This window comes from Eucalyptus grandis, chromosome 6, assembly GCF_016545825.1.
Source record: "Eucalyptus grandis isolate ANBG69807.140 chromosome 6, ASM1654582v1, whole genome shotgun sequence".
Taxonomy (NCBI): Eukaryota; Viridiplantae; Streptophyta; class Magnoliopsida; order Myrtales; family Myrtaceae; genus Eucalyptus; species Eucalyptus grandis.
The window spans coordinates 27,841,185-27,913,273 of NC_052617.1; the positions used below are offsets into that span (position 1 = coordinate 27,841,185).

Consider the following 72,089-nt stretch of genomic DNA (forward strand, 5'->3'; position numbering starts at 1 on the left):
CTCAGGCGTCCTAGGCAACACGCAACCTAGGCAAGGGCTGCCTAGGGTGGGGAGACCTCAACGATGTTCGCCTAGGTCACGTGACCCTTATCGAGGGTCGCCTGAGCTCAGGCAACCTCTGGCAACCATAGCCTTCACTGGATTGATGAAGGGTTTGGTCTTTTTCTTTTTTTTCCAATGAAGCGTTTAATTTTTTTTTTTTTAATTATATATTTGATTTTTTTAATTTTAAACAAATAAAAATTAAAAAACTAATATTAATGACCAAATGACTTACCAAATGTGTTTTCTACCAAACGACATTTCTCTCAAAGTTGTTTTTTAAAGCGTAATTTACCAAACGGCATTTACATTTACCCAAAGGCCATTGGTTAAATTACTTTGCATTTGTCCAATGGGTTTTTAAAAGCTAAACCAAACATATCCTATATCATCTAGTACCTAAGATTACTTAAATTTTATTGAATAAGTAAAATCATGTAGTGAATTATGTTTAACTTTTATCGAGTAAGCGAGACATGTTTGTAGAGAGAGGCCATAAGACAATATAAGTAACAGATGACTCCGTGAAAAGAAAAGAAAAAGAAACAGAGGACTCATGTTAACCGGTATGTTAAATATTGAGATACTTGATTGAATAAAAAGAAAGTTTTATTTTTCTCGATTGTAAAATTGATGGAAGTTCATGTTAGCGTGACGTGACGTGAGTTTTCCGGGGAGAAGAAATGAGAAATGTCTTCTTGAAAAGGACGTACCCTTGGAGGCCCAGGCCCAGTCCAGTCTTCTCCGGTCTTTATTGCAGTTGTGTTCAGACACCGCCTCACCACAGCGGAAGGAAAATAAGGAGACCAAGTGAATAAGAGAGAGAGAGAGAGAGAGAGAGGATGGAGGAAGACGAGGGAAGCAGCAAGGTGGAGACGGCGAAGGCGGAGAGATCGGTGTGGCTGATGAAGTGTCCGGTGGTGGTGGCGAAGTCGTGGCAAGCTCACCCTCCCTCAGACCCCAATCCCCTCGCCAAGGTCGTCCTCTCTCTCGATCCTCTTCTACCCCCTGACAATCCTTCTTCCCTCCAGGTACTCTCTCTCTCTCTATAAATACATATATGTTTTTCGCTTCGATTCGCGCTTTTTCGCTTGTCTTCCTAGTCGGTTGGACTTAATCAAGTCTGGGCTCACGCTACAGGGTAAGTTCGATTATGATCTCCTCTGTAGATTCTAGCGTTTGAAGTGGCGCCGGGGATACGAATTGCGAACTTGTTCTGATTTTGAGCAGTAGGGAGTTCATGATTTGGAGAGTGGCCCGGTACTATAGGCTCAGATGTTAATTAAGTGCGGTTGAAAAAGGCCAGTTGATCTGCGGAATTAGGGCACGAGTGGATGTGCACTTGTGATTTCGCGATGTGGTGTCCTGTTCGTCCTTGCTTATCCAAACCACGACAGACGGCATTGGGACAGGGCCGGTTGTATGTGAATAATTGTTTGATTTCGCACAATTCCTTTTGTTCTGAGATGCCTTTCTGTTTGGCGACCATCATGAGAGAGCGCACTTGCTTGTAGCTGAAGACGTAGCTGCATCGGTTCTACTTAGTGTAGCTTTTGTGCATATGCCATCTGCTGCTGACGTCTCGTTGCTCTGCATTTCTGATGTTATCTTTGTGTATTGTGAATCAGTTCACTATGGAGATGGCAAGCACTGAGCCGGGGAATATTCCAAAAAGTTATTCTTTGAATATGTCTAAAGATATTGTCCCAATGTCTGTGTTCTCAGAATCAGGTCATGGTGAGCACCATGAATCTCACTGTCATTTACCATGTGCTTAGTTGTATGTTTTTGTATAAATAACACATGCCAAGCTTTTCATCTTGTTGTTTCATGTGCCTCGTGTTTGCTTACATATTATAATGGCTAATTGCCCTTGCACTTGATGTTGGGATATTGGAATTTGAATTTTTGTTGATTAGAGTCGCTGCAAATTTAACAAGAATGGTTTAACTGAGTATCTGATATCTATCATCACTGAATGGCTATCATGTTACTGTTATATATAGTGGGAGTTCTTCTAGGTACTTGTAAGAGGGGAGAAAGATTGATGTACTGGCTCAGTGCTGATCTATTAGGCCGCCATCCTATTAAGTAGGGGTGATCAATTCCCGGTCTAGTCCGATCCCACCTAGGAACTGGAAACCGGACTAGGAGGACCGGTTCCTCATTTCGAGAACTGGGAACTGAGCTGGACTGGTCTGGTCCCCGAGCAGTGGAATGGAACTGGTGGATTCACTTATCATGGCCGAAAGTTTTAAATTAATTGAATTGCCAATCCCTATTGCAATCAAAATTGGGATTTCATCCAAGATTTGCAATGAAGACTGAGAGATGATGGGGCCTTGATTGTAGGAGCACCTTGAACAAGGGAGGAGGACATTTGGTGGATTCTTTTCCATAAATGACTGACTCACAAATTTAAAGACAGTGCAAGTAAGCGAGGGAAGTAAAATTGGTGAATCCTTGCAGGAAAAGAAAGAAAGTATAATAAATGAAGAAGCAAGAGACAAAAGGAGCAACTTGGATGAATCCATGCAGCTATATCAAAGAAACAAAGATTTGCTTCATCATCTAGAAGAAGTGAGGTGTGAGAGGAGATTAGGTTTAGGTTTAAATTTTATTTCTTTAAGAAATAAAAATAATTAAAAATAAATTAAATTGGTCTCATTCCTACCCTGGAACCAGACTGAAAATCACCGGTTCCATAAATGGAATCTGGAAGTGGATTGGCACCCCCTTAGAACAGCCCAAAACTGGTCAGTTCAATCCGGTTCGGGGGGGTTCTATATGCTCAACCCTACCCTTAAGTACCCTAAGTTGTTGGGTTGCATGCAACAACATATCTAAGTGGCTACTCAAAGTATGATTCCAAACTTGTAGCATTTTCTCTTGCTAGTAATTAAAGCTCTGAAGTAAGCTGATTCAATCCATGTCCGTCTTGTTATAAGTTTGGCTTTGGAGATGATTTTCTTCGCTCTTTCTGAGCTGTACGCTTTGAATTAGCATGTTTAACTCAGTTATCACTTTGAAGTGGTGACTGTGTATGCTCATGAACATACTATTCTCTTATCACACAACTTAGATTATGAATCTTCGCCCAACTTCTTTCAATTAAAGATGCGGAAGTGTAAAAATCTAGATTTAGCACATGTCGTCAGCAGCAAAGTTTTTGACTTCTGCATACAGTTATGAGGTGGCGGTAATCCGTAGGTTGAGGACATGCCTAAAGAATGTGCAATTTATCACAAGGTTTGTATGACTTTATGTGCTTGCTCAGGAAATTACTATCACATTTTGGCATTGTAAGTTGCTCTGTTCTGTGCAGTGGGCAGTGTTGCAAACCGATTAAGTTTGTTGATGATCTTGATGCACTTAAGAGTATAATCTGCTCTAGAGCTTTCAAAGACTGCACTTTTTTAAATGATTAAGCCATTAAAAGTTTGGCTTCTTCTGAAGATCTTGAATGCATATTGTAGGCAAGGTTGCAGTGGAAGGGAAAGTGGAGCATAAATTTGACATGAAACCAAATAGTGATAGCATTGAGGAGTATGGAAAATTATGCCGTGAAAGGACAAATAAGTCGATGATAAGAAATCGGCAAATACAGGTAGAATTTGCCTGTAATTAGTTATTTCAGTGCATTTGCTATTATATTTGGTTGTTATGGAAGTCTCTATGCTTCAATCACTCTGATTTTTTGTGTAGGTGATTAACAATGATCGCGGAGCGCACATGAGGCCTTTGCCTGGTATCATAGGGTTGGTCTCGTCTGCATCCAAGGTATTCAAGTTCCTGCTATTGTTTTAGTTGCTGTCTTCATCCGACTGAATTAAAAATATGAAGATATGGATGTGCTCGTGTAGAAAGACCTTGTAGCGTTATGGTGAATAAATGAGCAATGTTCTGTATCCTAATGCGTAATTTTGGTGGTCCTGATACAAATGCTCAACTTTTTGGATTATCAACTAGGATAAGAAGAAAACGCAACCAGTGAAGCAGTCAGACATGAAAAGAACCCGAAGAGATAGAGGAGAGTTGGAGGATATTATGTTCAAGCTGTTTGAAAGGCAACCCAATTGGGCACTAAAGCAACTTGTGCAGGAGACTGATCAACCTGCGGTATGCTCATTTTTTTCTGATATTGTTTTACAATATCATTACCTGCATGCAGACAAAGTAAAACAATGATTCAGTAATCTTATCTTCTGGGCAAAGTAAAACAATGGATCAATTATCTTATGTTGCGGACAAAGTTAGATAATGATTTAGTTATCTTATGTCGTTATTTAGTTATCATATGTGGTTATCATTTTAAATGGACTTCTATTTTGGTGAAATGTCTTTTCCCTTGTATTACTTGTATTGATGCGAGTCATGGTCTTGTTTAGCTGGGCAGAATGCGTGACGGTCTCCATTTTGTGTTTTCTCCTGTTTTATTGCAGCAATTCCTGAAAGAGATACTAAATGAGCTTTGTGTCTACAACAAAAGGGGAGCAAACCAGGGTACATACGAGCTTAAGCCAGAATATAAGAAATCTGTTGAAGATACAGGCGCCGAATAAGCCATTCAATCTTCTTGTACAATCGCCTGGGGGAGAGTAAAAATACATGAGGTGATTTCAAGAGGATGGGTGCTATCAAGAGTAAAGTGCCATTGAGCATATTCAAGCATGTGTATTATGGCACCCTTTTTCTTTACCTGACTTCATTTCAGATACACAACCAAGACAGCCATCAGAGGCATGTAAAGATGCTTTTGTAAACCCAGCATTACTGAGATACCGGGTCATGCATTTTTCAGGTGGCCTTGTTGTGAACGTAGCGTTAAGAGCAATGTGAGTTTGGTAGGTTTAAAATGTACTCCAGAAAAGGATACACATATGAGTAGGTGTGGACGAAGCATGGGCACTACATTTATTGTCACTCTCTTGGGATTACTAAGATTTTGACAATTCTAACGTGAATTAACATGTTAATGTGGCAAACTAGAAGTTAACATGACATGAATTTGATGTACATGAGTTATGTAGCATAGTCAATGAAATATAGCGACCTTCAATAACACAACTTGACAAGAAGATTATGATATGTGAACAAGAATTGACAACAATTACAGCTTTTTGTCTGGCTGAGTATTAGTTTGTTGTAAGTTGTGGTTCTGTAGTTGCGCCGCGTCAGGATTGTGCTATGAAGTACCAATACTTGTATGTACCTCCAAGCTGGATAAGTTAGAATTCTAAAAACTGCTAGCCGCTGGCCCGCTGCATTTGCCTTTGCGGTATTTGCCACAGCATGGTAGTTGTGGAGTTTACAGAACAACTTATGCAAAATGTTATATGCCTTTTCATTCTTGTACTAGTTACGGGAAATCTATACCAACTAAAAACTTTAAGGCACTGAGTATTCATTTCTCAAAATCTTGTACTGCTTCGTTTCTCTTATGGAACATATTCTGCTCCTCTACTATCCTTTGGTATATGTACAAGGATGATGCTGACCACTGGATGAATGTTTACTCCAAAATGGAATATGAGATTATAAATACCTACTTTCTTTGCATGTCATAGTTGATTTTTGACATTCTTATCGTATTAATTGAGTTGTAAGCCTTTTTCAAATTTTGAAATAGATCATTTTTAATAATTTTTAATTTTTATGAAATTTTTTATTTTTTCTTTTTTCTTTCTTTGTTCTGTTTCCTACTCTGGCCAGTGAGGTCATTGCCCGACTTCTGCTAGCCACGTGAGGGCGTCAAGGCCCTCACTTGGATTTGGGTGGGGGGGGCCAATGCCTCCCTTGCGACAAGTTGAGGGCACAGAGGCCCAACCTGTGGCACCCTTGCCTAGACTAGGTGCATGTGGCTAGAAAAGGTCAGTTGACAACCTCATAAGCTGGAGTGGGGAAAAAAACAAAGAAAAGAAAAGAAAGAAAAAAGAAATAATAAATAAATAAATAAATTTCAGTTGACAAACTCATAAGCTGGAGTGGGGAAAAAAAAAAAGAAAAGAAAAGAAAGGAAAAAGAAATAATAAATAAATAAAAATTTTCAAATTTTCCAAAAAATTTAAATTTTAAAAAATTGTCCACATCGGCGATTTCTGGTCACTCAATTGAAGGTTTGAGATTTATATATATATTGCATCAATCATACTATATTACTGTTCTTAATTCTCATTATTAGATTTTTGCCTTGTCTTTTTACAAAACATATGAGTCAAAAATTTACATCTAAAACTAAATCATTCTCATTCTAACCTCTCATTCCCTTTCCCACGTGGGAAAGATGACCATTGGGGTTGCCCTAGTGATTAATTTGTATAATTGAAATATTTAGATTCTATTGATAAACGTGTAATAAATTTAGAACTTTTCGGATATATTTTTTTTCTTTTTTTAATTTGAGCTATTGATGCTGAACCCGATATCCCACACGTCAATTACAAGCACGAGATTCTCTCTTGCACTTCTTCCCACGTCATTTTTCTTGGCCTCCAAGTAAAATGAGTATCGATATCCAGATGGAGGATAAATGCTACGTACGTCCTTGTTAGGTCGACAATCAAAATCATCTTGGAGGCGATTACATTACATGCCTCGTTGATTGGATCTCTGAACTTGTGCAATGTGAAAAAGTAAAACTGGAGACATGAAAGGCCTGATTGAACTTGTCGTGAGTCACGCGGATCGAGGATGTTGAAGGTGATCGATCAGGAATCTTGTTTGTGATTTTGAGAAGACTTTTGCTTCAAGATTCCAATGCCATGTCTTGCGGGAGAGAAAAGGAAGGCTAGTAGGATCCAACTGAAGTCCACTCACCAACTTGGTTCTCAACATATTACAAGGACGTAGGGGTGACCCTATATTTAAGGGGCCCTTCCTTCCCCCTGGAGCATAGACCAAAGGAATAATCGTATTGGAGGTCTCAAAATCATGGAGTATGCGTCGGGAGTATGGGTTGTTTAGTGGTGGCAAAAGGATGGATGAAGTTCAGATTGGGTTTGACATAAGGCAAGCTACTTTTACTTGTTTAATTCAATTAGACCAATTTTTTTGTATTGACCAACTTAAATCTCACTGGGCAATACCCATGACACACATTATCTTGTTTTGACTTCTTCTTTTTTTATTTTGATTAAGTATGGTTTTGATCCTCTAAATTGTATTGCTTATACGAATTGATTCTCTAAGCTTACTTTTGTACAATTCAGTCGTTTATGTCTTTAGCTTTGTTTAATCAAGTTTTTCAGTTATTTGCCTTGACTAACACTATAGCTCAGCTAATGTGGCATGGGATGGGCATGGAATTTTAAGAGCATGTGTGTGTCGATCACTGGATAAGAGGTGCAACCACCTATTCCAAATATTGGCATGGGTTGCTCAACTCTTGCTACCAAAAGATGAGGCTCCCACATTATTTTGTAAGGGGGTAAAAATATTACAAGTACCATAACTTTAATACAGCACTTACATGAATGCTATGACTTTTTTTTTGACTACTTTAATGTGTTATGACTTCTAAAAAAACTTTCACTTGAGTATTACAACTTTCAATTTATTACTTGAATGCCTTAACTTTTTAATAACATTCACTCAAGTGCAAAAAATCTGATATAACATAGCACTTGTGGTGAATATTTAAAAGTTATATAACACTTAAGTGATCAACAAAAAATTTATTGAATTTAAGTGAGCGTAGTTTGTAAATTATAACACCCATATAATTAAAATCTAAATTCTAATAATGAGAAACCAACTTGCCCAGTCTGTACGGATTGGAAAAGTCCATGTGAAGCCTAAGCGCCATCTTGCAAGAGGGTTACTCGTGCTCACTTAACAATCCATTAAACTCCCTCGCAATTCACCTCGGAAGGGTCATGACATGTAGCTTTTAAGCAATGAGATATTCATCTTTTAATAAATTATTATATCTTAGGTCATCGAATTTAAACATCAACCGAATTTGTTATTTAATGTAGAAGCGATCTTGCAAATTGGGCTATGCTAGACTAGATGTTGTGCATAGACTGGGGAGGCAACCGTTCGCAGAAACTAGTGAAGGGATGGTAAATCAATATCAAATGTCACGTACGTAATTCATAGTTTATTTGTAGGGGCTTAGTTTGATTGAGGATTGTAAGAAAGGCTACACGACACATGAGGGAAAGTGGATTTTTCAATAAAAGGAACAAAACTACGTAAAATAATATGCTATTATTACATGCTCTCAACTTTCATACTTATGTAATTGTAGTACTTTATTAATACGTCCATGATGGGGTGCGATTAGAATGCACCATTTTGTCTTGATAAGTTATGATAGAAAGACACCCTTTGAAAGAGTATGAGGGAGTTGTATAAAAATCTTCTAAAAATAACTGTTGGTACGGTTGGTAGAACATACGCTCATAAAGAAATTGTTCTCCATTTACTTGTCCCATTTCCATCAAAGAAAAATAAGACATTCAATTCCTCATTTACGAATACAATTGGCATTTATGCTATGGAAATTGAATGTTTTCCTCATGATTGCATTCAGACCAACGTGAAGTAATATTGTTCGTCATTCATCCGCAATTCAACGTTCGTTCTCAAATAAATTGTTCATTGCGCATCAGAAAGAGGTAAGTCGTCTTCCGCCGACTTTCATCCCACAGTATTATATGTTGACTAAGTGGAGATAGTATTTTGTGTAGGAGCAGAGTTCCATCCTAAAACGCAAGAGGCGGAAGATACGGGTGATGTGGTCATCATGGAGAATGTGCTTGGCCGTGTTAGGGAAATCCTTTATGATGTTTTGAAGATGACAAAATAAATCAAAGGCCATTAACATGTTTAATGATTGAGTAACAGACTATGCAGATGATAGAACATGAATGATATTGTCAAAATCTATACTTGAAAGAACCAGAAGATGGACTCTATACTGAAACTAAACTTATTCAGCCTGTGTCCAGACCTTAAGGCTAAATATGTTCAGAAACAGAATATGTTCAGACTTACGTCTAAATTATAAAGTCTATTTCAAACGGAAGACACTTAATCTCTATTTCAGACGGAAGACAATCAGACTTTATTTTCGACAGAACATTCTCAGACTTTACATACAGAATGAGACACAAGTCCAGAACGTGACAAGATCTAGAACAAGACACAAGTTCAAAACGTAACAAATTTAGAACGAAGCATGTTCAAAACAAGAGACAACTTGACAAAACATAACATAAGCCTCAAATATATAATGGCTAGTGATCTGATTTGGATTCTACATCAAGATAGATTTGATTAACTTAGTCTAATTAATTGTCGATTAGATATTGAAGACAAGAAATTTCTATATGAAAAAGCTTTACTTATGGATACCAAAATTATTTTTGTATGGGCAATTATAATCAATTTTGGATTCTATTTCTGTCACTCAATGGCTACTAAATTTTCTAGATACAGATCTGTCCAATGGGTATATTGGAAGACGATCTTCTAGATACTGTCCAATGACTAGTTTGGAAGTGGATGAGTATTTAAGGAGATCAAGGCCCGATGAGCAAGTAAGAGATGGAGCATAGAATTTATAATTCCAAAGTCCAAGCGAACTTTGATCATACACTTGTCTCTCGTGAGCTTAAACGTTTGTGATCGTGAGAGAAATATCAAAAGAGTGACTTAGTGAGATAGTGTGATCTACCACTGAATGTTTGCACTCATTGTAATATCTTGTTAATCGCATAGTGGAATCCAGCCAAAATGCTATTAACGTGGAAGAGTGGACGTAGGCTTGATCTAAGGTGAACCACTATAAATTTTGTGTGCAACATTCTCTTTCGTTAACTCTTCATATTTAAGTCCGTTGTATACTTACAAGTTATTTCAGAAGTTTGTTCAATCACATAACAGATTCGACCATCTACTAGAAGTCTAGTAGCTCATTTGTCAGACTTTGATCCTTATTCAAACTTTACTCGAAATTTTTTTATTCCGCATTTATTTGTCAAGACTTATTTTAAACACATATTCACACCCCTCTAAGTGTTCGTACTAGCACTTTCAATTGGTAAGAGAGCCAAGTGCTCATTTTATTAAAGTGTTTTTACTTTTGAACTAAAGATCTTCTATGGCTAGCATCTTGGCACCAGGACTTATGGAAGGGCAAAGCAACACCAGACCACCCTATTTTGATGGAAATGAATACAACGTTTGGAAAAACAAAATAAAGACATTCCTAAGATCCAAAGATCTCTTGGTGGAAAAATGAATCAATTTCACTGCTGCGTCTATATCAAATCAAATTGGCAAAGACAAAGAAAGCAAACCCCCTACTCCTATGTCTCGGATGGAGTTGTCCAAAAGAGAAGCTCTTGATGCAAAAGCCATTTATTCTTTATATTGCGCCTTATCTCTTACTGAGTATAATAAAATCTCTTCACGTGAAACATCTAAAGAAGTTTAGGATAGACTTCATGTTACTTATGAAGGGACTGATCGTGTAAAAGAGACAAGAGTAAATTTCCTGCTTGGCCAATTTAAATCCTTCAAGATGAAGTCAGGAGAGTTGATTGGAGATATATTCAGTTATTTTACAGAAATTGTAAACGATTTGGCGTATCAAGGTCATCTAATTTCTTCCCCAATGAAGGTCAACAAACTTTTGCGAGGTCTCTCAAAAGATTGAGACCATGTCAAGACCTCAATCCAAGAGACTCAGAGGATTATGCCACTCTCCGTTGATGAACTTATTAACACTCTTTAATCTTATGAAGTGGAACAAATCAACGACGAAGATCCCAAAGGTAAGAAGTCCATCGCTTTAAATACAGACTCAGAAAATGACATGGACGATGAAGAACTTACTTTTATGATCAAGAAATTCAAAAAGCTGAATAGAAAAGGAAGGAAATTCAGTGGAAGAGGACAATACAAGTAGAATGGACAAAAAGGACCATGAAAGAAGATGATGAGCAAGGAAATGTATGCTTGATGGCACATTCAGACTCATACTCAAATTCGGAATCAAAATCAGACTCAGAATCAGAGTTTGACTTAGACACGGATTTAGAATCCGATGAGGAAATCGAGGTAAGCCATTTAAAAATTCTTATCAAAGTATCAAAGTATATAAATAAGCTTTGCTTAAATCTCAAATCTTCTTTTAAAAGGATCTCCAAACTAAAAAATGAGAATTTATGGCTTAGGCAATAGGATCTTTCTCGAAAAGAAAAGTTTGAAATTTTGCAAAAATATTTTCTACAAACAAAAGAAAGTGAGATTTATTTGTCAAAGAAAATGATTCTTTAAAAAATGAAATTTTAAATATTTTGACAAAATTTTCAAATGATTTAAAAACATTAGAGCATATCCTTTCCATACAAGTACCTTACTATAATAAGTTGGGACTTGGTTTTAATAAGGAAGGTGATTCTCTAATAAATTTTCCTAAAGTCAAAGAGAGACTTAGACAAAGACCTCCTAGACTTGCGTACAAGAAGCATTTTCAAAGAATGTTTACGAAACATGTTGGTCAAAATACCCTCAAGTGTTCAACTTGTGGAGTCTCAGAACACTTTGAGAAAGAATGTCCTAAAGTCTAAAGACCTGTTAAGAAAAATTGGGTAAAAATAACATACTCTACTAACTCTCATGGACCTAAGAAAATATGGGTACAAAATAAAAGGTTAGTTGTTTTTGTAGGAAATAAAGGAAGAAAAGAAAGAGAATTTGGTAAGGAATGTATATATTTTTTTTCTCAATTTGGTTTAAGTACAAAATTTAAAAATTCTCATTATACTTATATTCTCTTTGTGCCTCAGTTGATTCAGATTTCATTATGATTGTATTCTATGATTTTTTTATTGAAAAAAGAATTGTGTGATTAATTTTGATATCTTGCTTAGAGACAATCGAGTTTATTTGGATTGATTTTATGCTCTCAGATTTTGTCATATTTTGCAAAGTGAAAATCTATTTTACGTTATATTAATTTATTCTCCCTTAAATATTTTATTATGATGAATTAAAAAAGAATATTTGATTATCTATGAAGATTTTATATTTTTCTCTAACAAAATGGATGGATCCAAATTGATGGATACAAAAAAGGAAATAAGTTGATTGCAAAAAATTCTATAAGGGAAGAAAGATCGCGAATCTACGCAGATTTTTGGTGCAATCGGAAAGGTATCTCAGGTGAAGATTGTGAATAATCATCTTTAATCAATGGAGGATAATGTGAATAAAAAAGAAAGGAAAATAATCGTGATCATCTCAAAAAAGCAACAAATTGAGGGGGAACATTGTTCAATTATGGAAAAATCTTTTTGAATTGATCGTAATCTTGATTTTTATGGAAGGAAGGAAAATAGTAAGTGAATTTTATAATACATCCATGATTTTTGCTAATATATATGATCGAAGTGAGTTATATTGCATATCTTTAATATTCGATTTACTTTATAAAAACTGATTTTTGGAAATTATGTTTCATGTAAGACATATTTGTTGTTGTTTTATATTCTCTATGTGATACTATTTCCATTGTTATCGCTTTTTGATTATGACAAAGGGGGGAGAGAATATAAATATGCATATGTGTTGATTGGTTGATATTATTTATTGCATAATATTGAGTTGTGATTTTTTTTTTATATATTGTTATGCTCAATCTATTTGCTATATTCTGCTATATTTTTCATTTGAATTACATTCTTTGAATACTCATATTTAAAGACTATTTATGTGCTTAAGATTGTTATTATTATCTTTAAAAGCATATTTACACATCTGCATATTCAAATATTGTTTTGTCATCATCAAAAGGAGAGATTGTTAGGGAAATCCCTTATGATGTTTTGAAGATGACAAAATAAATCAAAGGCTATTAATGTGTTTAATAGTTGAGTAACAGACTATGTAGATGATAGAACATATAAATGATATTGTCAAAGTCTATACTTGAAAGAACCAGAAGATAGACTCTATGCTGAAGGTGAACTTATTCAAACTGTGTCCAAACCTTAAGGCTATATATGTTCAGAAGTAGAATATATTTAGACTTACGTTCATATTGTAAAGTCTATTTCAGACGAAAGGCACTCATATTCTACTTCAAATGGAAAACAATCGGATTTTACTTTTAACAGAACTCTCTCAGACTTTATATACAGAACGAGACACAAGTCCAAAACGTGACAAGATCAGAACGAGACACAAGTTTAGAAAGTAGCAAATTCAGAACAAAGCATGTTCAGAATGAGACAACTTGACATAACGTAACGTAAGCCCCAAACATATAACAGATAGTGATCTGGTTTGAATTGTACATCAAGATAGATTTGATTAACTCAATCTAATTGATTGACGATTGGATATTGAAGACAATAACTTTCTATACGAAGAAGCTTTACTTATAGAAATCAAGATTCTATTTGTATGGGCAATTGGAATGAATTTGAGATTCTACTTCTGTCACTTAACGGCTACTAAATATTCTAGGTACAAATCTGTCCAATGGATATATTGGAAGACGATCCTCTAGATACTGTCAAACGGCTAGTTTGGAAGTGGATGGGTATTTAAGAAGATCAAGGACCGATGAGCAAGTAAGAGACGGAACATATAATTTATAATTCCAAAATCTGAGCAAACTTTGATTATACACTTGTCTCTCGTGAGCTTAAACGTTTGCAATCGTGAGAGAAATATCAAAAGAGTAACTTAGTGAGATAGTGTGATCTACCACTGAGTGTTTGCACTTAAAGTTGTAATTTCTTGTTGATCGCATAATGGAATCTAGCTAAAAGGTTGTTAGCATAAGAGAGTGGACATAGGCTTGATCTAAGTCGAACTACTATAAATTCCGTGTGCAACATTCTCTTTCCTAAACTCTTCATATTTAAGTCTGTTGTATACTTACAGGTTATTTCAGAAGTCTATTTTATCGCATAACAGATTCTGAACATCTATTTGAAGGCTGGTAGCTCGTTTATCAAACTCTAATCCTTATTCAAACTTTGCTCGAAATTTATTTTATTCCGCATTTATTTGTCAAGACTTCTTTTAAACACCTATTCACCCTCCTCTAGGTGTTCGTACTAGCACTTTCAGGTCAGACATCACCATAAGTGTTCAATGTCCTTAGGTTGGTGGGGTTCGTGCACCAATCAAGGTGTAGTGGATGAGCTGACTAAAATGAAAACGAAGCTACGCAACACGAGTTGCACGACATGAGAGTTGAGCTGAAAATTATCGAGGCACACACAATTACTTTTTTCATGCAAGAGTTTGCTGAGAAATTTGGGATGTATGGCGTGGACTGATTGGATTTGTTCCCTGACAATGGAGGCTAAGGAGAAGCAGCTGGACTCTGCATAGAATGTTGAGGGTCTGTTTGGTAACCATCCAAATAATGCATGATTCTGATTTTTTGTTCCCGGGAGTAGTTTGGAAATAAAATCGTGTTTGGTAAAATTTTTGTTCCAGGGAACAAATTTCTATTTTCTTGTTCCCGGAAGTAGATTTGGAACAGAATAAAAAAAAAGTTGATTCTTGTTCCCAAAAACAAATTTAAGAATCAAGCCCATATTCTCTTCTTCTTCCATTTCTTCTTCTTCTTCTTCTTCTTCCTTTTTTATTCTTCTTCATATACCGCCACCACCACGTCCGCCACTGTCTGCCGTCCGCTGCCCATTATCGCTGGTTGTCGACAACCATTCTAGCGAGCTCGCTGAAGGCAAGCCCAGCCATCGATGAAGCCCACCTAGCCACCGGCGAGGCCAAGCCTCGGCGGGGCTCGGCGTGCCTTGCGATTTGGCGAGACCAAGCCTCGCCGGTGGCCAACAGGCCTCGCCTAGCCCCAGCGAGGCTCACCTAGCCTTGCCAATGGCCAGGCGAGCCTCACCCAGTCCCGGCGAGGCTGCCTGGCCATCGATAAGGCTCGGCCGAGGGCCGGCGATGGTCCGGTGAGGTCACTAGCCCTTGTTTTGCTAGTTGTCGATCGTCCCAAGGCTAGCGACCGGCCACCTTGAGGAAGAAGAAGAAGAAGAAGAAGGGGAGGAAGAAAGGAAAAAAAAAAAAAAAAAAAAAGAAAAGGAAAAAATTAATAAATTTATTTAAAAAATAAAAAAAATGATTCAAAGTATGAATTGAAAATTTGTTATTTATAAATTACATATTTATTTTTTATTTTAATTTATTATTTAGTATTTATATTTACAGTTTATAGTATAGTTTTTTTTTTTGGTAAAATAGTTTATACTATAGTTTATTATTTACTATTTAATAAAAATTTGATTAGTTAATATATTTATTACTTAGTATAAATATAATTAATCAATATAATTTCTATAATTTGATAAAATTTTAGAATTGGAATAGAAATTTTATGTAGTTACCAAACGCATTTTTGTTCTTTTTTTATCCCATAATCAGAAATTTTATACAATTACCAAAAACGTTCTTTTGCTCAAAAATTGTTCTAAGAAACAGAATAAAAAATAATCATTTTTTATAAGAATCTGTTCCCGGGAACGTAATCATTACCAAACGCATCTTGAGAGTACCGAGTAGTCTTGGGCTTCTCTCATCCTAAAAACTAGCTCAAAAGTAAGACTTTCCCTTATGCTTATGAAGCGACCATTAACCCCTTTCACAATTATTATAAGACAACTTTAATAATCTCTCCTTCACACATCAAATTTGGGTCGGAACTGCAATAAATTGTAACTTTCTCGTGATTGTTGGGTCCAAACTTATTAGCAACCGAACTCTAATACCAATGTTGGGTGGTTTTGGGCCCCTCTCACTCCCAAAAACTAGTTTAGAAGATAAGATTTTTTCTTCATACTAATAAACCAATCACCTGTTTTTTCCACCATCGATATTGGACAACCTCAATAGAGAGATATGATGTAGAAGATACAAACTGTGGATTTGTAAGTGATCATTTCAAGATGTCAACGTCCCTCCCTCCGGCACGATGGACAATGCGTGTAGTATTGAAATGATATATTCACTTTCTTTTATAATGATATAATGGATTTGTTATGCTTGTGATGTGAATAAGTTGTATTGGATTTCTATTTCGATGTTATGGACAAATTTATGCATTTAAACGAGTGCTGTGAGACAGCAGATTCTGCTGTAGTTAATTGCAAAACGGGTTTATAGGATGAGGATTGAAATATAAACGGGCCGGACATTGTAAACATATTGTCGCTAGAAGTAATAGTTTCGACTACATTTCTAGCGACCAGGGCTTTAGTCTCCAAAGAAGGTCCCTGGCAACCAAACATTTGGCCGCCGGAAAATACTGGGATGTTCTTCCCAGTTTTCTTCGGCGAATAATATCTGGTCGTGGGAGGCATTCTCTGGATATCAAATGTTCAGTTTGGTCGCCAAAGACCGTGAAGATAGCCTTTGGCGACCAATTTCTTGCAACCAAAACTACTTGTCGCAAAACATTTTCACCAATTTCTAGCTTTTTGCGACCAAAATCTTTGGTTGCGACAAAAAGGTTATTTGGTAAATATTCATAGGGGGAAAAGTACCAAAATAGTCCTAAACCTTTTGTATTGATACCAATTCAATCCTAAACTTTTTAATTGGATCATTTTAGTTCTAAACCTTTTTACATTTGACTAATTCGGTCCATCTGGCTAATTTAAGTTGGAAATTGCTAACGTGGCCGCCAGCGGTCTTATGTGGCACCACATGGATAAATTTTATATATTTTTATATTTTTTTTTCAGATTTTTAAAATTATTTTTTTTTTTTATTTTTTTTCCTTTTTTTTTTTTTTTCTTTTTCTTTTCTTTTCTCCTTACACCTCACCAATTGGTCAACCATCGCCGACCGCAGGCTAGTCGGGGCGAGGGGCCTTGCGCCCTCGCCGGCCACTAGCGAGGGCTGCCACGCTCTCGCCAGCCACAAGTGAGGGCGTCAGCCCCCACCCATATCCAGGTGAGGGGTCGAAACCCTCACTCGTTGGTCGATGAGGGCCTCTGTGCCCTTGTCAGCCACAAGCGAGGGCACAATGCCACAAGCAAGGCCGCCATGGCCCTCGCTTGGATTTGGGCGAGGGCCACCGCACCCTCGCCCGCCACGAGCGAGGGCTGCTATGCCCTCGCCTGTGTCCGACGAGGGCACAGAGGTCCTCACCGGCCAACGGGCGAGGGTATCAGCCCTCGCTTGGATCTAGGCGGGGCCGATGCCCTCACTTGTGTCCGGCAAGGGCGTGGCGGCCCTCACCAATGGCCGGCAATGGTTGGCCAGCCGGCGACCTCACCAACCAAGGGGTAAAGAGAAAAAAATGAAAAAAAATTTAAAAAAATTTAAAAAATCTGAAAAAAATATAAAAAATTATAAAATTTGTCCACGTGGCGCCACATAAGACCGCCGGTGGTCACATCAGCAATTTCCGGCTTAAATTAGTCAGATGGATTGAATTGGTACTAATGTGAAAAAGTTTAGGACTGAATTGGTATAAATATAAAATATTTAGGACTATTTTTGTACTTTTCCCTATTCATAGGCATGCCAAGTCCAAAGAATAAACCTAGCGCGATTGAAATTTGCCAAAAGTTAACAAGGTTGTGACCACCTTCGGTGCCAATTTAGCTTAAAAACTGACTTAAGGCTATCAATTTTTATCACCGTAAACTCAACAAACACGACAAGTGTTACATGTTCATTAGGTCTTGGCCAATTTATGGTGACAAAAAATAATTTTGTCGCCTTCGGTACAAAGGCGACAATTTTTTTGATCATCTTAAGCAAAGCCAATGAGGCAAACGCCGCAAATTTGTTTTCATCGCCTTAGGTAAGGGTGAACTTTTGCGTAAGCAACAAAAATGGACCCGTTTCCTTGCCTTAGCTCTTATTTTCTTTTGTAGTGTGAAAAATACGATCATCTGAACTGATATTGGCAATAGAATCTATTCAATGTTGGACATGATCTCATCTTCATTTTTTAAAGGTATCTAATTCTTCTCGATGATGTTTAATTAATATTACGGTTTGTGCTTATTTATGCCTATTGATGGACCTACTCTACATTTTAAATTTGTCCATAAATCCGCAGGTTCTTGTGGTGTTGAATTCATCAAGTGAATACGTCGGCAATATTGAAATGAACTATATTGAACCCGTTGTAACAGTTAGCTCTTTTCTTCTTCTACAGTTAGTTCTTTTCTTCTTCATTTTTTCCTGGTTGGAGTAGAAGTTAGATTGACTTATCAATTTAACTTAGCGGATGCAACATATGAGATCCTCTTGAATTCACTTATCAAGGACCTGCGAGTTAGATAAATTAGTATGAGGTCTATGTAACTTCATTCATACAAAATGGACAATACACTCTCTAGTTTATAATGAATTTGTTGATTACAAGCAACAAATATTTATGAAATTCTGTCGGCTACAAGCCGGTTCCTCCAGTACAAAAAAAAATAAAAATAAAAATATTTATGAAATTCTAATGACTACTTAAATAAAATGTGCAAATACGATGAACGCCCGCGTGCTTGTACTGGTTGTTCTTGGCATTTTGGAAGTATCCGATGTTTGGTTGTAGAGAATGTCATCTCTCATGCATCACTCACCATCAGTCCAACATTCATGTTGTAGAGTGCAATGTCATAAATGCACTTCAAGTCAAAAGTTCTAAGATATTCTAAATGCATACATAGTTGTATCTTGATTAGTGCCGCAGAGAAATTATTTTTCTTTCTCATGGAAGGTGGTCGCAAACTAAACCAATATGTAAACTCCCTCAGATAGGCAAATTATACCTTGAACTCATGAAATATACGAAACATCCGTGAATCTTGTGGTATATAAGAGTCTGTACCCCATTGGGTGAAGTCCAAACATGTGATTAGTTGCACTTGATGGCAAGGGGCCGAATCTCAGGGAAAAGTGTTAAAAAAAGTCATAAACATTTTGTATTTATGCCAATTTAGTCCTAAACATTCTTTTGTGCCAATTAAGTCCTAAATATTTTTATGTTGTACCAATTCAATCATTTCCAACCAATTTTTGCCGAATTTTGCTGACTGAACGTCGGCTGACTTATCTAACTTGATCAACACTAATGTGAATAATTTTTAATAATATTTTAATATTTTTGAATTTCTTTTTTTTTTTTTTTTAATTTTTAAAATTTAAAATTTTCTTTTTTCCTTTTCCTCCTTCCTCCTCCAGCCGGTCACCGGATCGACCTTGCCGGCCACCTTGCTAGTGGCTGCAAGGGCAGCCTCGTGCTTGGGGCGGCAAGGCTCGCCCTCGCCTCGCCGCCCAAGCCTCGAGGGCGGCCTCGCGCAGGTGGTGAGGCTCGCCCTCGTCGCCTAGGCCTTGAGGGTGGCCTTGTGCCGGCGGGCAAGGCTCACTCTTGCCGCCCAGCGCGAGGCCGCCCTCGCATCCATTGTGAAGCTGACTGGCTAGGTCGACCTCAACCTTGCCAGCCGTCACCTCTGGCCGATTGCCGAAGTTCGGCAACCAATTAGAGGAAAAGGAGGAGAAGGAAAAAATATAAAATATAAAAAATTCTAAAATATTAAAATATTATTAAAAGTTGTTCACAACAGTGCCAATTACATCACGTCAACCGGCCGGCGTCCAGTAAGCAAAATCCGGCCAAAATTGACCGAAAAGGACTGAATTGACAAACGTAAAAAGGTTTATGACTTAATTGGTACCAAAAAAAAGTTTAGGACTAAATTGGTACAAATGCAAAAGGTTTAGGACTTTTTTAACACTTTTCCCCTGAATCTTGTGAGAAGTGCTTTATTTACACATTTGGTCTTTAATAACTAAGCGCATTTCATCCTATAGTTATGACGTAAACCTGTATTCTTTCGCACGCATTGTTCATCGTGCCGAATATGTGGACTACATGAGTCAAGCCTATCTCATTTTGCTGATAGCTAGGGCTTTGAAAAAGGGCAACCATGAAACTATCGAATGAATATCACGAAACATCTCGCTGTCTTGATTGTCCAAACCTGTACTGGCGTTGGCGGTGAGTGGAATCACTTTAGAAAATCAAAAAGGGAAGCGAACAAAAGCAAATAGAGGAAAAAAGTTGCTAGTGCGCCTAACTTGTACCATCCCAAACCTTGAACAGAGCTAACTGAGGTAAAGCTAGGAGGATATTAACAAAACCCAACTTCATTCATCAGCCATCACGTGACTGTATATGTTGAAATAGTTTTCTAGCATAAAAATAAGTGATTGTTGGACATGAAAAGATGTGATTATTGACGTAAAGAGAAGTGATGGTTGATTATGAAAGGTGATGATAGTTCCGATAAAGTACTTATTTCTAAAAGATGTGTTGTATAGCTGTTTGTGAAAAAGACCAAATTATACGTTGTTCAACATAATTGTTCAAACTGACCAAAAAAAAAAAAAAAAAAAAAAAAACATAATTGTTCAAAGCAACAATAACAATATTCTCTCCTTCATAACTCTCTTGGGAAAAATTGTCCAAATAATCTTAAATCCATTTTATTTTTACTAATTTAGTCCTAGATCTTGAATTTTGCCAATTAAGTCATAATCTTTTGATAATTTGCTAGCTAAGTCAATCTCACGAATTTTAACCAAAAATCGCTAACATAAATGTTATTAGTACCACATAAGATGAAATAATGTGAACAATTTTTTAGAATTTTTTTAAAATTGATTTTTTAAAATTGATTTTATTTTTTTATTTTTACTTTTTGTTTCTTTCTTTTCCTTTTTTTTTTCCAAGTCCAGCAAGGGCCGACGAGGGTTGCGGACCCTTGCCTATAATCAGCTAGTGACCCTCGCTAGACTTGTTAGGCAAAAAAATAAAAGACGAAAAATATAATAATGAAATTCGCTATTTTTAAAAATTATAAAAATTATCCACGTCAATACCGGTCATGCCACGTACAATGGCTAATGCCCACTTCAACAATTTTTAGCTAAAATCAATCAGATTGATTTAATTGACAAATTATTAAAAATTTTAAAATGGAATAGGCAAAAGTACAATATGATTAGAATTATTTGGACAATTATCCACTCTGTCTTCTTCACAACATTCTCTCTTCTTCTCTTTTTTCACACATGTTCAACAACATATTAAAGATGAAAAATTAAGAGAGAAATTGAGTAATAACTAAACTGTTTTTTCTCTATGACTTTGGTATTTCCTAAAGATATATTTGTTCTAAACCTAAAAATAACAATAGTGAGACACATCATATCTTAAAAACTATGATCATCATCACACATCAAAGTATCGAAAATCTATAAATTACCGCTCTATCTTAATTAGCAATCAAAATTTTCCCAATAGTGTAGGATCTTGATTGCTCTTATTGTTGTTATTTCTTGAAAAGCTAGTGATGTTTGTGGAAGGAAGGGTGATTACGTGATTTCTGTAATTGATTGGGGGAAAGGAGAATGGCCAAACCTAGCTACCTTAGCCTATTCGATGCTCTTAATATGTGTGTTAATGCACGATCCCGTCTTAAGAGTCCGTCGAAGCTTCTACTAGGACATGCCTTAGCTTCTACAAGCTAAGGCATCCGGATCCTTGACCTGGATTGTCCTCCAATGCACAAGTTAGTAAGTGAACGAAAATGGAGAAAATAAGTTAAAGGTCCAAAAACTTTACCTGAGTCCCTTGGTTAGTACTTACTTATGGGAGTACCCCGAACAGTAAGCAGTCGCTCACATGTGGTTGTTTGGTTTAAACGGGTGGTGGATTGGTTAAATATGTGGTGACTTTGCCGTGACAGGTGGTGGTTTTGTTGGGGAGAATTACCAAAAAAGTCCTAAATCTATTGAAATTGTGACAATTCAGTCATAAACTTTTTTTTCTAGCCAATTTAATCTTAAACATTTTTAAATTGTATCAATTCAGTCCATCCAACCAAAATTGGCCGGTTGGAGCTGACGTGGACGTCGGCAGGGGACAGCCGGCCGGCGATAAAATTTTTTAATATTTTTTTTCGAATTTTTTATTTCTTTATTTCTTTTTCTTTTTTCACCTTCTTCTTCCTCTGGCCGACCGGCGCCGGCCAGAGGCGAGAGCCGGCGAGGTCAGCCTCACCGGCCATGGGCGAGGGTCACCCTCACCGGCCGAAGGGGAGGGCCAGCGAGGTCAGCCTCGCTGGCCACTAGCGAGGGTAAGGCCTCGCCGGATGTGGCGAGCTCGGCCCTCGCCAAGGGCTGCGGTGGAGGCGGGGAGGAAGAGGATGAGGAGGAGGCGGAGGAGCGGCTGCGAAGATGGGGGCGTTGCTCCAGCGCTAGAGAAACCCGACATCCCCGTCGTTGTTGTTGTCGTCGCCATCATCCTCGCACTTGTACACAGATCTCCGCCCCCACCTCGCTCTCCCGCCACCACCCCCACAGCCGCAGCGCCCCTCTTCGCAACCGCTCTACCGCCTCCTCCTCCTCCTCCTCCTCATCCTCTCCCTCCCCGCCTCCGCCGCAGCCTTTGGCAACGACAGCGTCACCCAGCCTTGGCGAGGGCCGAGCTCACTGAATCCGGCGAGGCTCGGCCTCGCCCGGCCTTGGTGAGGGCTGAGCTCACCAAATCTAGTGGGGCCTCGCCCTCGCGGTGGCAGTGAGGCTCCGGCCAGCAAGGGCGACCCTCGTCGGCCAGAGGAAGAAGAAGGTGAAAAAGAAATAAAAAAATTTTAAAAAAATTTTAAAAATTTAAAATTTCGAAAAAAATATTAAAAAATTATCTTGCCAGCTAGCTATCCCCCATCGGCATCCATGTCAGCTCCGGTCAGTCAATTTTGGCCAAATGGACTGAATTGGCACAATTTGAAAAGGTTTATGACTAAATTGGCTAAAAAAAAAAGTTTATAACTGAATTGGCACAATTATAATATGTTCAGAACTTTTTTTGGTAATTCTTCCGGTTTTGTTGGGATGGGTGGCACCTGTTAGGACCAATGGGCACTTGATTTTTGAGTAGCGGTCATATTGTTGCACTCTATAATGGATTTATGCAAGGTGGAGGTTTTGTTGAGGGGCGATCCGTCCGGGAAATCGGCACGCCTTGGCACGTCCGCTTGCGAAGGGTCATCAGTACTTGTCCGGTGGGGCTTAGAAGCCCGTTGGGTCAGGAAAGGACTCGTGGCGCGTGCCCAATAATTTACTAAATCTGTTATTACCAATGTGATCGATCTAATTTCTCGTCTATGTTTTTATTGGAGAGCCTAAATTCCAGCATCCGCAATAATTCATGATTATGATTAAAATTTGGAATAAATCTTAAATTAAGAAAAAAGCATTGCAACTTGGAGGTGTCAGAAGCACCATGACTGACCCGGTCCATTTTTACCTCTTTCATCATATCCTAGAAGTTTGTTAAAGTCACACTTGGAATCACACACTTATTGAAGATGGCGATGTTCTAATACTGTTTGTAACGATCTGTCCAGCAAAGGATTTTATTATAATTAGCACATCGCATCTTTCTCAATTACAAGATATATATATGATAAAATAACTGTTTATGGATCTAAGCCCAAACTATCAATAAATTATTGACTCAAATTACAAAAGCGCTCTGGTATTGTGAGGCCACAGCCCCTTACGACCCCCGCCAGGCTGGCCCCTGCACCCCTACCTGTTCAATGAGGAGCAAGACTCAAGTGACATCCTATCAATAGAGAGCATGAATCACACCCTAATATTTTTATGACCTCTTGATTTCCTTCGGATGCCACCATTAGAAGGCATGGATATGCACGAGTTTTTGCGATACAAGTGATGAGTAGTCCCAGGAGAATCAAACATGACAGAATCATTCATGACCAGTCATAATCACCGAACTCCAGCACAATATGACAGAATCAAACATGAGTTGTTGATTCATCATTGTGCGTGCATTTTTCTTTTAAGGACAAGCTAAAACCCGCGAAGTGAAAATGAAACATAGTACAATGATCTAGATTATCAAGTGTGCAGATAAGAAGTTGATTTTCTTTTATACACGAGATCTCATATGTTTAAAATCAATATGAAAATTCGTCCTTCAATTAATAAACTCACTTTGATAATTATAGTAGCATATTTTGCTGTCTATGCTCGATTTTCATGTAAAAACATGATAATTCCTAAGTGACGAGATTATATTTCTGGAGATCATTAGATCAAGGACTGGACTGTACTTACCTTGTTACAAGAAATTTTTAAGTGAGGTGAGTAACATATTTCATGCACTTGATATTTGCCTATCAAAACAAAGATGATGCTATTCTCCCAATTAATTGAGTTGTGCAACTTCTGTAAAGTTGCAATCCAGCAATCGACCAACTCATGGTTCGTGGTTTTGGCTCAAAGTTGGTCGACTGGAACAGAAGATGCACGGCTCATTGACCCTGTTAAATTTAACATCCTGTAAGTGTAATTTTCCTACAAAGCTCTCTAAGCATGAAGGGGACTCATCATAAGCAACATGCAATAATGCAATGCCCACGTTAATGTGTGTGTGTGTGTGTGTGTGTGTGTGTGTGTGTGTGTGTGAGAGAGAGAGAGAGAGAGAGAGAGAGAGAGAGAGAGAGGGAGAGAGAGACGTGCCCATTGAAAAAGAAGAGTTCATATCCATCTTTAACGGGCGAGAGGAAAGTGAAATTAGTATGTTTAGCAAGAATATCAAACCTGCATTAGCACGAGCAACATAATCATCCGTCTTTAACATAAAGCTTACACAGAAAAGGGGGGAAGCATCATAATTAGTCATCCATTCATTCCATTCAAATTTGCAAGTCTGAATAGAACTTACCAGAGATTAAGGGAGAAACAAATCAATATGAAAAGTACTCTATGTCATGCTTTTCCGAAGAGAAGAAAAAATCTTTTTTAACCACAAGGTTATTACTGCGTGATGAAGATAGATGCGCCACAAATCATAACTTGCAAAGCCTACAAGTATTGTCCATTCCACTCGTTGTCTATATCGGTATCTCAACAAATATCAACCATCAATTTATTAATCGTATATTTCACAACCACCCTTTGTTGTATGAATAGATGGATAAGCCACCGAATCGAGCAATGGGGTATAAGATCTCGCTCTGTGCAGGGCACCATTTTATACTAAATAAAAGTGAGACATCGAAAATATTATATTTGTTGATCACATGAATCCCATCAATAGAACTTGCACAATTAATAACTAAAATAATGTTGCTCCAGATGATAATCCTATTGATTATAAATTAAGATTTTCTAGGAAAGAAAGAAAGCAATATTAAACAGTTAGGGAAAATTGCCCAAAAAATCCTATCCATATTGTATGGTAGCCAATTTAGTTATAAACCTCTCAACTATGCTAATTTAATTCTAAAAATTTCGACAATTTGTCAATTTAGTCAATCTGGTTAATTTGAGTTGGGAATCACTAATACGGATGCTAGTTGCTCTATGTGGCACACATGCAATTGTTGGGTTCTTGTCAACATCATGCTACATGTGCAACAGGTGTCCACGTCAGAGATTTTTAGTTAAAATTGATTAAAATGACTATATTAAAAAATTGTTCAAAATTTTATAATTAAATTAGCACAATTGAACGGTTTATAACTAAATTAATCACCATATAATAAATTGAGCACTTTTTGGATAATTATCCCCCAACCTTTACCATGTATATGATCATGTGGTATGCTTTATTCTTTTCTTCATATATAGAGAATGACATAATTGGAAATGAAAGTTCACTTTTTTTTTTTTGGCAACAAATAGAAGTCCCCCTTTTTTTTTGGTCGGTAGAAGTCCACTTTAGTAGTCTGCTTTTGCCCCACCACGTCGATTCTTGAGGACCTCCCTTAGATTGGCTCACAAACAGAAATAATTCTAACGGAAAAGAGAACAGCATGTTCATCTCTTTTTGAAACACATATATTAATATCAGATTTGGTGCATGGCCATTATTAACATCGGACAAAGCTTTTATTTGAGGGGACTCCTACTTGATGAATCAAAATGGGTCAACTCAAACTTCCAATTATTGTATCCATCCAATTTTTCAGACAGAACACTGGAGCCTGGACTTTTCAAGATTCTCCCGTGCTAATGGCGACAGATATTTTTCTTTTGAAATGATGGTCGACGGTGTACCTCATTATTAAGAGTTATTCCATAAAATATTAGATGAATTATTTAATCCATTAGGTGCATATTGGTAAAATAATCATATTATTAAATGGAAGCGCATCTTAGAATTGGTCAAAGTGAGGTTAACTGTGAAACACTTGATATTAATAAATTTTATGATGTTCAAAATCAAAGCGTCTCCAAATTAATTTGATCTAGTCAATTCAAAATGCTTATTTTGACCGACCAAAAAACTTTAAAAAATGCTCGTATATACTTATCGCTTTGTACACTCATGTCAACTTTGCATTTTTATTATTCCGAATCTATAATTAGCATTCTAAAGTTCTATTACTAGATTTTGGGTTGCATCTATTACCAAATTGGCAATTTTGTTTTCCGGATTACACCCATCTAATAAACGCCAACCCTCTTCCCCCCGGGGGGGCGTATCTTATCTATGCCACTGCAACCGGAGTCTCGCCCGCCCTCAACTGCCATCACCATTTGCACCGCTATCTTTGGTGACTTGTCCCTGTATGACGCCCAACCATTCTTGTTGTGTCCTCTCTCTCTCGCTCGCTCTGTTACTCGTCGAAGACCGCTGCTGACCTCATACACTACCTTAGTGAATTTTCCCCTTTCCTTCTTTTGATTTATTCTTTTAATCTGGTTATGCATTAATTTTCTTCTGCTCTGCTCCTTCTTCGTCCTCTTGGAGAGGATCTTCTCCCGTCCTTCTTATTCTTTAATTCTCCAATCTTTTCCTGCATTATTAGGATGACATTTGGTCTCCGTCGATTGTGCTTGACTAACTCCTACGAATTAGCGGGCCAAACTCGAGTTCCTACATATTAATGCAAATCAACATGAGAGCCCTCTTACTCTTACAATTTAAATACGTTTTTTCCTCTCATCACACCAGCCGATAGCTCATCTAATAACGTTTTGGGCAAATTTGTTTATTATCTTCATAAATTGACTCTTATGCCACTCTCATGGACACTATTTAAGTGACAAATCTTCTAAAATGGCTGGTCAATGAAATTCAATGAACCGTAATGCGCAAACTGTAGAAATGTATAATGGCGTGTCAGATGAAAAGGGTCTTCTTTGGGAAACAGCTCATTATGGTCCGTGAAGAGCATAATTCCTTTTCTTTTTGTCCAAAAAGTTGTTAAGCTAAATGAACTTTGGGCCAAAAAAAAAAGAAAAAGAAAAAGTTAATATTAAAAAATCCCAAATTTATACATTTATGATAAATTTACTTCAAATTAACTTTTGAGTTATTAGAAACTCTAAATTGGTACGTTTGTGGCAAGTTTATTCAAAATTAATTTTTGAGTCACTTATCTTTAATTCATATATCTATGGAAAATTTACACCAAACGAACCTGGGTTTTCAGGTGGACTTACTGTGTCGATTTGATTTATTACCATTTGCCATCTAGCTCAATAATTCATATATAAATTTGACAAAAGCTAACATAAGTTAAATATATCATGAGTGTATCACTTTGGAGTTTTGGTGACTCAAAAATTAGTTTGGGGGTTATTTTATCACCGGTGTATCAATATTAATTTTTAGTGAATTTGTCATAGATTTATTAATTTGAAATTTTTCATAATATTAACAACAATAAATCATGTGGCGAGTGTCAATACAATATGTGGATATGCGTCCTCTGTAATAGGAGGAACCTCCTAATTTAAAATCTTGTCCTTTTGATATATTATGATGAACCCCAATCTAAATTCATACTCCTCAAATGTCTAATGTAATGAAAGAATTTGGAATTTCGGTTTCAGTAATCAATCCAATTGTGAAGAAAGAGCAGATTACTCCATGGAACATTTGGCACTTGAACTTTTCTGTTTCTGACACAAGTGACTTAAAGATTAAGATGCTCGTCTATTTGTTTGTCAAATATTCTCTTATATGCACATATATCTTAAACTGAATATTACTTGGGCTTTGTTTGTTTTTCCAAAAGCAAATGATTTGGAAAATATTTTCTTAAAATAATTACTTATGAAGTTTACCAATATGAATAAACAAAAAATATTTTTATCATCCACAAAAATATTTAGACTGAATTGTTATTAATAATGAAATATTTTTTGTAGACAAATTATTTCAAATGATATATGCAATCATTTTTAGGAAAATATTTTTTAAATCATTTATATTTTTAAAACAAACGGAACCTTAATGTAAATAAAATATGCATCCCAGATGTAAACTAGAAAGAATCAAAAGAACAATGGACTCTTCAATTATATTGCCTGCAATTAATTGGTGGTAGGTAATAGGCGACTTTTGGTTTCTGAATTGGAAATTTGTAGACGCCCTAATCAACTATACGAATCTTGTGGGCTTTATAACTTTTTCTCAGTGCTTTCTCCCCATTCACATTATGGGTCATCGAGGTCAAAGATGGGAGTGATGTAGTGGCCATTGGCGGACAGACATAGGGTACGTTTAGTTCAACATTCCTAAGGGGCTTTTAGCCTCTAAAGTCCCTTGGAGAAATTAGGGGTGTGCATGGTCCGGGCGGGCGGTTCCCGACCTAGAACCGGGAACCGCCCGCTAAGGACCAGTTCCGATTTTCGGAACCGGGATCCACCCGTTTGTTGGGTGGATCCACCCGAACCGGACCGCGGTCGGTCCGGTTCCGGGTGGATCCATGGAACCGATTTTGACGCCAAAAATTCTGATTTTCAAGAGCGAAACAATTTTGGTTTCCCGGACCGCCGGTCCGGAAGTTTTGAGCTCTAAAATTCCAAGATCAGTGGCAACCCACATACCCAAAACTCAAAAAGATAAAACCTTTGCCAAGATAAAGCCCGTATACCCACACTACGAACATGAAAACGTAAAATTTTTCTTTCTTTTCACTTTATTCCATCTGATCAAGATCCTTCGCATCCCACCCACGCACTCCCGCGCGAAGAGAGAGAGAGAGAGACTAAAGGCGCGACGGGGGGGACGGTGGCGAGAGGAGGAGCAACGGCGGCGGCGTGAATGCTTGGTGAGGAATCGAAGACGAGGAGAAGAGATTGAGGAAGAAACAGAGAGATAATCAAAAGCGAGGAAGAAATCGGAAGAGAATCAAGAGATGAGAAGCAAATTAGGGCTTCTTACCTTGTTGAGTGACGGAAAAGGGGCTCGCCGGCTCGGTCAAGTGTTCTTGCGAGGCGGAGGAGCAGCGGTTGGCCGGGCGAGTGGTGACCGGCGCGACGGGGGCGGACAGTGGCGGAGGAGGAGCAGCGGCGGCGGCGTGGATACTCGGGGTGGACCGTGGGACCGTGGAATCGAAGACGAAGAGAAGGAAACCCGATGGGACCGTGGAATCGAAGATGAAGAGAAGGAAAGGAAGTTACTGAGAGAGAGTCGGAGGTTGAAGAAGAAGAAACGCGATTAGGGCTTCGCGAATTAGGGCGGGGGCCGTTCGCGACTTTTTTTTTTTGTTGTTTTTTTTTTTTTAATTATAAATAGTACCGGTCCGGTCCGGGTGGCGGGCGGGCGGATCCGCCCACGGAACCGGGAACCGGACCGGTTCTCACCGGTTCTCAACAATTGGACCCGGGAACCGGACGGTTCCCTCAAGAACCGCCGGTTCCGGGCGGTTCCGGTCCGGTTCCGGGCAGTCCGGGCGGTTCCGGGTCCAATGCACACCCCTAGGAGAAATCTTTGGACCGCTTGATAGCCATTTTGAAATAGCTTTCAAGTGAAAGCCAGCATTAGGAAAGCTAAAAGCCCAATGCTAGTAGGGACTAGTTTTAAAGTTTCAGCATTTAGCCAAATGCTGAAACTTATTTTTTTCTTCCAAAACTATCCTCACTCATTATTCAAATTTATGATTTTGCCCTCGTTATTATTTTTTAAATGCCAAAATAATGCTAAAAAAATTAAATATATTTTGGTCTTTTAAAAAAATTATATATTTGATTTTTAGCATTATTGTCAAAATTTATATTTAAAAAGTTGCCTACATTATTTTTTTTCAATTTTAAACAAATAAAAATTAAAAAATTCCGACGAAGGGTTTGGTCTTTTTTTTTTTTTAAGTATATATATATGCATTCGAATTTTTAGTATTATTGTTAAATTTTATATTTAAAAAGTTGCATACATTATTTATTTCAATTTTAAAAAATTAAAAATTTAAAAATTCTAATGAAGGTTTAGTCTTTTAAAAAAAAAATATTATATATATATGTATTTGATTTTTTTTTTTTAGCATTATTTTCAAATTTATATTTAAAAAGTTGCATACATTATTTTTTTTTCAATTTTAAACAAATAAAAATTGAAAAATTTCAAGGAAGGATTTGGTCTTTTTTAAAAATTATATATATGTTCAAAATTTATATTTAAAAAGTTACGTACATTATTTTTTCAATTTTAAATAAATAAAATTTAAAAAAACACTAATATTAATCACCAAAAGAGCTTTCCAAAAAAAATTCTATTAAACAACATTTCTCTCAAAATTGCTTCTCAAAGTATAGTTTACAAAACGGCATTTGCATTTGCTTAAAGTTCTTTAAGCTAAATTATTTTGTATTTTTTTTAATGAGCTTTCAAAATACTGAATCGAACGCACCCATAGAGGTGATGAACAACAGTACTGAGCCTCAATAACAGTGGAAGTCAGCTGAGTTCAATGGACGTAATAGCCGATGGGGTAGGCGATGGAGGTATGATAAGGATATATTGGGGACTGCTCGAGGATTTTCCAAAGAGAGGGCAGTTTGGCCTTTTCATTTTTGTGTTTAGCTTGGAGTTGTGCAAGATGTACTTTCTAAAATAGAGACATGTAAGCGGTATATGAGAGAAAAATGATGCATTTTTCCTAGATATCCATTTATTAATTTTGCGGGTAGAGGGCAATGTGCATTAATGTGCAATAATGTTCTTGACCGAAAGAACAATAACGGAAATGGCTAAGATGATTCGTACTCGTACGGCCACAGGTTCGTGTCAGGAGCAAAATGCCGCAAAAAGATTTTCCGGTAATTTTCTATTGAAAAGCTGCTCACGTTGAAAGTCTCAATTTATTGCTGATTCCGTGAGATTGAAATGCTACTATAGAGAGCTGAATCGCGATAATATCATGGGATTTTCCTCTCTTTAATAATTATAGATTGTTCCATTTAACGGTGGTGAGGAAAATTAGGATCCTCCATATTTACGCTGATTATGACGAGTAAACCTCTTATGATGTATCAGTAGAGTCCGACCCTTGATACTAGGTAAGTCAAATTGTCCATGTGCGAAAGGACTTTGAACTCAGTGCCCCAAGGTGGCATTGAAGCGGTACCTCCACACATGCCTCAATTCAATGGGCAAGGCGAGGAATTGCATATTGATAACATGATCAACAAGTGTGTTTCTTATAAAGGGTTAAAATATCTCCCGACCAACTTTTAAAAAATCATGAAAGAATCCTCCAAATTAAACATGCAATACGAGTTTGATATAGTTCATTAGTATTTTATGTGATTATAAACAAGTTTTATTTTTCTTCATTCTTGATTAGAGGAATCGAGCCTCTTATTTGAAACAGGATGCAAACTCAACTAAACAATTATGAGCGATGTGTAGTTACAATATATTAATTAGAAAATTTCTTGAACTAAAGATGGTGAAAAATATAGCCCTTATTTGACTATTTAAAATCTTCATACATTTATTCCCTGATTGACCCTAAAAATGGCTTGGAACTGACCAATTCTATTCTAGGCTAGCTTCAGGGTCAATAAAGTTGATTCCCAGTTTTGAAAATAGGGAACTAACCCTAACATGATAAGTTACAAGTTCCAAGTTTGGAACTTTACCACCTTGAAACCAATAAACCTTAGATTGAATGGAGCCATAGACGGTCCAAAAACATGTGTAAGCTGTTGTTTTTAACATTAGACCTAGGGTGAATATCACTATTTTTTTACATATGAGATACATGATTTATTTAGGGTAGAGTTATTTCCACCTATATATGACTAAATCCGCTCATTTTTTACTAGATGAAAAGAAAAATTGTCTTTAATCGTTTCCATATTTGCACAATTTTCTTCAATTTAGTTATTTTCCTATTATGGTTTTCCTTTGAATTTAAACTTATTGGTATTTAAAAAAGAAAAACTTATATCTTCTTCCGATCTTCATCACTCCTACCTCAAAAGCTCACTTTCAAGGAAAATTTGTTATCTTTTATTTATGTAGTTTAAAGAAAAAAAATGAAATCTCTTCATTTACTTTATCGAAAAAATTGGTGCTTTTTCCTACTATTGGTGAGACACATTTACACAAAACACATGTAAGGCTTCATAGGTTTATCTAGAAGTACACTAGGGAAATTTCCAAAAAAAAGACCCCAAATGCCTTCATTTCCTCAAATAAAGACTCGAAGTAGATCTTATTTCAAAAAAGAGCCTGAAGTGACCATTTAAATTTTGATATTGGAGAATGTCGTTTTGGGGAATGTCATTGTCATTTTGTTTTAGCAAATATTTAAAAGGGTTTTTTTTTTTTTTAATCCAATCATCCATTATACATATATATAAGACATGATAAGAAAGAGTTTGATAGTGATATACACAGGGAAAACAAAGATTATAAACATATGTGTTAAAAAGTTATCTATGTCAAAAATTTAATAGATTCTCCTTGACAATCCATGAATTTACTCAATTGTGTAGAAGATAACGAGATTTTGTTGAAAATTTCTCTCTTCATTAGTACAGAGATATAATATAAAGAAAAATGCTTTTGTGACTGTCTTTAATCTATTGTGAGATTAACAACCTGTTTTGGGCAATACAAAATAAATAAAAAATAATTAGAAATTGTTGTGGGATCTATTTCTTTAAAAAATTGTGATTCATATTATGGTGTTACTCTCACAATAGCTCAAAAATTGTTATGCTAGTTAGAGGTATACAACCAAACTGATTCTACACGGGAACCAGATCGGACCACCCAAAAAATAGGTCCGGAAATTGATTCCTATTGAAACTAGTCTAGGAACAAGTTCCAAATTTTTGGAACTGGTTGAAAATGGTTTGGGAACATGTTTCGAGTAAATACTCACTTTGAAACCAGACCAAATTGCCTTGTTTTGAAACCAGTTTCGGTTTTATAAGCTAAAAAGTCAAAACCATAATTTATTTTTCCCTAAATTCTGACCTTAGCACTTCGTGCTTCCTTGAAATTCCTCGCCAATTTTTCTTCTTCCCCTAGATTTTTATGGATGAATACGGAATGGATTTTTATAATTTATGTTTCATGTTACATGTTTGAACTGTTTATTGTTTATAATTATTCGTAACTACATGTTCATTTCATGGATTGTTGTTTCTGGGGGGTATTGATTTTTGTTATTCATATTTTACTTTGAATCATTTTGTTACTCATAATCTCAATGATTTTTCTATAAATATGAAAAAAAAGGAACAAAAGAAAACAGGTTCTTCATTAAACATTGGAATCGGACTAGGAAAACAAGGTAGGTTCCATGGTTCTAGACAGACAAAGTAGGTTTCAGGATCCAAAAACTGGGAACCAATTATTACAGCTGTGGAACCTATCCATGTTATAACTAATCACCCCTAATGCTAGTAAGCCCCAATGTAAAAAAGGAAAAAGGGCACAAATACCACCTTCACTTAGACAATATCCACTTAAGAGCAAAAAGAAAATATGTGATATTCTTAGTCGTGGAAACTATATCCAACAATTTTTTTTTTTTAGAAGATAGAAAAGTAATTAAATATGGGTTCACATCATTAGAAAGTAATTAAATATGGGTCCACATCATTAAATTTCAGGTGGATGATTACAAGACAAAAATGGTAGTCACATAGGAAATGTGAATTCCCAGCCCATTCATTAGTTGGAGACTACTCTCCTTAGACTATCCCACAACATCCATCTATAGGCCCCATGCGTGTCGGACCAAGCCTTCACACAAAGACTTGCCCTCTCTCTCTCTCTCTCTCTCTCTCTCTCTCTCTCTCTCTCTTATGCACCGCAGTATATATATATATCTACCTAGCTCCTGCTCTTCATCACCCCACTCTCACTTGATCCTTCTCAATCGAGCTTGTTGAGCCCCATAGTTTCGATGGCCGACCTGGTGCCCAGTGGTTCTAGAAGAATGTGGTGTTCGGTGCCGGAGCGGCTCCAGCTGCACATGGCCATGTTGGCCTTGCAATTCGGCTACGCTGGGTTCCATGTGGTGTCCAGAGCCGCCCTCAATATGGGCATCAGCAAGATCGTCTTCATCGTTTACAGGAACATCATCGCCTTGCTCCTCCTCCTGCCTTTCGCTTATTTTCTTGAAAAGTACGTGCTCATGTCATTTAAAGGCCTCTTTTCTGGAATTTTCTCTCCTCCTTTCTTGTGATACTCGTAAAAGCATTTCCACGAACACCCTTTTTTCTCTATCAATTCAGATTTTGGATGCGCTTGTGATGAATCCCACATTTTTACACCTCCTTTATACGTACTTAGGACTCATTCACATGCTTATCACAATTTATTTGGTGTCCAGGAAAGAGAGGCCTGGGATCAATCTTAAATTCTTGGTGCAGTTCTTTATCCTTGCCCTAGTCGGGTACGGCCTTTTTTTTTCTCTCTCCCAATTTTGTGATTGCGGCAATTTTAACGTACTCAGTAGAGTTGTTTTTCTTCCTTTTCTCTTGGCATATAAAATTGCTGTCTCTAGTTTACAGGGGACGATTTCATTTTATTTATGTGTTGTCAATATATCAAAACAGAATAACGGCAAACCAAGGATTCTACTTCTTGGGTTTGGAGAACACTTCACCCACCTTTGCTTCAGCAATCCAGAATTCTGTCCCAGCCATCACATTCCTCATGGCTGCCCTACTCAGGTGATCATCATTAAGCTCAATTAAGCCAGTCTCTAAAAATTCTTCAATCCATTCCCTTTATATGATATAATTTGGCTTCTATAACCTCAAGGCTGCGAAAATCGACATATTAGGCCGACAGCTCACATTTTACATCTTAGTAGTCTTCTTTTAAGCCCTTTGGTGGATTATTTTTTGGTTGGAGAAAAATCATTGGTCAAATGAGACTGAAAGAATCTCCGCAGAAAGGAATTCCAACAGCTCATGAAAATGGATTCAACCTGGATCCAAAACGGAAAGAGAGAGACAGAGAGATAGAAGAAACGAAAGACAGAAAAGGTGGGGGGGGAGAAGAGACCATGTTCTTCAAAAGGAACTACAAAAAGAACGCGAAAAAGTACATAATTGTTGATAATGCTTCTAGGAAATAAGAATCTCGATTCTCATCAACATCATTTGAGTTCAACTGGCTTAACACTTACCATGCGTAATATCCATGAAATAAAGAAAAGTCACATAGTTGAGTTAGCTAACACATTTTTTTGGCAAAAAACACTGACGTGACATTCAGAATAGAACAAGTTCGGCTTGACCGAAAAGATGGCATTGGGAAGGTCGTCGGGACCATCTTCTGTGTTGCCGGAGCATCAGTCATCACCCTCTACAAGGGACCGGCCATATTCACTCCGGCACCACCACTTCACGAGCCCACAAAATACACAAGCATGCTCCTCTCCTTAGGTGACGCAAAAGGCAAGAACTGGACCTTGGGCTGTGTCTTCTTGATTGGACACTGCCTCTCCTGGTCTGCTTGGCTCGTGCTGCAGGCCCCAGTCCTCAAGAAATACCCAGCTCGGCTCTCGGTGACATCATACACTTGCTTCTTCGGGCTCATACAGTTCTTGATCATAGCTGCTTTCACGGAGAGAGACCCGCATGCATGGCTCATTCACAGCGGTGGAGAGCTCTTCAGCGTCTTCTACGCGGTGAGTTAACCAAGCATACAAGCATGCACGATTTTGTTGCAACATGTTACTTGCAGCAAATTTCTTTATAGAAGCAATTTCTTCTTTGTTTGGGCACATCTACAATCCCAATGACGTTTAGGAACCTCAGCATTTGTTTACTAAGTTGGCTGTTTCATTTTGAATAGTTTGAGAAAGCATATGCAGGGTTCTATACGAGGAAATACAATTGCAGTTCAAAAAGCCAAGATGAAAGTAGTTTTGTTAGCGAATTTTTTTTTTGGCTTGCTCATACTGAAAATTACTTGGTGATACTTTTGTGTTGCACATTTCTCAGCTTATACAAGGCAGATCTAAAAAAACACTATTTCATACACAGATATTCAACAAAATAAAAAAGAAATTTTCGCACTACATTAATTTGTAGTAGGGTCCGCAGTATATCCTATGAAATCGTGAGTTCCACCAAAAAAAAAAAAAAAATCATCTTCAAGCTTTGAAATTAGAAATATTGGGAAGATCAAGCTTTTGTTAATGGAAAATATAAATGTGCAGGGAGTGGTGGCATCAGGAATAGCATTTGCAGTGCAGATATGGTGCATAGACAAAGGTGGGCCGGTGTTCGTCGCTGTGTACCAGCCTGTGCAGACGCTCGTCGTAGCAATTATGGCCTCCGTCGCTTTAGGCGAGGAGTTCTATTTGGGAGGGTATTCATCAGTCTCTTTCTCTCCCATCTCATCTTTCTTCTCAATCATGCATCGATGGGGCCAGCATGCGCCATCATCCCTAATCCTACAATGGAATGATCCATGTTTTGTTCATCGAAACTTAGTATTAACTTTCCTGAGCCAACTTTGGAAATCAATCGCTTTAGTGACTCCTCCTCAAGTTATAAACATGAAAATATGATCATCCCTTAACTATTTGCGTGTCTGGAATCATATTTAGTGGATAAGTTCTGAGAATATAAGGTTCTTTTTGGCTATGGAAGGATGAAAGTATACTAACTTTATCAGTTCTGACTTCCATAGGATTATCGGTGCGGTGCTCATCGTAGTAGGCCTCTACCTGGTCCTGTGGGGTAAAAACGAAGAGCGCAAATTCGCAAAGCCAAAGGTCGCGATCCAGTCCACTCAGGACCACGGGAACAACAGGACTTCCAGCCACATCGCGCCGTCCCTTGCTCAACCGCTGCTCCCACCGACGTCCGATGATGTTTGACCGGCGAGCATCTTTGAACTTTTGAGTTGGCGGAAAGGAAACGTGGGCCCATCTGTCAGGGATTTGGATTTCAATTTTTTCTTTTCTTTTCTTTATTTGGGTTTGTTTATGTTCTGAACTAAATTACAATCCCTTCCTGGGCCTGAAAGAGCGATTTTGAGGGGATGAAAGCATGATGATTAAGGTCACTTTTGGCGTGGGAGACATGTTGCCATCTGCCCATATGCTTTTACATGTTTTAATTATATGAGGGTTTTGATTTGGTAAAGGGATGATCTCCGATAATTATGGACATTATGATGTTCGTCCATGTGGGCCCAGTATTATGCTGGCTGCTGTTCGTTTTGCTAAAGTTGGGAAAATGTAGCCCCATATTTTCTTTTTGAGAATTTTTCTCTTTTTTTGTTTTGAGGTGTGATTATCATTGGATGTTCTTCGAATTTGTTCTTATAACCTGATTTAATGTGTGAAATAATATATAATTTGCTAAAGAAAAACTATTTTGAAATGAAATATGATATTTCACGATGAGCATAAAGTAACTTAAATCTTATTTCGTGGACAATCTTTCGAACTATTATAGTGTGTAAAGGGAACAACCAAAATGCCATATTTGCTGTATAAGGGTCGATTCTTCAAAAATTTTCTTTAAATTTCAAAATAAATATTAATCAGCTAATTTGGGGGCGAGTGAAAGTTAACTGGTGTTTGACCAACGAGCTACAAGGTGCAAAGCAACTTTTCACCATGAAAAATGGGTCATGCTCTTGAAAAACCAGTCTTTTAACACTCATTATAACTAATGCAAATCCAACGATCGACTTTCAATCCTTCGAGACCGATCACCTATTTTTCATAGCATCAGAAGTTTGTAATTTTTTTTTTTTTTATTTCGAAAACGTACCATGAAACTATAAGTCCCAGGTGTTTCAAAGCAACAAAAAATTTGGTCGATTTGGACATTGTATGAGGAAGCTATTCGCCAATTTGACATTAGTCAAACTTTCTCGACACTCGAACAAGGTCTAAGTGGCCAAAATCATATTTAGAGATCACAGAATCAAAAAGTCTATCAGATCCCCTAGTTATGGTACATTATTTTGTTTTTTAATAGTTTTAATTCACCAAATCGGCACCTGATGCATAGACCCGAGCCTATGGTCTTTGTATGAAACGGAATATTGCTTCCATAATCTTGCAATCTACCCTAGTGACATTTGGCTCATCGAAAAGCATTCCGCTCAAGCTCTGCAACGATGAACAAATCGCAGCCGACGTGTGGGAACAGAGTTCAACCCTTGGAGACCTCAGAGCTTTGTCCCTCCCTTGCCGAAACCTCTTCGAAGGCTTCCAGGCACGCCTTTCTAATCTTCGAATTTCAACAACGTCATTGCAATGTGACGTTCTAGGCCTTTATGCCCCTGAAATGGAACATGAATTATCTGTCCACGTCTAGATTGTCGTTTCGGAATTCAATATCTAGTTTCATGTCGTCTTAATCGAGGAATTACAAGGTCCAAGTGACAATAGAATGCATGCTGCCGTCATTACATAAACTAGGCAATGTGAAAGGTAATACATGGTAATTTAATATTCCAAGCACCAGAAAAACCCCTAATTCTGCAAGTTAACCTATAGAATGCAATACCGAAGGGATTGAACTTATGGGTGTAAGGTGTAGACTATGGTGATCCGGCTAAAGGTCAAGGACTAATGGTAGGAAAGTGTCAAAAAAAAATTTAAACCAATTATATTATTGCCAATTTAATTATAAACATTTAAATTGTGCCAATTTAATCTTAAACCTTTTGACTAAGAGCCAATTCAATCATTCCCACTAATTTTAACCATATATTGCTAATGTGGATGTCGGCCAACTTTTGTAACATCGCCAACACTGACGTGGATAATATTTAATAATATGTTAATAATTTTCCAATTTTTCAGATTTTTCTTTTCTTTTTTCTTTCTCTTTCCTTTTCCCCCCTTTCTCCAATTGATCGCTAGACCTTGGTGACTGGCCAAGGTCATCTTGCTAGCCACTAGTGAGGCTCGAGCCCTCCCCAAAGGCCATGAGGTCAACCGTATCTAACAAGGTCGGGCCTTGCCCATGGTTGCCGAGCCTCGACCTCGCCTAGAAGTCACAAGGCCGACTTTCTAGCCATGGGCAAGGTCGAGCATCACCCAACCATGGCAAGGCTCTCCCTCACCAGAGGCCAACTAGGTTAGCCAAAGGCCAGCAAGGTCCCTCAACTCTAGCCAGTCATTGAGGTCCAATGACGGACCATAGGAAAGGGAAGGAAAAAAAGAAGAAGAAATAGAAAGAAAACAAAACAAAAGGAAAAAGGAAAGAAAAATAAAGAAATAAAAAAATAATTCAAAAAATTACTAAAATATTAAAAGTTGTCCATATCCAATCAAAATAAGTTAAGAGTGATTGAAATGGTTTTAGATCAAAAAGTTTAAGACTAAATTGGCACCACTCAAAAGTTGGTGTCTAAATTGGTATTAATGTAATAGGTTAATGACTTTTCTAACACTTTTCTTTAACCTATATGTTATACTATACTTTAGCTAGTACGTCCATGATGGAGTGCAATTGGACAGCACCATTTGGACTTGATATGCTACGATGGAAAGATACCATTTTGAAAGGGTATGAAAGGTGTCGTATATAAGTCATTTGTAGACAACCGTTGGAATAGTTGGAAGAATATACACACCAAATTTCTCTCCATTTCCATCAAAGAAGAATAAGGCATTCTATTTCAGTTTTACAAGAACAATCAGCTTTTACGCTGTGGAAATCGGATGCTTTCCTTGTGATTGCATTCAGACCAACGTGAGATAGTTTTGTTCGTGATTTATCTGCAATTTAACATTCGTTCCGGGGTTAATTGTTGTTTGCGCATTGGATAAAGGTAAGTTGTCTTCCGCCAACTTGAATTTCAACATTGGTATCAAAGCCCGGTCATGATTTCTGCCTTGTTTTCATCGAATTTTCTCATTAACCACATTATATCAAGATCTAGAGATTGAATTCTATTATGTTTTTGGATGTTTATTGTTCGGAATTGCAATCTGAATCATTGAAATAGAACCAAAGTGAAGAACGGGTTCGGGGTCGCGTACACCCGTGAGCTTTTGGCCATTTTTCTATATATTTTTTCTGCCAAAATAAATTTTTAAATATACAAGGTGAAAGTACTCGTCGAGATGAGTCCAATGATGGGTTGAATGCCACTGGAGGATGTCGAACACGCCCACACACGCGGCTAGAAGCCACTGCGCATGGGCTCTACGAGCCTGAATTGCTGGGAATGCCAGCGTGTGCGCAACACGTGCGGCTAGAAGCCGCTGCGCATGGGCTCTACGCGCCTGAATTGCTGGGAATGCCAGCGTGTGCGCAACACGCGCCGGTCGGCAAATCGGAGCGTGATGACGTCCGTTGGGTGATGTCATAGTGACGTCACTGCCGGCGGCAGTTGGCCGGTTGATCACCGGCCAGCGACCCAACCCGTAAACCGACCCGACCCGAGACCAAACCAACCATTGACCAGTCAACCGGATCGGCAGTCAAACTGGTTGGACCGGTTAGACCAGTCGAACCGGTCAGGAGCCTTTAGGTTCTCTGGCGCGTGCGTCACACGCGCCGTGCACTCAGGTGGCGCATGTGGGTGCGTGTGAGGTCGGATTAGAGCGTGGTTGGTGGCGTTTGGTTGGTATGAATGTGCTCTACACTATGATATAATTATTTAATACTTTTGAATTTTATAAATGTATGAAAATGAGTAGGAAACCCTAAGTACACGTATTTTTTGGGGTTTAATGCATAGTTTATTCATTTGTAGCTTGTATTTTCTTGTGGTTTAGGAAATACAATAGCTAGCTTGTGTGCAAATGATGTCATATATTTGTGTAGAGCTTGGTTCGATGATATCATGTATATAGTTTAATATACTTGCAATTTTCTAGTTGCTAGAAAATTCGAATAATGGTAGGAAATCCATTACATGTTGAATTGCGATTTTGATTATAGTTAAAGCATGATTGTTGTTTGTACATTGGTTCATATCATGCTATGTTTTTGTGTTAATGGAAAAAAATATAGAAATTACATGAGGTCATGTAATTATTTTTCCTAGTGGAAGTTCGTAGGTTGGTAAAATTCAAAGGAGTTCTCACCTAGAACTTAAAATTTGTGCAAATTAAACTAATTAATGATAATAGAACAATTGTACATAAAAGTTGATTGGGAACATAGTGAACTTTTACTTCTGTATCTTTTGTTGAATTATCATTAATTTAGTTTGTCTTTGCTGCAAATTAAATATGTGTGTTACTCTGTAAAGTGTGCTGGTATTGATTCTGCGTTTATTATGTCAATGTGTTATAACAATTGATTATGGCTTCGGCATCCAAGACTATTGTGGCTTACCTCAATAAGAGTGAGAAGCTAAATGGTGACAATTATGATATTTGGCATCGAAAGGTTCAGTACATCCTTGAGGAGCAAGAGGTTTTGAAAACTCTCAACCATACCATGGATGAATCTGAACATGGAACTTCAGCTCAACACGGGGGAGATCTAGAAGTTTATCAAGCTTGGAAAAAGGAAAAATAGCATTGCTTGCAACACGTTACTGAGCTGTATGCAAGATGATCTTATGTGTGAGTTTGAAAATTATGATAAAGCTCAAGCTATGTGGGTTGCCTTGAAAGATAAGTTTGGGGGTACATCTACCACTAAGCTGAGGAGACTCACCATCAAGTTTGACACATTCCGAAAGCACCCAAATGTAACAATGAAGCAACATCTTCGAAAGATGTCAAACATGATTTGTGAGCTGAAGTCGGTAGGTCACTCCCTTATTGATGAACAACAAGTTTAGGCTGTTATAAGGTCTCTTCCTGATAATTGAGAGCATATGAAAATTAATATGACGCATAATGAGAATATTGTCACTTTTGATAATATAGCGCACCATTTGGAATTAGAGGATGAGCGCCTAGAGGCTGCGGGATCCTCTACCCATGTTTATGTTGCTGAATCGAGTTCGCACAAATTTTTGGGCTTCAAACGCAAAAGGAATTCTCAATTCAACAACAAAGGGAAGAAAACTGATCAGGCACCTAAGAGGGCTAAGACCTTCCAATGCAAGAAGCGTGGTGGGAAGAAGGACAAGGCCAAGATGAAATGCCACAATTGTGGCAAGATGGGTCACTTTGCTCGTGAATGCATTGAGTCGAAAGAGGTATCATATTACTCCATTACTTTATGTAATGCTTTCGATTCTAGCACTGTAATACTTGCTAAATCCCATCCAATGTGGATTGTAGACTCAAGAGCAACATACCACGTAGCTAGAGACCGAGAAGCATTTGTGGAGTATCGTCAGATTTAATCTAGAAGAAGATGGATATATGTTGGGAATAACTCAAGAATTGAAGTGAAGGGTATCGGCACATGTAAATTAATTTTACGTGGTGGTCAAAACCTATTCCTACATGATGTCCTTTATGCTCTAGATATTCGACGAAACTTGGTCTCCGTAGTTATTTTTCTTAGCTTAGGTTATGTATTGAATTTCCATAGTGATTGTGTTGACATTTTATATGGAACGGTTTATTATGGTTCAGGTCATGTATCGAATGATTTTATGGTGTTAGACATTAACTGATCAGTATAATATTAATGTTGATGGTTGTTTTTCTTTAATTGCATCTTCTAATAATGTTGATATTGATGCAAGTATTTGGCATGTTAGATTAGGTCACATTGGGTTATAAAGAATGCAAAAATTAGCTAGAGAAAGCCTTTTAGGGTCACTCACTAATGTTGATTTGCCCATATGTGAACATTGTCTAGTGGGAAAAGCAACTAGAAAATCATTCGGTAAATGGACTAGAGCCGAATTTTCATTACAACTCATACATTCTGACATTTGTGATCCTTTGAATGTGAGGGCGAGGCATGGAGTCTCATATTTCATCATTTTCATAGATGACTTCACGTGTTTCGGTTATGTCTTTCTGATCTCCCATAAGTCAAAAGCATTAGACCGCTTTAAACGATAAATAGCAATGGTAGAGAATCAATTGAACCAAATAATAAAGGCATTGAGAACCGATCGCAGGCGTGAGTATCTATCTGAGCAATTCAAGGCTCTTTGTGATGAAAAGGGAATTGTACAACAATTGACTATTTGTGGTACTCCACAACAAAATGGGGTGGCTGAGAGAAGGAATAAAATCATATTGAAAATGGTTAGGTTTATGATGGCGCAAACAAAATTTACCTATCTTCTATTGGGCAGATGCATTATTGACTGTTGCCTATGTACTTATCTGAGTGCCCTCAAAATCGGTCACTTCCACCCCTTATGAATTATAGACTGGTAGGAAACCAGACTTGAGTAGTCTACGTCTATGCGGATGTGCAGCTTATGTTAATGATTCTTCCCATAAATATGACAAATTAGGTCCTAGATGGAATAAATGTATCTTTATAAGATATTCTGAGCACTCCAAATGATACGTGTTCATAGGTGAACAAGCTAATGGAAGTGTGACTGAAATGGAGTCACAAGATGTCACATTCTTGGAGAATGATTTTCCTAGTAGAGGTGAGATTGATAAGGACTTCCAATTATATGAGATGAAAGATCCTAATAACATACCCACTGATGTTGTAGAGGGAAATAAAAATTTACCTCAACATGCAAGACCTAGTGGGAGTGTTGCATCACCTGACGAATTGAATTCAAGAGAAATTCAATTGCCTTAAAGTAATCGTAAAAGTATTCCCCGTCATCGTTTTGAGATTGAAGGGGAAGCATTTATGATTGCTCAAAAAGACAATGCCGAGCTTAAGACTGTTCTAGAGGCTCTCTCATCCTATGATAAGGAAGAATGGAGAAAAGCTTTGGAAGATGAAATGAAGTCGATGAGAGCAAATCATGTCTCGGACTTGGTTGATCTACCACCCAATCGTAAGGCCATTGGAAACAAATGGGTTTTCAAGATTAAGCGAAGGGTGGATGGATCAATTGAAAATTATAAAGTTCGCCTTGTGGCGAAAGGTTATACTCAACAAGAGGGTATAGATTATGAGGAAACATTTTCACCAGTTGTAAGGTTTGCCTCAATACACCTTATTCTAGCCATCATTGCACATTTGAACCTTAAATTACATCAAATGGATGTACATACAACATTTCTCAATGGAGAACTAGATGAGAAAATCTATATGAAGCAGCCAATAGGTTTCATACCTAAAGGTCAAGAGCATAAAATTTGCAAGCTTTACCGCTCAATATATGGCCTTAAGCAATCACCTAAATAGTGGTATCTTCGTTTTCATCGAGCCATAACCACTTTTGGTTTCACAATGATTGAGGAAGATCACTGTGTATATGTCAAGTGGTCTGAAGATAAATTTGTGATGTTATCACTTTATGTGAACGATATTCTATTGGCTGGAAATGACAAGGTTTTGGTTATCACCATAAAAGAATGGTTGTCCTCCAACTTTGAAATAAATGACATGGGAGAAGCTACTTATATATTAGGAGTTAAGATCGCAATAGATTGATCAAGGAAACTCCTTGCTTTATCACAAGAGTCTTATATAATGAAGATTCTTGAGCGTTTCAATATGCAGCGTAGTAATCCCATTGATACCCCTGTCATGCAAGGTGAAGGCCTAAATACTGAGATGTTTCCTAAGACTCCAAAAGAAATTAAAATGATGGAAATTGTTCCTTACACTAGTACGGTCGGAAGTTTGATGTTTGTTATGATGTGTACTTGACTCGACATATGTTATACCGTGGAATTGTTGAGCCAATATCAATCATATCCTAGTCAAGCTCACTGGAAAGCAGTAAAGATGATCCTGAGATACTTGAAAGGCACCATGGACTATCAACTTTGTTACCAAGAAAGTGATTTACGCCTATTATGCTATTTAGATGCTAATTTGGGTGGAGACCCAAATGAGCGTAAATCGATTTCTGGATATGCGTTTATGCTTAATGGCGGTGTGCTTTCTTGGAATAGCAAGAAACAGACATGCACGGCCTTATCTACAATAGAGGCAAAAGTTATTGCATGTTATGCCATAGTGCAAGAAGCAGTATGACTAAAACATTTTTTGGAAAATTTAGCCAATGTCACTGAGATTCCAAGACCGGTGATAGTTTATTGTGATAGTCAAGTAGCCATTGCCTATGTGAAGGATCCTAAGTATCATGGAAGGACGAAGCATATTGACATAAAGAATAACTTCATCAGAGTTATTATAGCGCAGAAAGAAGTGATCCTACAATACATTTCAACCAATAGAATGGTTACTGATCCATTTACGAAGGCTGTTCCTAGAGACATATTCTTGACCCACAAAATGTCACTAGGATTGCGTAGAATGTGATATGTGTTATTGTAGAAGATCATTGGTTTATATATATGTGGACATATGTATTGTACTTGTTTGTTTATTTATGACTTGATATTTTATCAATGAGTGCAAATCTAGTATGAGACTAACACTACACACATATATTATTGAAAAAGTATGTCAGCAGGCAATGATGGGCTCACTCACACGAGCAATCGCCTCAAGTGCTTTAGATAGCACGTTGAGATGAGACATTATGTACAAATAAATATCGAAGAGCAAGTTTGGTACATAAAATATGTCGCCTTGATTGGAATCAAGATGATGTCTGTGATTTGTTTATAATAAGATCAAACATGATAGTCTCACAATCATGTATGCCTGTAAGATGCCAGATGCGAGTACTTAATTGGACACTATAGAAAGCAAGCTGATATAGCACTCGGGCTAAATATGAGTACGTGAGAAGCACGTGACTATATTTAGGCTAAGATCCGTATAGTGGATGTATTTGATAAATGACATACGCTCTTATAAAAAGAGTAATCCACTATAGCATGTAATTCATACTACATGTGCATTGTATGACGAATAAATGAAGATGAGTAAAATTATCCCTATTTACATATCGTGTGAGCCATTGAGGTAATTTATAATTTACCTCATTTTGTGCCCTATGTTACTTCTGACTATGTTCTCAAAGTGAAAGATCAATGTTGCTACTTTAGCATGTTATCGGCGGTCATGAATAGATATGGCCTTATGAGACATGTCTAAGAAAGCAGTTGTTTTGAAATGGAGAGAGACATGAGTGCGAAAGAAGACTATTGTTGTTTTACATTTATCACATGTATTTACTAATCGACCAATTATATCGCCTTGTGTGGTTGCGGATATAATTGTAAATACATGGTGTTTGAGAATAGTCAAGTATAGCCTTTAAGGGATAGATATACTTGGATTGATGTAACAAAATATGTCTGGGGCACTATGAGACATCGATTGTTTATTTCTTTTCGGGGTTGTAGCCATTATGTCATCCCTAACAGGTGCATAATTTGAGCTCCCAAATGCAGGTGTACTCACTGGTCGTACGGCTTACTTGCCAATATGAATTGTTTTGTAAAGTTGATGAATGTTGAACATCTTATATCCTTGATAGAGTGCTATCAAACCCATCATGTCCAAGTGGGAGATGTTATACTATACTTTAGTTAGTATGTCCATGATGGGGTGCGATTGGATAGCACCGTTTGGACTTGATATGCTACGACGGAAAGATACCCTTTTGAAAGGGTATGAAGGGTGTCGTATATAAGTCCTTTGTAGACAACCGTTGGAATGGTTGGAAGAATAGACGCACCAAATTTCTCTCCATTTCCATCAAAGAAGAAGAAGGCATTCCATTTCAATTTTACAAGAACAATCGGTTTACACTGTGGAAATAAGATGCTTTCCTTGTGATTGCATTCAGACCAACGTGAGATAGTTTTGTTCATGATTCGTCTGCAATTCAACATTCATTCCGGGGTTAATTGTTGTTTGCACATCGATAAAGGTAAGTTGTCTTCTGCCGACTTGAATTCCAACACTATACCTATTTGGCCGAGATCCTCGACGACCATTGCCGCCGCAGCTCATGCCCATCACCAATCTGTTGTCTTTGCTTGCTGCCCGCAACGACGACAAGCTCCCACCAAGCCTTTTGCCATTGCTTCTTGTCCAATATTGTGAGGCGATGCTGCAAGTCTTCTCCATCGACGACGAAGCTATTGGAGAAATCTTCCTAGAGTATTTTGAAGTTGACAAAATGTTTCTATCAGTTTAGTCTGAAGATTTGCAGACTCTTCTATTTAAAGTCTGAAGACCTCTGGACTGCCAGACTTAAGACTCAAAGTCTATTCTCATTGACATTTTCTAATTCGTCGAAGAAGGGCTATCTAAGACTGGATGTTTCGTTAAGGATTTGACCTTATCGACTGGAGAAGATCTCTTGGCTGGATATGACATAACGGAATCCTTTATTGATTCAAAGATTGAGGATTTGATGATTGGTGAAGTATACGTGGAAGGTTCTACTTATGGAAATCGAGATCCCGATTGTATGGGCGAGCAGGATTGATGGGCTATCGACATGTTCCTTAAATAGCTCGAATGATCTTCCTAATTGATTCTATCCAACAGGAAGATTGGAAGAATTCCTTTGGTAAGTGCCAACGGGTATAATGGCATAAAGGAGTATATAAGGAAGACGTTCCAGTTGTTCGAGAGGGTGCGTGATAGAAGAATTCCAAAGTCTGAAGCTCTTTGTTCTTAGTCAATTCATTTTCTGAGCGAAATCTTGTACGCAAAAGAGAGTCCATATTCTTGAGAAACCTTGAGGAAGTGTGGTAGAGTATCTACACTATGAAATCAAGGGAGAGCCTTGCTATAATATCTCTTTTGTTCATAGTGAAATCCAGCCGGTGGGCTGTCAGTGCGGAAGAGTGGACGTAGGCTTGGAATAAGCCGAACCACTATAATTTATGTGTTCATTTTCTCTTCCCTACTCTCTGCTTTACCTTGATCATAATTCGCTTTGTTAACGAAAGGAGAACTTCATTTCTATTGTCTGCTTAGTATTGCTCTCTTATCTCGAGAAAATATTTTTTACACATATTCACCCCCCTCTAGGTGCTTATACTAGCTATCTCAATTAGTATCAGAGCCTGTGTACTCACTTTGTTTGGAGTGTTTTACTTTAGAGTTAAAGATCCATGGCTAGTATGTTAGCTCCAGGGCTGGTAGAAGGGCAAAGCAATACCAGACCGCCTTACTTTGATGGAAAGGAATACAACATATGGAAAAACAAGATGAAGGCGTTTCTAAGATCAAAGGATCCTCTGGAATGAGACGTTGTAGACAAAGGAATCATTCCTAAAGCTGCATCTGTCTTAGAGAGAGGAAAAGAAGCTGTTGAGTCTAATGAAATGACTCAGGAAGAGATAACCAAGAGACAAGCTCTTGATGCAAAAGCAATTTATTCTTTATATTGTGCTTTGTCACCTACTGAATATAACAGAATATCTTCTTGTGTTACAGCGAAAGAAGTTTGGGATAGATTATATATTACCTATGAAGGAACCGATCGAGTGAAAGAAACCAGAATCAACATTCTCCTCGGTCAATTCGAAGCCTTTAAAATGAAATTAGGAGAATCTATAACTGACATGTTTAGTCGTTTTACAGAAATCGTGAATGGTCTTGAAAATCAAGGTCAACCAATTTCTGATCCCATGAAAGTAAACAAGCTACTGCGTGGACTCTCCAAGAATTGGAATCACATAAAGACCTCAATAAGGGAGACACAAAGAATTACGCCACTATCTGTCGATAAGTTGGTTGTGACTCTTCAGTCTTATGAAGCGGAACGAATCAATGAAGACGAAGATCCTAAAGGTAAGAAATCCATTGCATTAAAATCCAATGATGATTCTGATGTTACAGATTTTGAAGACGATATGGATGATGAGGAGCTTGCTCTCATGATAAGAAGATTTAGAAAGCTTAACAGAAAAAGGAAGAAGATTCAATCCAAAGAAACAAAGTTTTCAAAAGCAACAGACTAAGTTTGTTGAGGATGATGAATCAAATAGAGATGTAGTCTGCTTTGAATGTAAGAAAAAGGAACACATCAAACCCAACTGTCCTCTTCGAGGAAGAAGAAAGGAAAAGCTGAAAAGTATCGAAAGGCTCTTAAAGCGAAACACGGGAGTGATACAGAATGTGAAAAAAGTGATGATGATTATGCCAATATATGTCTGATGGCACAATCGGATTTAGATTCAAACTTCGAGACAAACTCAGATTCGGACAGTGAATTTGAGGTGAGTAACTCTAAAATCCCTATTAAAGTTTCTAAATACATTGATGAGTTGTGTTTTAGTCTTAAGACTTCTCTTAAAAGGATTTCCGAACTTAAAAAGGAAAATTCTGCACTGAAACAACAGAAAAATGTTTTGAAAGAAAAGGTGAAATGTTTAGACATGAATGTTTCTACTCTTAAAGAAAGAGAAGACAACCTTTCGAAAGAAAATGTACTTTTAAAAAATGACATATCAAATATTTCCAAAAGATTTTCAATAGGATCCGAGAAACTTGAGAAATTTTTTCAGCACAAAAACCTTATTTCAATAAATCTGGTTTGAGAATAACTGTGGAAAGCATTCCTTTAATTGATTTTCCTAAAGTGAAGGAAAGAATTAAGCAAAGACCCACAAGAGATGCTTACAAAAATCATTTTAAAAAGGTCTTTGTAAAACCAAGAGGTCGTAATGCTCTCGGATGTTCAAAGTGCAATAGTTCGGATCATTTTGAGAAAGAATGTCCTATGGTTTGGAAACTGTTAAGAAACTATGGGCAAAAACCGCATATCATACTAACACCAATGGACCCAAGAAAATATGGGTACCAAAGAAAGTTTGAGTCTCTTTTTTAAATGCAGGTCACTATCAAGAAGAAAGTAAAATGGTATCTGGATAATGGATGCTCAAGACATATGACAGGAGATTCAAATTGCTTCATAAAGCTCATTCAAGTAAATGGTGGAAAAGTCTCATTTGGAGGAAACGGCAAAGGAAGAATTGTGGAATTTGGAACTGTAAAGATTAGAAACCTCACAATCAGCAATGTTTCCTTAGTGGAAGGACTCAACTACAATCTACTCAGTATCAATCAATTGTGCGATACCGGTTTCAAAATTAACTTTCAAGAAGGAATATGTTCAGGAACCAGTAAAGATTCTACTCAGTCATTCATGGGTCGAAGACATGGAAATATCTACCTCTTGGACGTGAAACCAGATGAATCGCACTGTCTAATCTCAATTCAAGATGAAGCTAACTTATGGCACAAAAAACTTAGGCACATCAATATGAAGCAAATAGCCAAAATTTCAGCAAAGAAGCTAGTTTGTGGTCTACCCAATTTGTCATATCAAAAGTCTGATCTATGTACACCATGTGTATTGGGAAAGCAGGTAAGAAATTCCTTTAAAACAATAAATCAAGGTTCCACTAATCGTGTACTGTAGCTTCTGCATATGGATCTCTTTGGACCAACCAGAACTCAGAGCATTGGAGGTAAGAAATATTGCCTAGTAATTGTGGATGACTACTCACGATTTACTTGGGTATATTTCCTGACAAGTAAGTCTGAAACCTTTTCTTACTTTGAAAAGTTTGCTAAAAAGATTCAAAATGAAAAAGGGTATGTTATTTCAAGTATAAGAACAGACCATGGAGGTGAATTTGAAAATTAGGATTTTACAAAATTCTATGATGAATCTGGTTTTCAGCATGTATTCTCCTCTCCATATACTCCAGAGCAAAACGGAGTTGTGGAAAGAAAGAATAGGTCGCTTCAAGAAATGGCTAGAACTCTTTTAATTGAAAGTAACATCTCTTCACGTTTTTGGGCTGAAGTAGTTTCTACAGCATGTTATATTATTAATAGAGTTTTTCTAAGACCTATTCTGGAAAAAACCCCCTATGAGTTATTCAAAGAAAAGAAGCCTATTGTTTCATATTTTCATGTGTTTAGATGTAAATGCTTTATATTGAAAAATGCAAATGATCGAGTTGGCAAGTTTGAAGAAAAATCAGACGAAGGCATCTTCCTTAGATATTCTACCTCAAGCAAAGCCTACAGAGTCTACAACAAGAAGACTCATCTATGGAGGAATCAATGAATGTCAAATTCCAAGATTCTATGCAAAATGAATCTATTCAAACTCATCTTGAAGAATTTGAACCTGCTCCAGACTTTATAAAGTCTAAATCTCAAGAAGCAGCTCAGACTTCAAAAGACCAGCATCAAATGATTGTTGAAGATTCAAATGAAGAAAGTGATCATCAACCTGACAAATCAACCAGTAACTGGAAGCATAAGTCCAGTCATTCCAAAGATCTCATTATAGGCGACATTAATGAAGGAATTCGCACAAGATCCAAAAGGCGCGAAGAGTCTAGTCTTTGTGGCTCTTATTTCTGAAATAGAACCCAAAAGCATAGAAGAAGCTTTATCGATTGAAAGCTAGATTGAAGCCATGCAAGAAGAACTCGGGCAATTCAAGTATTAATGATGTATGGGAATTGACTCCTAAACCGAAAGGTAAATCTATTATTGGAGCTAAATGGGTTTTCAGGAACAAGATGGACGAGAAAGGAAAGGTCATAAGAAACAAACCAAGACTCGTAGCCAAGGGATATACGCAAGAAGAAGGGATAGACTATGATGAGACTTACGCACCAGTAGAGAGGTTAGAAGCAATTAGATTATTACTTGCTTTTGCTTGTTATAAGAATTTCAGGTTATTCCAAATGGACGTCAAAAGTGCTTTTCTGAATGGGTTTATCCATGAGGAAGTCTATGTGGAACAACCACCTGGGTTTGAAGACCCAAGGAAACCAGACTCAGTATTCAGACTGAAAAATGCCTTATATGGTTTAAAGCAAGCACCTCGAACTTGGTACGACAGGCTAAGTAAATTTTTAATTCAAAACGGCTTTGTCAAAGGTAAAGTAGACACTACTCTATTTATCAAAAGAGAAAGCAAAAGTTTTCTGCTTGTTCAAATATATGTTGATGATATTGTTTTTGGATCCTCTAATCAAAGTCTGTGCAAGAAATTCTCTAAGTCTATGCAGGATGAATTTGAAATGAGCATGATGGGTGAACTAACCTTCTTTCTTGGACTTCAAGTGAAACAATTGAAGGAATGAACATTTATTCATCAAGAAAAATATGCTAATGATCTTGTCAAAAAGTTTGGATTGGAAAATTGCAAAAAGACTGATATACCAATGTCAAGTTCTTTGAAGATAGACAAAGATGAAGGAGGAAAGAAAGTTGACCAGAAGCTATACAGGAGTATCATTGGTTTACTTCTTTATCTTACTACTTCTAGACCTGACATTTTGTTTAGTATTTGCATTTGTGCTAGATTTCAAGCAGATCCTAAAGAATCTCATCTAAGTGCTGCAAAGTGTATTATCAAATACATTGCATCAACTTCAAGCCTTGGTCTTTGGTATCCTAAAAAGGGAGACTTTACACTTTTTGGATACTCAGACGCAGATCTAGCCGGATGCAGAGTTGATAGAAAGAGCACCTCAGGTACCTATCAACTACTTGGAAGGAGGACAATGTCTTGGTTTTCAAGGAAGCAAAATACAGTGGCTCTTTCTACAGCAGAAGCAGAGTATGTAGCTCTTGGAAGTTGTTGTTAACAAATTCTGTGGATAAAACAACAGCTAAGAGACTTTGGAATTGAAGATTCATGCACGGAGATTAACTGTGACAACACCAGCGCAATCAATCTCACCAAGAATCCAATTCTTCACTCAAGAGCAAAGCATATAGAGATTCGACATCACTTCATTAGAGATCATGTGCAGAATGGAGAAGTTTCGATTCAGTTTGTTGACTCAAAGAACCAACTGGCGGATATATTTACAAAGCATTTGGAGAAAAATCAATTTGAAATCATTCGTTCCAGACTCAACATCTTGAGGTTTGAAGAAGTAAAAGTCTAGAGACTCTCAGACTCAGACAATCAAGATCTTTGATTGTAAGTTATTTTATTCTCTCTCAAATTAAATCTTGAAAATGTACGATCATCTGTCCATAATTGACTTTTGCTACTTTCAATTTCCGTGATTAGTGCAATCTTTCTTTTTCGAAAATGGAGTTAATTTTTAAATGGCAGTTATCTAATTTTTTGAAAAAGGGCATCTTTTTACTTTCCATTACGACGTTTTATATGCCTCTCTTCAACCGACCTATACTTGTCGGTCCCTCTTCGTTTAACTCCAAAAACCCTAAAAAGCATCGATCTTCCACTTATGTCTTCTTCTCTTGTTTAATCTTCGAAAAGTTGTCATCTTTCTTGGGAAAGTCAAGTTTGGAATCTTTCAAAGACTATGAAAGATGTTGTCTCAAAGGAAGTCTTCGAGGATCGCGAACAAGGGACTGCAGCAAATGCGTGAGGGGCCTACGCACTTTGATCTCACCGAGGAAGAAGAGTCTCCTAGTTAGCAGCAGAGCCCACAACATTCTCAGCAGCGTCCATCTTCTCCATCTAAACCACAGGATGTTGCTCGTCGAGAAGAGGAAGAAATAATTGAAGATGCAGAACCCGTAAGAAATTTTAAGCCATCTTTTACCTACAAGCTTTATCGTGCTTTGAAAAGGGGTGGAACTCCTTTGAACTACATTGACGAATTTATGAAAGACAAAGGGTACAAAAATGAAACCTTTTTTTTACACACAATGGAACGGTTGGGAATTGCCCATGCTGGGTCGGCAGAAGAGGCAATGGCAAATATTCCAATCGATCCACGTGTTGGAGGGTTGAATCAGCCATATGGGAATGATGATGACAAGTTGTATAGTTAGTTTCAACCGAGAATGGGTGTTGCGGCAAAAATTCAGAGCAAAAGGACAGACTTGTTTCGATCGGAAGAACACAAGCATCTATACTCTAAGTTGTTGAAGCGTGGGGTCATAAACCCTAGAAGTGTGGATTTTGATTTCCTTGACGCTGTGAACGTTAATTTGAGGGAAAAATTCAGTCTTCTTCAACTTGATCAGTTCTGTTCTGAATCTACATAAGCTTATGCTAAACTCACTGCACACTTTGTTCAAATCTCAGTTTCTTAGATGCGAATAGATTCTCTTTTAGTGTCCGAAATCAGGTTTATGTGGTGGATATAAATATGTTGGCTGATGTGATTGGGGTTGAGAGAGGGAGATATCAACCTATCAATGTCTCTATTGCTCATACTACGTTGGAACTTGTTAAGGATAGAAAGACAGAGGGAAAGGTTTCCTACTCAAGGATGAGTGCGTTCAACATTCTACTTCACAAGATTGTGATCAATTGCCTCAGACCAAAATCTACTTCAAAGACTGATGTTTCAAACTCAGAGGCAAAGCTGATGTATGCCATCAATCTTTGGGAAAAAGTTCTCTCTTCCTCACACTATTATAGTCCACATGTATAGAGCAGTGGTGAAGGACAAGGGTCAACTTCCTTATCCAGCTCTTGTGACAAAGTTATTTAGACATTTGAATGTTCAGTCTCCCCGGATTCTCTGTGTTCGAACTTGTGATCAAATGGTAGTGGGACTGAAAATTGTGTCTAAAATGCATCTGAAGGAACTCAACAAGGCGTTGGAGAAATTCAAGGAGAAAACTCCTGTTAAAACTCATTAAATCTCTTCGGCAGCAAAAAGAAAAGGGAAGGAGCTCATGGTTGCTCCATCCAAGAAAAGAAGAGCTCTCATTGTTGAGGATGAAGAAGATGAGGAAGACATCACCATTACTGTAATGGCATTGAAGAACCTGAGTCGTTCTGTTCCAAAATCAACGGAATGACAAGAGAAAGACACATAACAAAGGACTGGAGAAAGAGAAGATTTGGAAGCAGAAGAGAAAGAAACAGAAGAGAGAGAAGCTGAAGAAAGAGATGCAGAGGAGGAAAGAATTGAAGAAGAAAAAGAAGAGGAAAGAGGAAATCAAGAGGAAGGAGAGCATGAGGAACACTCTTCTCCACCTAAAGGCATGGAAACAGGGGGAGATCGTGAGAAAAGGAATGTCCTCATATCCACGCTACCAAAGTGAAGGAGTCAGCCGCTCTCCAGCAGATCCAGAGGACATCTATGCCTCTCAATTTCCTAAGGAGGGACATGATGTTTCATCGCCCAATCTGCGTGACTATGCTGATTTGCCATCGTTTGCCTTTACTCTATTTGATCGTGCAGAAGCCAGTACGCAGACTGATAATTCAGCAGATTTTGCAGAATTCTTGATGTTCTCTTAGAAATGTGGGGTCAAATATATGCTCTGGGATGCAAAGTACAGAATTTGCAAAATGCAAGTCAAGCTTCTTCAGTTTCTTTGAATGATCAGATCCAAGCCCTTGCTCTTTAGATTTAAGCAAATGCTAAGGGTGAAGAGGTGGCTCAACTGAAGGAAGAGTTGACAAAGCTGGAAGGCATTGTCTAGTCAATGGGAGATTTCCAGCTTGGTCGTGTTCCCAAGCATTCTTGATTCCATCTCAACCTTTTTTTATGATGACAAAAAGGGGGAGAGATGTGATTTGAACTTTGAACCTTGAACTTTTTTGAACTAGAACTTGAACTTTTGATTTGTTTTGATGTTTGACTTGACTTTTGTGTCTGGTTGTGAATTGGATTTGGGATTTTGGATTGACTGCTTATATTAAGTACTATTGATATCTTATGGATGGCTTTACTCATATGCAAGACTAACCTATTTTCTATGGTTGCAGATTCTAGTGTTATCAATAAGCCATTTATCTTTATGAGATATCCATATTTGCTTGAGTAATGTTTTGCAGGTCAAAGTTATCCAAATCTGTAGGAAAGTTTTGTCACCATCAAAAGGGGGAGATTGTTGGAGAAATCTTCCGGAGTATTTTGAAGTGACAAAACATTTCCATCAGTCTAGTCTGAAGATTTGCAGATTGTTTTATTTAAAGTCTGAAGACCTCCGAACTGCCAGATTCAAGACTCAAAGTCTATTCTCATTGATAGTTTCTAATCCGTTGAAGAAGGGCTATCCAGGACTAGATGTTTCGTTAAGGATTTGACCTTATCGACTGGAGAAGATCTCTTGGCTGGATATGACATAACGGAATCCTTTATTGATTCAAAGATTGAGGATCCGATGATTGGCGAAGTATACTTGGAAGGTTCTACTTATGTAAACCGAGATCCTGATTGTATGGGCGAGCATGATTGATGTGCTATCGACATGTTCCTTAAATAGCTCGAATAATCTTCCTAATTGATTCTGTCCAACGGGAAGATTGGAAGAATTCTTTTGGTAAGTACCAATGGGTATGATGACATAAAGGAGTATATAAGGAAAACGTTCCAGTTGTTCGAGAGGGTGCGCGATAGAAGAATTCCAAAGTCTGAAGCTCTTTGTTCTTAGTCAATTCATTTTCTGAGCGAAATCTTATATGCAAAAGAGAGTCCATATTCTTGAGAAACCTTGAGGAAGTGTGGTAGAGTATCTACACTGTGGAATCAATAGAGTGCCTTGTTGTAACATCTCTTTTGTTCATAGCGAAATCCAGCCGGTGGGCTATCAGTGCGGAAGAGTGGACGTTGGCTTGGAATAAGCCGAACCACTATAATTTATGTGTTCATTTTCTCTTCCCTACTATCTGCTTTACTTTGATCATAATTCGCTTTGTTAACAAAAGGAGAACTTCATTTCTATTGTCTGCTTAGTATTACTCTCTTATCTCGAGAAAATATTTTTTACACATATTCACCCCCCCTTTAGGTGCTTATACTAGCTATCTCAGAAGCCACTAAATTCCTTGTTCAAGACTTCATAGACGACAACCCTATCATGAGCCTGCATGTGACGCTTTTAGCCTGCTCGTGCTAGTCCCTGCGTCTGCGTTAGCCTGTGACCTTGTCTCCCTCTACTGTGTTTAGACCTGCACCGGTGACTTGCCTGCCTCAAGCGACATTGCTTCTTCCTGTCTTGGCATTTGACAACAACGCTGCCACACCACCATGAGCCCTGCCTTCGTCGACTAATTGCTCCTTTTGTCTTGGCCCAGTCGAGCCCCACACTACGACAACTTCGCTGCTCTTGCTACAACGCCTCCCTGCCCCTTTCTTGTTGTTGTCATGCCTCATCGAGCCACACAAAGTTGCCATCCATTTTACAAGTTCTCCTAGAGTTCTCACCGCACCGATTTGAGGAGACCCGCTCATGAGTCCTCCTACTACCCGGTCTTCACCACTGTGGTCACAAGCACCAAAGAGCCTCACCGACCAGTTGACGACTTCACTTGTTGTCCTCACCGTGAGCACCATCGCGGCTGACCTTGCTTGAGCACCACCACCATGTTCTCCTCCACACCACCACGAGAACCACCACCAGCCACCGTGAGAATCAACATGTGCACCCTAGCCATTAGTATGATTTGGAAGTGAATATTCAAATTATGATATTATTATGATCCAATTTTGAATCTATTTCTCACTGCTATTTTGAATAGATCGTTATTTAACCATGATTCTTTGACATTTTAGGCATTATCCAATTAGGATTTTATTCATAAAAATCACCATAATCGCTAATTTGATCCGCAAAACTTTGGATCAATTTTTATTATTATTTTGATTTTTCTTGGATAAAGGTGATGTTTAGGATTTTTCTAATGTTAATTTAAGTCATGAGACGAAGGATTATTTTACAATTATCTTAATTCAATATTTCGAATCTAAAAGAATATCTTCAGGCGTGTTGGATATATTGCTCATCCTTTATTTAGATAACTTTCCTTCTTTGAAAATACAAAACTATTGCATCTCATAATAGATTAGGAAAGGTTTTTAGGTAAGGTTGCATGCTTAGATGTTATCTAGAGATTTTGGATAGGTTTTCAAGTTAGAACATGATTTAATCCAAATTGTTTTCCAATTTGGAGAGCATAACCTTTATTATAAATAACTTATTTCTATTAATTTTTAATTACGAACAATCCAAAAAAATAAACATGTGCATGTCATATATAGGATTAGTAATGTAATTTCCATGTCATATTGCCACAACATCGATGCCATGTCATCCACATTATGCTATGTCATTCTTGCCTCGTCATCACATTATGCCATGTCATCAATTCTATGTCATTTGGCTATTGCATGTTTAGGGTCATTTAAATTAGAATGCATGTCATATAAGAATACATTGCATGTTTAACTTGAGTTAGAATTGCATGAAGTTAGTCTTCAAAGATGAAAAGAAGAAGAAAAAGAGAATTAATTAGAGTTATTAATTACTTAGTAGAAATCATTTTATGTTAGGATAGCATTTCTTTTATATGATGATATTTAGGAATTCAGTTTATGTGCTTTGCTTGCATCGAAGTATTTAATTTCTTTCCCTATTTTACCAATTTATTTATGCACTCACATAATCAATTCACATGTTAGTGGATAGGTTTAAAATTAACATAAGTTACTTGCCAAAATATTTTTGAAAAATAAAAAAGAATAGGTACCAAAAGAGCGTTAGAGTAATATAGTGTAATCAAGTTCCTAATCCATAATTTCTGATTGGTAGAAGTATTCTCACACACTTTATTAGGGTTTATAATCAATCCACCAAACATAAATTAGTGGCAACTCTGAAATGAAATTGATTTGTATATTAAGAACTTGAATCAAAGTTGTGAATTGGTAAGGGCTTGGGAGAGCATGAGCTAAGTCTAGACTTAATAAGTCATTAGTCAATCCCTAGGTAGCTCATTTCTAGGAAGGTCACAACAACTCAATGACTTCACTATGGACTTGAAATAAGACTCTTAGTGGATTTAAGACAAAATTTTTCTTTTAAAAAAAAAATCGTTTGGCAATGAGGATGCAAGGTATGTCCCTAACGTTAAGTGTTAAAATGTTTTTGCGTATGGGAGTTGATAGGAGTAGTCTTTGCTAACCCTTTATTTTGCATAAAGGTGCTAGGAATGAATGTTTTTTGCGAAATTGAAGCAATGATGCATATAAATCGTTGTGCATGTCTGTATTGCTTAAGCATTACACTGTCACACATACAACCTTATCCTTGGACTTGGGTTGCGATAGGATCATTTAAGATAGTTTTAAGAAAGATTTGACCCGCGAGATCACAAAGTGGAGGTTGCCATTCTTATCATCAAACTTTCTTTCTTGGTATCAAAATGGTTTTCCCTTGTTCATTAGACCACTTACTATAGGGTATTCCTTTTGACTAAGCCGAAATTAAGAGGACCTGATCCAAGTACACGAGACTTTGATTTGTAAGATCATCTTCTTAGTTTCACTCTGTTAAGCCATCTAGATGATTGAAGGGTTTTCCTTAGTATAGGGTTTTTTTTTTTTTTACTTACTATATGGTATTCCTCTTGATTAAGCCAAAGTTAAGAGGACATGATTAAAGTATGCAAGGAGCTACCAAAATCAAGTCTCCCGTCTCATGTGCAATTTTATATGGTTGTCATCACTTTTTGGTGAAGTAAGTTTTCTATGCCTTTTACCTTACAATTTATTTATTCTATCTCATTGGTCCATGGCAAAAGGTTAGTCATTGGTCTACTTTATACAATAGGGAGGACCAATATTCTAGTCATATGTACTCCTAAAAAAGAGCTCAATGAGTGATTGAATAGGTTGGATTGAGAGAGCCATTGTCACCTCGATCCTCCAAGCATGTGCCCATCCCTCCATAGTCGATTACATAGCCATGTCCCAAGACGCATCGCTGACCTATTCATTTAAATATGCATGCGGAAGCATATATAAAATCCCCAGATAACAATTCAATGGGATGGAAAAGCAAGGCCAACTTTTTCAAATCAAACAAGCCTTTTTTCTTCTTTTTTAAACAAACATGTTTATATACAACGCTAAGATGTTTACAAAAATATCGGCTTAACAAAAGATAACTATTCTATGACTCCCTAATCAGACAAGTTCACCAATTCTTCGATCTTCACCTTCACAAACTTCGGGGCTTCCGATCCTCCACTAACTTCCTCTACGGACTTGAAAATGGTTATTCAATAATCAGTGAGACAATGTCTCAATGAGTTCTACCCCCTAAGACTCGATTAGGAAGCAAATTAAGCCCTAAAGGCCACCTAAGCACAACACGAGTCAAAGGGCTTACCTTAGCCTCAGTTCCTTCCTATAAGTCAGTCAATTTGTAAATACTGACAGATATAACACTTAATTCAATCAAATCGAATCATCAATCAATCGACCTAGTCAATTACATGTCAGTCGGACCATTCCTCGGTCATTTTAGTTCATACTATTCAATCTCTAAATAATATATATCTAGTCACCGAGCCACATGCATTCTCAAAGGCAATATACCAAATCACCGAGTCACGTGCTATAGCATTCTTTCTCACCTTTTATCATATGCAATAATTTTCCACTCAACATTCCCACTTAATAAACAAACTCAAGGCTCTAGAGACAGTTCCCATGTGATTCAAGTCGTCATGTAACATTTAGCCCTTGATTACAATAAGTGATGGTCTAAGACTCTAGAGGTGACCCACACGAAGTCTCGCCATCGTGTAGTATTTAGTCCGTAACCACATATAACAATAGTGCAAGGCTCTAGAGGTGACTCACACGATTTCCACTATCGTGTAGTACTTAGCCCTTGATTATAATAACAAAAGTGTAAGGCTCTAGAGGTGACTCACATGAATTCCACTATCGTGTAGTACTTAGCTATTGACCATACATGACAATATTACAAGGCTCTAGAGGTTATTTCCATGCGACTCATGTCGTCATGTAATACTTAGCCATTGGTTACAATAAGCAATAGTGTAAGGCTCTAGAGGTAATTCACACGTAGTCTCGCTACCATGTGGCACTTAGCCTTTTACCTGCTCACAACCTATCGGGTTCCCTCCACAAAACCCAAATCATCTCAATTCATGTAGATTTCCATACATGTATACACTCAATTGCATAAATGATCAATTAATTGCATAATTAAGCAATCAATAACACATTTTCCCCATCAACGGCCATCCTTTGCCACGACCATAAACCTTTACTATAGCATAACCATTCGTGTACCATCACACATAAGCTCTAGGCATGTCATGAGCCAACATATCATCAAATATGCATAAACCAGCAAGCATTGCACCAATAACACCATAAAATCACAATCGGCCCTAATCGACAAAAAGGCCCATTCGCACATCTCCAAGTTTAAATTCAGAAATCTAATTAAACGAGTTCGAAAAATTCTCAAATTTGAATATGTTGTAATAAACACATAAAAAAAACATTTTTATGAAGACACTATAACCTAGATCATTCTAGATTTGGCCTAGTAATTCGTTCAATCCAGCACCAAAACCAGGTCGGTTTCCATAAAGTTTCTTTTCTGAAATCAGTTTGGTTTGAGACCCAAAACATATCCATTTGATCTAAAATTTGACTATGTTAAACTAAAAGATATGATAAACAACTTTTGTGAAGAAACTATTTTGAAATTTGAACCCTAAGAATTGATCAAAACCCATAGAATCCTCAAATGTCACTAGTTTTAGCTCAGTCCGAGCTTCTGTTTGCAAATGACGGAGTTGATATCTCCATCTTTTAAATCTCTAAATATCTTGGGAAAAATATATGTCAAAAATGGCAAACGGCAAGGGTCCAAAACTCCAAACTGCAGACAGTCCACTGAATTCAACTAATCCATCATCTATTGCACAAACCTCACTAATTAAGTTACACTAATCTATTATAAGATTAATCTAACCATCCTAGCTTATCACTAATCCATACTTAAGATAATTTAAATAACCCTTAAGCATAATTAACTTACTAATTAAGGCTTAGTAAGTAAAACTCACCCGTTTAACAATCCGTTTGGATTGAAATGTCAGGAACAAAGTGAGGGTCACTTTTCTTCAAAGCGAGCCTAGGATCTGAGGTCCACAAACACCTCAAAATGGCCTCCAAAGCTTGCTGGAAATCCACTTCGAAAACCTTATGTTCTTGCTGCAAAATAGAAGAAAACAAGCTAGGTTGGCTCGGCAAGACTCGGGAGGCTTCGGTGGCTTGAAAGGGGCGGTCCACGATGGTTGAACGGGCTCCAGCGGGCTTCCATAGCCCCTCAAAATTGTTGGACGGTGGTTGAACAGGTGGCTAGATGCGTGAGGCGTGAAGGCGAGTGGCAGTGCGCACGACCAAGCGCGGGTGGGGGCGAACGACGGCGAGCGACGCAGCTAGCGGCAACCAAGCGTGCTCCGGCGTGGCTGGCTGCAACTTCTTCTTTCAGTTGCTGGTTTGGCCCAAAATGGAGAGAGAATGAAGTGGATAGCAAGAAGAAGGAGAGAGGGAAAGGAGTGTGGAGCAAGCTTGGCCTTGGTGGGTCTTTTGACCAATTTTTTCCACCAAGTTGTCCTTCAAGTGCTTGCCCTCCAAGCCAAGATCCATGGCTACCATTGAGCCACCAAGAATCACCTTTGGACATGTGAAATGGTCCATTTTGCTAGGCCATGCGGGGAGTTACGAATTTGGCACAAATCTCTCTCAATTGGACACCATTCCTCACTTGATTCAATCTCACTTGGCCTTTAAAAATTCAATTGAAATCTCAATGCCTCCATTGATAATTTTCCTCACCCAAGAATCCATCTTGCTTTCCAAATTTGTGATCAAAATTAATCATCGGCCTTGATTGAACAAAAATAGTCCTAAACCGACTTTTTTCCCAAAAAGTCTTGATTATCAGAAAAATCTTCTGAGACTGAGTCATGGGTCCTAGAATTTATTGTAACATAAATAGAATCTTCAATTTCTAAAATCGGACTCAAATTGGCGGTTAATTTCCATTCGGTGCATTTTTAGCATGACCTAGACAACTAGGTAATTTTTAAAACTTTTTAGGGAAAATGACTCGTGGTCGATTTTCTTCGAGCCACACTGAACCCACTTGACACATTGACAACTCTCAGTTGTCATGAAAATCTCGAGGACTCAATTACAGACACAAGGTACCAAAACAACAATAAAATCAAATTAGTGTCGGTCGACGAGAATTTCCCAATTTAGTGGAGTCACCCATGATTGGCCACACATCTCAATCGAACCGACCTATCTCTGATTTCAAATCGATTTCACACTATGCCGTAAAAGCCTCTAAAGATGAGCACGATCGAGAAGCCAATTCCTAGTCGAATCCTCAAGTCTATTTGCTTTAAAATCTTTAATGGCTTCCCCAGATAGTCTAGTCATCTCAAGAGTGATCAGCTTTGAGAACAACCCTATAAGCATGTCGATGAAATGCTCGATTTATTGAATTGAAAGCAGAGTCAAAAATCTAAGATGTCATAGCCATAGCTACATCAATTTAAAGATGAGCCACCTCCTCCCATTACTGGAGATCAACATCCACTCTAGCATTATGCAAGCATTGCGCACTTTTATTGTCCCTAAATGTCTACCTTCATATTTTATGATCATAAGTTAACTCTGACTTTGGAAGAATATAGTGTAGCCATTAGAATACATTTGTGATTGAACTTGTTAGGCCAACTATTAGTGTAGATTCCATGTTTGAATCATCACAATTTTTTAGAATTGAATTTGAAAAATCAAGGAGAGTAGTTGTTAAGGCTAATTAATATGCCTGTCCATTTTCATTTTTTTTAGCTAATTGCTTTTCAAATTAATTAACGATTCATCATGAAAATGCTATTAATTCTTCAATTACATGGGTGGTTAGACAAATTCGTCATGGGTTGAATAATGTCAATATGATCTTAGCTTAAGCCTTTTTGTCTCTCAATTGTTATAAGCAAAACGGTGAGAAAGTTCTTCGTGCGTCTTCTAAACTTTTACAAATTTGGTTTATGTGTCACATAAGATAGTTTGATCACCTTATGCAATTAGATGAGATAGAGGAATTCTCTCACCCAATTAAGAGATTTGAGGTCTTGGAAAAATATTCTCCTAATAAGGCATATTACACTAGATAAGTTTTCTAAAAAATCCAGGTCCCAAAGCTTTTCTATGGCACGCTAAATAATTCCACGTTGAAGAAGCCCATCATGCTCACAAAGGTGACAGTCTAATTCCTTTGCTAGCCCTCTTTGGTGCAATTACTTACTACCCATATAAGGTGGACCGTCAATACTAAGCTCTCACAACATTCCGTTTCCTTTCAAGAAGAAGTTATTCTGAGTTCGTTTCACCAACATAGACAATGATTACTTCAGCAAGATCTACCTCATTGACATTGCGTGTGGTGGGTGTCGTGCAAAGATTGTATATAGAATGAGCCATTTTGAAAAGTTAGGAGAGACTGTCTTGGCAGAAGGACACAAGAAGTTGTAAAAGTTAGGTATGGCGCTCATCTTAGTGTGAATTTTTATTTTTTTATTATTAATCACTTTAGTGCCACTCGTTGGATAAACATCTCCATGTGATTTTGATGGTGTCCATAATGTTTACTATGGTATGTCCAAATGCTTGTAATAAAGGACTACGTAATATCCATGGTGTGATTTAGTGGATAAAAGAATGCAATATGTCCTAATACGGATTTTCAATAAACAATACCAATGGACCTAAAAGATCAGCTAATGTTGACATTTATGACAATTTTGTCAATATCAGGTTATTGGTGTTGTGGCAACTACGTTCATTTGATGATGTTCGTTGGTTTAGCAAACTAGCCTTTGTGGTAATAGATTTGTACACAACATAATATGGGTGATAATAGTAATCGAGAAGCTAGGTATGTCTGATGGGTCTTTCAAAATTTGTAGGGAAGAGACAGCAACAAATGTTTTTAGGTAGCTTGCAAATGTTCGAGAAAAGAACTGCATAAGCATTTCTACCTTTGGACAGCAACATCAACGATAACTCTAACAATTCGTTGCTTCTCAAATTCACCTCCAACGAATAGATTGAAGATGATTATTATTATAAAAAAAAAAAAAAAAATCTTACAAGCCAAATGTTAGAGAGAGATACATGCCAAAGTCTGAAAATTTGCTACACGTTACATTCAAAGCGAAATTTTCTCTTCTGAATGTTTATTTGAGTATGTATACATGCTGTCTAAGTAAGTGTGCTAAAGGTTAAGTGTACAAGAGTAAGAGCCGCAATCTAAGTCTTGATAGTATGATCTATCTTGTAATAGGATTAGTTCTTGACGATTGTAATTTTCCAAGTAGATTACTAATGCAGTTTCTCCCAACTTGTAATTGTTAGTCTGAAGAGTGGATGCTAGCTTGGGGTTAAAATCAAATCACTATACATAATTGTGTACTACTGTTTTTCTCTTACTTCCATAAGCATACATTATGCTGACGAGTTTGAAACATTATCTTGACCAGATCTTTACTTAGCGTTAGCTATTTTCCGTGAAAGGTTTATATGTTTTCTAAAACAACCTATTCACCCTCTTCTAGGTTGTATTGTTAGCCCTAACAATTGGTATCAGAGCCTCGTTGCTTGTTATTTGAAGTGTATTCTTCTGAATATAAAGAACTTCTCTTATGGCTAACTTTGGCAGTTTCTTTACATATGATGCTCAAACTCCTAACAAGCCACCTTACCTTGATCGAAGCAATTATGGATACTGGAAGTAAAGGTTGCAACCATACATTGAAGTTATAGATCTCAAATATGGAGTGTGGTTGATAATGGTACAGATGCACAACCTCCTACCCAGGCTCCTACTCGACAAGAAGCTCAAGCTACAGATGGTGTTGTTGATAATAAAGAAAAGCATGAAGAAGAGCTGCTCTTAATGCCAAAACCAAGTATTTATTTTATTATGCTTTGTTTCCATATGGATTTAACAAAATCTTTTCTTATTGTATAGCTAAGGACATCTAGGATCATCTTCTATTAACATATGAAGGAACCAACAAGGTGAAGGAATAAAAGATGAACATCCTTCTCAAAAATTATGAGCCGTTCAAGATGAAATCCGATGAGACAATAACATAGATGTTCATTTGATTCATTAAGATAGTAAATGACCTTGCACACCAAGGAAAAGTATTCATTGATGCTTAAAAGGTGAACAAGCTGTTAAGGGCATTGCCTAAGGAATGGAGTACGGTAAAGACATCACTACGAGAAACAAGGAGGATTAAAGTGATCACAATGGATGAATTGATAAGAACATTTATGTCCTATGAAGTTGAACATATGAATGAGGAAAGCAACTCAAAAGGTAAGAAAGCTATTGTGTTTAAAGTTGATCAAGATGATATAGGTGAATAAATATCCTCATAACGGGAGGATAACGATGAAGACAAGGCATTGTTGACAAGAAGATTCAAAAGCTTCATGCGAAAAGAAGGAAACTATAAAGGAAAGAGACAAATGAAGTTCTCAAATGACAAAAAGCCATATAGGAACAAAAAAGAATCTAAAAGTAAGGATATTTATGAGTGTAGAAAACTAGGTCACATAAAGTCGGAGTGCCCATCTCTTAAGAAAAAGAAAGAAAAATATGACAAGAAGAAGAAGGCACTAAAGGCTAAATCATGTGAGTGGCACCAAATGTGAATCCAGCGATCAAGAAGAAGCAAATATCTATCTAATAGCCGACTCGGATCATAAGAATGAGGTAAAAGATTTAGAATTGTTTATGAAGAACTGCAGGATGTTTTAGAGAAATGTTTTGAAGAGCACAAAAAGGTTTCAAAAATAATTTCTATTTTGAAAAAGGAAGTTTATGATCTCACTACTAAAAATCTTGCTTGCAAAGTTCTTATCGACAAATTGAAAAAGGAGTACAACCTCAAGATAAGTGAAGTAAAACTTTTTGGAGCTAAGAATAGCACTCTCGAGAAAAGAAATTTCAAACATCAGCATCAAATTTTCACTAGGTTCAAAAACCTTGAAGCGCATTCCTTCAATTCAAATTCTTCGCTATAACAAATGTAATTTAGGACACAAGGGAAATGAAGATAAGGAGAATCATTTTCCAAAATCAAAGATAGGTTGGAGAATAAACCTCCTATACAGTTTTATAAGTATCATTATGCAAGATAATTCACAAAATCTACTGGCAAGCAATTTCCTAATTGCTCAATATGTAATGATTATGGTTTATTCAAAATAGAATGTCCAAAATAGCATATTAAGCCCAAAAATATTCATAGGATATTTGATATTGAATCAAAGTCTAACAAAAAGGGACCCAAGCTTATGTGGGTACCAAAGAAAAGTTAAGGATCTTTTTTATTGCAAGTGAACTTGAAGAAAAAAAGTGGTATTTGTATAGTGAGTGTTCCATACCGCTAACGGGGGACAATACAAAGTTTATAAATCTCATCGTTGTGGATGGAGGAACTGTCACTTTTGGAGGAGAAGATAGAGGAAGAATAATCTGCAAATGAAACATCGAGTTGGGAAATCTAATCATTAAAGATATTTCACTTGTCAATGACTAAAGCATAATTTTATAAGCATCAACCAGCTATGCGATAATGGTTATATAATCAATTTTGAAGAAGGTAAAGTGCATTGGTAGTAGTAACAAAAATTCTCAATCTTTTATTGGAAACAAGTATGGCAATACCTACCCGCTCAACATCAACTTTGTGGAAGTTCATTGCCTAATGTCTATTAAAGATGTGTGATCTATGGCACAAGAAATTGTGACCCATAAATTCAAAGCAGATTCACAAGATAACTTCAGAGATCTTGTCCATGATTTACCAAAGATCAACTATAGCAAATGTGACTCTTGCAATGCATGCACTTTGAAAAACGCTACTCGGGCTTCTGGACCCCTGCTAGGAATCTGACAAAAATCGGGCATCGTCCCCAAATTCCCATTGGGTGACGAGTTCAATTACGTGACCATGCAAGCACGTCATCAATCAAATTAGCTTTTATATCCGTTATTTAGCTAAAAAAAAATCAAAATCCCTTTTCAAATAATAAACCTTGCAACTCCTTTTTTTTGTTCAAAACCTTCTGAAATAAATTCATACGGGTCACGTATTTGAAATCAACCTGTCAAACTTTGCACGCATCTAGTTTAAAATCTCACAGTTTTATTGAGCACATAAAGCTTGGCATCCAAACCCGACACCATATTTTTTTTTCTAGTTCTTTGTCCAACCCCTCTTTTTCGAAACAATTTAGAGTAACCCCTTTTTTTTTTCTTTCAAACTTTTGGAAAGAAATTCGTACGTGCTCACGTACTCAAAATTAGCCCATCAAACTTTGCACACTTCTACTTTAAAACCTCCTTATTTTGTTGAGCAAAAAGTATTTGTGTCCAAACCCGACACCTCATTGTTTTTCTATTTAAAAGCTTATAAAGCCATCTTTTTACATAAAAATCGGAACCAACATAGAGCAACCAATCTCATAATATCACGCATAAGTTTTCAGCATGCCAAAAATCAACCAAATCACAAAATGTACATTTTCCAGCAAGCAAGACACCAAGAACAACCACAAGACCACAACTAGCCCTCACCGGTAGAAACCGAGTCCACTCGCACGTCTCCAAGATTAATTTCAGAAATATAACCAAACAAGTTCAGAAAATCTTCAAATTTAAATATATTATAAAGGACACTTAAAAGAACATTTTTTATGAAGACACTTTGACCCAGATCTTTCTATAATAGGAGTAGTAAATCACTCAAATCGTTACCAAAACTGTGTCTGTGTCCAGAAATTATGTTTTCCAAAACTAGTTTGGTTCAAAGTTCAAAACTTGTCTGCTTGCTCTGAAATTTGATTATGTTAAACTTCAAGATGTGATGAAAAACTTTTGTGAAGAAACTCTTTTGAAAATCGACCCCTAAGAGTTGATAAAAATCCTTTAAACACCAAAAGGTCATGGGTTTCAACACAGTACAAGATTCTATTTGCATGTAACGAAGCTGAAAGTTCTTTTAAATCTAGAAAATCTTTAGTAAAATCTATGTCATAAATGAAGATGTTTAGAAAAATTTTCAAAAAGAAGAAACCTCAAAATCATAGCACATTTTAACCCATAAAAATAGCAAACGGCAAGTGTCCAGTAGACAGATCTGAAAAGAAATCCAAACTCAGCTCCTTTGAGCATTATCTTAACCATAATTAATTAACCTAACCATGGTTAACTAACCTAACCAAGGTTAAATAACCTAACCATGGTCAACTAACTTAACCAATGTTGATTAACACTAATCTATCTTAGTACTAATCTAACCATGATTAGCACGAAAAACACTCCTTAAGCGCAATTAACGGCCTAATTAAAGATTAGGGAGTCAACTTACGGTTTTCAACGGTAGCGGGCTTGGGGCGACGGCAACACGACGGCAACGAAAACTCGAGACAACCATGGCTCACACGGAGGCTCAACGGTGGCTGTTACGGCCCTACGAACTCTCAGCCAAACGAGGAGAGCTCGGCTTGGGTTAAGGTTGCTGGGGCGAGCTGGGCTTCGGTGGTGCTGGAGCTACAGTGAACAAAGCTGGTGGCAGGCTGCTAGACGTGTGGAGTTGGGATGGGTGGTGATGCGGGCGATTGCTGGTTGAGACGTGGGGTTGAGATGCTGGCGTTTGGGGGGGGGGGGAAGATGGCTCTGGAATGGTGGGGGGATGAGGGGAGAATGAAAGAAGAAAGGAAGAAAAGGAGATGGAGGGGAAATGGGCTGCTTCGGCAGAGAGAGGGGAAGGGGGGGAAGATGGCGCTGGATGGTGGGGGATGAGGGGAGAATGAAAGAAGAAAGGAAGCAAAGGAGATGGAGGGGAAATGGGCTGCTTCGGCAGAGAGAGGGGAGGGGGAAGAAACGTGCATGAGGGAGGGAGGGAGGGAGGGAGGGAAAGGCTAGCCAATGAGAACTTAGTAAGAATATTTAATTCATCATCACCTTGCCCCAAAAGTCTTCATGCCCCTAAAGTGTCACGGTCATCCAATCACCATTTAGCTCTCATTTCCCCCAAATAAATCTTTTTTGGGCAGCAAATTCTCATTTTTCTTCTTAATCCGAATTTCACTTTTCTTTTTCTTTTTGTCCAAAAACCAATTTTCCGCAAAATTTCGGACTCGACGAAAATTCGCCGAAAGATGAGATGACGTCCAACAAATTAATCGTGACATGCTTGAACGTCCGATTCCCAAAACCGAATATAATTTCGTTGTTAAAATCGACCGCACGTGACTTTAGTATGACTTAACCTATCACCAATCCCTAAAACAGACTATGGAATGTACTTTATCTGTTGGGTTACGTTATGGCGGAACCTAGAAACTACCATCGGGTATAGGTTCCACATTTTTTATAACTTGAAACCTACCCTGTCACAGGTTCCAAGGTCAATTCTAGGTTCCAATAGGTTCTTTTTTTTTTTAATTTCAGAATAAACTATGCAACAATTTCTCAGTCCCACCATTGGGTAAGATCTTAAGGAAAAGCTATGTCTGATGTTATAAGCCAGCATTTTCAAGTTCCAACAGGTTCTAATGAGGTTAAAACAATAAAATTCAGACTGCCTTTATTTGAGCAACCACACATAAGTTTGAGTAGAATCTACAACCAAAAACATAGTAACTCATTTCCTGAAGAAAACTAAGTAAACACAACCATAGAGCCCAGCATATCAGAAATATTCCTTTTATTTTGGATTCTAGTAATTTGCTTTTCAGTCAAGATTTTTGAATGAAATTAACTTTAAGTGCGAGCAAGTTCAAAGGGACAGTTTGTTCAAAACCTCAAGTAAATTTGGAGTTTCTACTATAAAACTATAGGCATGATTAAACTCTACATGGATATTCTTTAGAATATTATACTCGGTTTGAATTATCTCAACCAGTTCATCCAAAGTGACAGTAAAAATTTTCTTACGAATGGTGAAAACAAGAGTCCCCATTTGGAAAATGAAGATTGGAGTAAAATAGGGCCGCGAGAGTGGGATGGACTTCATCTTTCATAGAGCAGAAAAATTTTAGTTTGAGATTTTTAAAGAAGTCAGAGAGAAAAATGTCATGGCCTTCAAGATACTCAAAATTGACGGATGGATGAGGGATTGCGCTTCGATTGCAATAAGCTTGGGAAGCTTGTTTGTGATCTTTGCTTAAAAACATTTTAGAGTCAAAAGAGAAGTCAATAGTGAAACTATCAGTAGGTTCAAAGTTTTGGAGTACTTGGTCATCATTGTCGTCACGATTAGGGGTGAGCATGGTTCTAAGGTAGAACTGGGAATAGAGTTGGATCGACGAGTCCACTTTGATTTCTGGTTCAATGAAGGGCTGGGTAGGTTCTCGATTCCATTTTGTTAGGAATCGTCAGTTCTCAGTTTGGTTCCCAGTGCTTGTTACATGCTGAATAAAGTGTTATTGAGACCTCTGATGGAAAAGACCATGAAATCTCCAAATGAAGAGAGCCAACCAAACATTACTTCCACGTGTTTAGATGCTAATGTTTCATTTTCAAGAATGCAAATGACAACATTGGGAAGTTTGATACAAGAGCGAATGAAGGTGTTTTTCTTGAATACTCTACTGCTAATAAAGCTTACCGTGTGTTCAATAAAGATTCACAAGTAATGGAAGAGTCCATAAACATGAAACTCGAGAATGATCAAAAAGGGAAACGAGCTAATGATTGCGAGGATGTTATGCAAATAACTACACCAATTATTGGTAAACAATAGCAACCACAACCTGAAGATTAGAGATTCAAAACAAAACATCTAAAAGAACATATTATTGGAAAAGTAGACGAAGGGATCAAGACTGGATTATCTCTCAAAAATATGATGAACTCCCTAACTCTAATATCTTCAATGGAACCCAAAGAGATTGAAGAAGCCATCACTAATGAAAGTTGGATTGAAGCCATGCAAGATAATCTACATCAAACAACCATTTCATATATTCGAAATGAGGCCAAATTTCGAGATGTCTCACATTTCA

The 72,089-nt window shown here is 37.5% G+C and overlaps 2 protein-coding genes across 3 annotated transcripts; both read left to right on the top strand.

Annotated features, from left to right (window-relative positions):
- The first annotated feature begins 826 nt into the window (after positions 1 to 826).
- On the top strand, positions 827 to 4,985 carry LOC104448976 (transcription initiation factor IIF subunit beta). Of its 2 annotated transcripts, none has more exons than XM_039315973.1 (6): positions 827 to 1,073; positions 1,671 to 1,773; positions 3,519 to 3,649; positions 3,748 to 3,822; positions 4,012 to 4,161; positions 4,485 to 4,985. In XM_039315973.1, the coding sequence occupies exons 1-6, from the start codon at positions 885 to 887 to the stop codon at positions 4,602 to 4,604; spliced, it is 768 nt and encodes a 255-aa protein (XP_039171907.1). In that variant the 5' UTR covers positions 827 to 884; the 3' UTR covers positions 4,605 to 4,985. The 2 variants fall into 2 exon arrangements, with proteins under 2 accessions (XP_039171907.1, XP_010061251.1); XM_010062949.3 differs by having other exon boundaries at positions 828 to 1,073; positions 1,671 to 1,779.
- A 29,192-nt stretch (positions 4,986 to 34,177) lies between these two features.
- On the top strand, positions 34,178 to 37,624 carry LOC104448977 (protein WALLS ARE THIN 1). The gene is made up of 6 exons (XM_010062950.3): positions 34,178 to 34,468; positions 34,677 to 34,739; positions 34,903 to 35,019; positions 35,570 to 35,984; positions 36,519 to 36,670; positions 36,995 to 37,624. Exons 1-6 carry the CDS (start codon positions 34,248 to 34,250, stop codon positions 37,182 to 37,184), a joined length of 1,158 nt encoding a protein of 385 aa, XP_010061252.1. The 5' UTR covers positions 34,178 to 34,247; the 3' UTR covers positions 37,185 to 37,624.
- The last annotated feature ends 34,465 nt before the right edge of the window (positions 37,625 to 72,089 follow it).

What these genes read in the sequence shown, in the direction of transcription:
- LOC104448977 (XM_010062950.3), top strand. Translation starts at nt 34,248, where the DNA reads ATGGCCGACCTGGTGCCCAGTGGTTCTAGAAGAATGTGGTGTTCGGTG. An exon ending in TTTATCCTTGCCCTAGTCGG is followed by an intron (nt 34,740 to 34,902) that starts GTACGGCCTTTT and finishes ATATCAAAACAG; the next exon opens with AATAACGGCAAACCAAGGAT. An exon ending in TCTTCAGCGTCTTCTACGCG is followed by an intron (nt 35,985 to 36,518) that starts GTGAGTTAACCA and finishes ATAAATGTGCAG; the next exon opens with GGAGTGGTGGCATCAGGAAT.
- LOC104448976 (XM_010062949.3), top strand. Translation starts at nt 885, where the DNA reads ATGGAGGAAGACGAGGGAAGCAGCAAGGTGGAGACGGCGAAGGCGGAG. An exon ending in TAAGAAATCGGCAAATACAG is followed by an intron (nt 3,650 to 3,747) that starts GTAGAATTTGCC and finishes TTTTTTGTGTAG; the next exon opens with GTGATTAACAATGATCGCGG. An exon ending in TGGTCTCGTCTGCATCCAAG is followed by an intron (nt 3,823 to 4,011) that starts GTATTCAAGTTC and finishes ATTATCAACTAG; the next exon opens with GATAAGAAGAAAACGCAACC.